A 66,413-nucleotide genomic window follows, 5' to 3' on the forward strand; every position below is an offset into this window, starting at 1 on the left:
GCTAGTGATCTCTGCATGGCTACTGCAAAGCCCAAAGCCCTCCATGCGGTCTGCAATAGCTCTCCGTTTTTGTTTGGACTTCAGGCAGAGAAATTCTCCTCTCCCTCCCCTGCCCCTGAAACCCCAATCCTGTCTCTGTGTGTTTGTGATGCCAGCTGATTACCCCCCAGCCCTCCATGCGATCTGCATTAGAAAGTCACTTGCTACATGTATAAAATCATAATGATGACAACTGAAACATATGTCTCTTCTTACTCTTCAATACACAAACTAAAGGCAACATTGTATCACACTATCATTGCTAAAATTGATCAGTAGATACATTCCTCCTTTAAAAACTGTGTCTACATTGTATCCAAGCATCATTAGTTCAAAGTCGTACATATGTACATTGTGCTTCACTAATTTGGCTGTGACTATCTTGTTACTTTCTTTTTTTCATTCTGTAGACACCTCTCCAGTGGTCCGACCATTAGTCAGTGCTACGCACAAAATGTCAGATCAGGAAAAGGAAGAAACTAAACACCCTACCCTACCCCTGGAGAGAGTGAAGGAGCCCTTCCCGCCACCCCTTCACCCAAGACATGACTGTTCAAAAATAATTTTTTGCATTTTTTCAAAACGTTTCTTTATTAAAGAAAATCTTGTTCATGAGGGATTTGCAGGGCAGAGATCTGGAAGGGCAGTGGGGGGAGTGGGTATCATCAAAGGAAAACATACAGGAACCGATAGCAGGCTCTCATCAAAGGCAAACAGCAAAAAGGGGGTGGGTGCTGGGTGCATGAAAAAAGGCAAGCAACTTACAGTGGGGGAACATGAGAAAAAGCATGCAACATACAGGGACAGAAATCACTAATGCATCACTCATTCATTGCCTGCAGCAATGGGGAATTGTTCTGCTGGATGTCTTGAAGCAGGGCAGCCGTGGCTGCTTCACCTTCTTGCTCTTTTTCTCAAGTACCCCATGATAAGCCGTGAAAAGCAATGGCGAAATCAGGGAGCAAAAAAAAAAAAAAAAAAAAAAAAAGGCTCAAAAATCCTTTTCCTGTCTGTTTGAGAGGGCGAAAGGGTGCGAGAAGCAGCGATGCATCCTGGGATGATGCCACAGACTCCGTCGGTAGTTGCACTGTGGGATAGCTACCCAGATTGCACTGCTTTCTAATTTGAATTAACGCTGGACTGTGTCAATGCAAGAGACCAGCTCAAATAGCATAGTGAGAACAGTCTGCTGCTATTTCTTTAAATCGGTTACTGAAAGTCAATTTAAGCTGATTCGAATTAGCGCTGCAGTGTAAACACAGCCTATGTGCTTAGCCTGGTTGGGGCTGATGGTTTGATTGCTTTCTCTTTTTCTTTTCACCTTATCTTGGACTGGAAGCTGGAGGAGAACAGCAGAGGGTAGGAAGTGATGCAGGGAGGGCGACTCAGAGGACCACTTTGGGGACCAGACATTGTGGACCCTCCTCTTGGGTGAGAGCCAAGTGGAGTGGATGGGGCTGGGCTCCCCTACCACTGCCTGACTCCCTGCTCCTCCGATTGAAAGGAGACCTGGACAGCAACACCTGCCCACTGGGAAGGGGCACTAAGTGTACTAACCACTTGGTCACCTAACAAAGCGACAACTCAAATTACACTCCCACGTGAGGATATAATTTGGTACAAAAATTTCTTATCAGAGGAAGGACAATGACACACTTACCAATTTCTAGATCTCGTTTCCCTAGAGAATAAACAGAAATACATATCAGAGTTTATGAGTTTTCCTTCCCTTCTGTGTTGTTTCTCTTTATCATCAATACAAATGTTAAGGCAGGGTGATTATTTCTATTCAACTTCTTTTCTATTGCTTCTTCACACACCCCAAATAACATTGTGGTGTGAAGTTTATCTAATTTAGACTTACTCCAAATTTTATAAAACTGGACTCTGTCAAGGGCCACACCCCATCACAGACAGGAAAAGACGAAAACTCCTCTGGGCTCAAGTGGTATTAACCAGGCGTTGCTGCAGGGCCTGCTCCACTTGGAGGACATGATCTTGAAAGGGAGAGTTTGTCACAGGAAGGGGGTGGCAGCCAGGAAGAAGGCTGCTGGAACTCAGCGGTAGGTGATTCTTGCAACAGAACCACTGGTAGGAAGACAACTTGTGAACATTTCCTACTCAAAAGGGCCCTTCAGACCAGGTCCAAGCTGACTGCAGCAGGGAGTGGGTGAAGATAAACCCTGTCCTGGGGTCCAGCTGTCCAGACTCCCTCAGCACACTCTTCAGGGATAAACACACCTCACCGAGCATTCACAGTGATACTCAAAGAGCGCTGTCAGAACAGTCGGGTGTATTAGTTACCTGGACACAGCTACCTAGGAAGCCCTCACATTGTCACCGAGAATGGAAGGTTACAGCACAGACTGTTCCGTTCTGGTCAGCCCAGAGCCCAGCCAAGCTGCAGTGAACCCCACTGTCCTAGCTCTGTCTGTCTCTATGTCTGTCTGACCCCCTTGGTCAGACCCCAGGTGAGAGCCCCGCCTCCTTCCAGAAGCCACCACCTAACCCGCACCTCACACCTCTCCAGTCCTTTGCTCTTGAGCTGGGGGATGTTGCTCAGCTTCCCTGCTCAGGTGTGGGGAAATCCATCTGCCTCTGGGTCATTGGTTGCTAGGTGCCAATGTCCAGGTGACTGGATTTGCCATGGTCTTCTCAAATGCTCCATTGATATAGGGACTAAGGCCCAGACAGCCAGGCAGCACCTGTACTTATGTCTTCTAGCCTGCTCTGAGAGCAAACAGTCCTTTCCCCCCATTGGGTAACAATGCCGCATATAGGGGAAACTGAGGCACACGTATGCTTGATAAACATATTACAGAGAATTCCCACTTCAGCACACCTTCATTAACAAGCCAGACCGCTATAGATTCTTGTGAAAAATTCTGAGATTGAGGTCTTGTCTGCACTGAAAACATGGCATAGCCACTTCTCTCAGGTACCTGAAAAATCCACAACCCTGAGACACGTGCCTATGCTGAGCTCATTTCTTGATTAGAAAGGTTTAGGGCAAAGGGTCTCTGGAAACACAAAACAGACCCTAAAAGGTTCAGCCGCTCACACACACACACACGCACACCAACCTCTTCCCTTCACCCACCCCGACACACACACAAAAAGAAAAATAACCCAAAGAAACAACCAAGCCTATATACAAATGTGTAACTATCATCAAAATTTGCATTTGTGGAAAATTGAAACTTACCAACTTCTTCAGTGAGTTTCCCTTAAAAAATAAAGAAATAAACAAATTATTCTCAACTCGTGCTTCATGAGAGCTAGAATACTACATGCTATAGTAACAAAATTAATTGGGAGCATAGAGGGACATGTCCCATTTATTTGGAAATTGGGCAGATATTCTTTATGGATTAAGTGAACAGAGGCATGGACAGGGATGTCTGAGTTACGTAAAAGTTGATATGATTTCCCCCCCCCCCCCGTCCCGACTTAAGAACAAATGTGTTAATTTACTGATTTACCACAGGGCGTTTCTATAGGGCCCATCACTGTAATGTCAAGGTGCAATATACTTCATTAGCAAAAACTAGATTTGAAGTACACATATGGGAGCCGAGGCTTTGCAGAACCTTGTCTCAAGCGGGACCAGAGACAGACAGCTGTAACTCCCTGAGAACTGGGAAAGAGGGGGAGATGGAGGACAGAGCAGAACACAGCTGTGTCTGCTATGATCTGATTGTCTGTTTCACTTTCTATTCTCTCCCCCACCCACCTCTGCCACCACCCTCTATTAATAAATACAAATATATTCTTCTTCTTCAGTTAGGACAAGATCAGCAGGTCACACGTTCATTTCATGTTCAATTCCTAAATTGCCCTTACTCATTTATTAGAATAAAATCTTTATGTTCAGTGCATTTCTCACCTTGATAGTTACCTTTCGTTTTAAAGAGAGAAACAGTGAGGCCAATGGAACCAAACAAAACCATCAGGATCAAACTCAGAGCCACCACGCAGGGATTCACCCTCGGGAAAAAGGGATCTGAAAAACAAACACCCAGGACTTTCCTTAGTTTGGAAGCGGTGACTAAAAGCAGATGTTTTTATTTCATACAAATACATAGTGCCCAGCAGGATTTGTGCGAGACAAGAGTGAAAGAATGGCCATGTGTGTACTACACAAACGACCAGAAACTGATCTTAAATATGGCTCCAACCAACACTGCTTTAACACTGATTTATCCTTGAAAAAACAGGCCTGGTTTGATTCATATCTATTCAGACAGCCATAAACTTCAGGGCCAAATTATCTGCTCATAAAATCCCATTGAATTCAACAGAGTTACACAAGCAATAAATTGTCCCTTAGTGTTCAGCAACATTTAGAAATTGTCAGATTAATTAGAATATTTCTGAAAAATCTGCTATTACCCTCCAAATTTTTGAGAAATCACAATCCCTAAAGATATTTGTGCAGCTAACTAATTTTCGTTTGCTGGTCTTGTATTCACAGTGATTCAGTGACAGACTCATAGACTTTAAGGTCAGAAGCCACATTTAAATAAATCATTAATATGAATTTAACGTTGCAGGAACATCTTGTGTCAGTGGATTGAGTGAAAGGTTCTTCTAAAAATAGTGGAAGTTGTGTGTGTGCGCACGCGCACGTGCACTAGAATATCAGGAAAGTCAGGCTTAATATTAAATTTACATGAAATCTAAAACATTCATAGTCTTAATACTCCCAATTAAGGGAATCAGGCTGCCTAAACTGTGACCCCATAAAGACACGAGCCTCCCATCTTCTTTTTTTGTATGTGGATTATGAAATACCCAGCACAGATGTTTCAGTTCTTTTCTTACTATGTCATGTCTTATTTCTAGCGGTGGTGAGTTCAGGGTGGGATTTGAATGGTAACTGACCTGCTATATAAACTGCCGATTCCTTTCCTTGATTGAGAACGGTGTTTCTGATGCAACAGGACAAGTTTTGGTTTGACTGTTCTTTTATAACGATAGCAGTTTCTGTGTCAAACAGGTTGTTATCCCCTCGGGATTTTGTTTCAGAGAGTGATGGTAAATGTCGCCCATTGAGCCCTTCCCACAGCACCTCAGGCTCTGGGTACCAACCAGCTGATCGACAAACCATCCGGATCCCTCCAGCCTGGTGACCCTCAACAGAGATGAGAGGAGCAGAGCCTAGAGCTAAGGGGGAAATACATAAAGGTGCTAATTCCATGAATTAATTTATAAGGCATAAGGGAGGAGGGACAGTTTTTGAATCCCTTCCTCACACTAGAAAGCACTAATTCATGTGGGTAGCCAGTTGAAGATTAAATGGATACTGGAATCTCTGAAATCCCAATGCTCATGGACACTCAAAAAAAGTGAACAAATATTTAAAATAGTTTCACTGAGTTAGTGGGAAATATTGTCCTCTCAACGCAGGAGTAATTGAGTGCTGAGCAACTTTGGGGAAAGTCGTCATCATATTTTCCCTAGTATGAAAGTGGCTGTTTGCTGAAATTTAGACACACTGTATTATTGTGAATATATCACAAGCAGGGAGTCACAGTTGTTGTAATAGGAAAGAATAAAGCCTATAGACGACGCAAAGATAAAATTGTCACAAACCACTGACCTGCTACCCGCAGTTCCAATACGGTTTCTTCATACAAAGTGTCATCTTGAACAAAGCAGAGGTATTGTCCTTCATCTGAGTGTCTGATATTGAGAATCCTCAAGGAAACGTTTCCATCTGAGAGTCCAACTTTCAAAAGCTCTGTCCTTCCCCGATACTCTGGCATCTGCCCTTCATACAGATCCTTCCCATCATGATACAGGTGCACAAAGAATAAATACTCAGACCGGAACCATCTCACCTCCATGTTTGCAGCGCTCATCCTGGGGGACAGGTGACAGGGTAACACAGTGTCCTGACCCAGGGTGGCAATGACAGGGTCACGGGATCCAATCACTGTGAACTTTGCTGGAAAAAAGCACCAGGACAAAAACAACAAACATGTCTCAGAGGAAGGTGGGAATTGGATAGAAAGGAAACATCCAACAGGTTCCATTCCCAAAAAGTTCAGCCAGAGGCAGACACCGGCATGGAAAATTTCAGCCTGAATGTTTCAGGGAGAGCAGTGTTCATGTGCAGTGGGAGTGGGGCTGTGTTATAAGAACACTCAGCCGCAGTGCATGGCCCAGACACACAGCACTGAGAGGGGGCGTGGAGCTGATAACAGACAAGCCTGGTGCATGGCAGAGGCACAGAGCACCAGAGAGAGTGGGGAGCTGAGAATAGGGCAGTTCAGTGCATGGCACAGGCATGTGGTGCTGACACGGGGTGGGAAGCTGAAGAGGGGTGCATTCAGTTCATGGCACAGTCACACATCAGAGAAACTGAGGCAGAGAACTGGGAATGAACGTGCTCGGTGTGTGGTTGAGACAAGTTTCCTATTCAACAGCCTGTTTTCCTAAGTGCTCTCAAATTGACATGCTTACTGCCATTGCCATGACATTCGCTGGGCCTCACCGGGGCTGGTGGGGGCCTTATCTGGTGTTCTTTCACCAAGGTGCTCCTGAGACAGAGCCCTATTGCTACAGCCAATTGTTGGACTAACATTGTTAAATGCTTCATATGATGAAGAGACCAAATAACTGAACTTAACCAAATGTGTTGCCTAAAGAGAAAGGAGTTCACTACGAAAAGGAGGCACACATATCCTCTCTCCTGGAAGCACACACTCAAAAACACACTCCCAAAACCACTTATATTTATATCCTGGCAGTTTACAAGTGAAAAAGCACTTCATACATCACCTACGATCCAACCCACCAGTTCCTCAACATGTTCTATAACTTCCTTATCTCTATCTGGACACTACATACAAACCAGGTGGGTAGAGGTACATCCCAAGCAGTGCTAGGACACACCATTCATGTGTCTTGGCTTTGATAGGCTTCCTTTTTTCTTTTCTGAACGCTAACTTCAGCTTTGCAATGTTTTGTGGGATATTTGATATTGGTCAAGAGAATTGTGGGTAGAGCATAATACATTCAGTTAATTTAACTTTCCCACACTGTACAGATTATATTATATATATATATAAGGCATACTATTGGACTATTGTGCACATACTACCTAATAATGTGGTGTACACTATACCTAACCTACATGTATTAGGTAACAGGCCCAATAAAAAAAAGTCACATGACATCAATATATTCTGGTTCTTAGATTTTTGGGAACATGTGAGTCTCAAACTATGGCTCTGTTCTTTTTTACATCTGAACCCCACTAACTTAATTTATTGATTTTTTAAATTATTAATTATTATTATTATTAAACTCTTCAATAAATGTTCATCCAGTGATTTGGGCATCCTTGACAATCTTTCAAAAATATTTGTGTAAAGAAACAGCCCTGTACACTGTCCCAGGAGGAAATAAAATAACCCAGGAGCAACACAATCAGAGCACAAATTAAATAATGAAGGTATTAATCTTGCTGTGTGGTTAAGTTTACACACTGTGAGTAGGTCTATTGACTTTGAGTTAAGCATGTTGTTAAGACACTTCATGGACCTAAATAAATCCTCTAAGGCAGTAAAAACAAGGAGAAGAGTCCTGTAGCACTTTAAAGACTAACTAATTTCTGCAGGCATAAGCTTTTGTGGGCTGCAACCCACTTCGTCAGATGTAAGACAGTGTTTCTCAACCTTTTTGATACCAGGGACTGGCTTGCAGTCGTCCTAAACTGTGTGGAGGAGATCTCAGGGACCAGTCTGGTCCATGGATTAGTCAGTGAGAAACAATGCTCTTAGATTATTCCCCTCTATTCGGCATTGGTGAGGCCGCATTTAGAATATTGTGTCCAGTTTTGGGCCCCCCACTACAAAAAGGATGTGGACAAGTTGGAGAGAGTGCAGCGGAGGGCAACAAAAATTATTAGGGGGCTGGAGCACAGGACTTATGAGGAGAGGCTGAGGGAACTGGGCTTGTTTAGTCTGCAAAAGAGAAGAGTGAGGGGGATTTGATAGCGGCCTTTAACTACCTGAAAGGGGGTTCCAGGGAGGATGGGGCTAGGCTGTTCTCGGTGGTGGCAGATGACAGAACAAGGAGCAACAGTCTCAAGTTGAAGGGCGGGAGGTCTAGGTTGGACATTAGGAAAAAGTTTTTCACTAGGAGGGTGGTGAAGCACTGGAATAGGTTACCTAGAGAGGTGGTGGAATCTCCATCCTTAGAGGTTTTTAAGCTGAGGCTTGACAAAGCCCTGGTTGGGATGATATAGCTGAGGTTAGTCCTGCTTTGAGCAGGGGTTGGACTAGATGACCTCCTGAGGTCCCTTCCAACTCTAATATTCTATGATTCTATGAAACAGCAGACACAGTGCAGATTCCTACCTGATTCCATGTAGTGAACGTAAAAAGTAAGGAAGAAAATAATAAAATCAGGGAGAGGGAAGTTAGCTCTGAAGCTCTGGCAGAAGGAGAGAACCTTCATCATGACTGCAACTTGATCTAGACAACAGGAAGAAGGAGGAAAAAACCTTATCATAGTGAGCATAAGACTGATTAACATTAAAACATTAAAGTCAAACGTTAAAGAGGACACATTAAATAAAAAAGGAGTAAATATATTGTTAAGTGAACTCTTTCATATTATGAAGTTAGAACAGCCATTCAATTAAAGTTGAAAATGTATTTCCTTTATGAGTCTGATTTTGTCCCATCCCTACAAAATCCACATTAAAAAAAAAAAAAAAAAAAAAAAAAAAAAAAAAGTCAAATCAGTGTAAGAGTTGGTAATAACTCTATCAATGGAGAAAAAATGCTAAGGAATGAGAAAGAGAGAGAGAGAGAGAGTGAAAGAGAGAGATTCTTGTTGGGTTTTTTATTCATTTCTTTTCTTTCAATATATCACAGGCAAAATGATTCAGACCCATAACAAGAGCTATTAAATAACAGGGGCAACAGAATAAGACAGTCCCCCATAAAGCTGGATTTACATGAGTCTGTAACTTACTTTACAAAACAGCAACATAGGGTGAATTCATTCATCTCAAATCTCCCTTTGAATGCACTGAGGGCAGGATCAGGTCCAGTTTTCTTCAATAAAATATAAGAGGAAAGAAATAAATTGTTAAATCCACTAACCAAAACAGGCTGGTGTTAAATTACAATGAAAGAAGAACCGAAAACAGAGCATGTAGCGTTGTGCACAGAGAGCTCAAAAGCAAAGTTTGTGCTCAGAGTCAGACACTTTCATCCTGGGATTATGGGATCGTTTTGCCGCACTGCAGCAGCAGGGGCAGTGCCCCACGGAGGGAAGGGGGTCTGCGGGCTTGTTTCCCGCTCTCCCCCCCTCACTGTGGTGCAGCTGGGAGCAAGATGCCCAGTGGCGGTGGGTGGGTGACAGGTTCTGCCCCGAGCCCTGCCGCTGGGGTGGCTTTCCGGCCCTTGTACACTGCGGTCCCCGCGGCTCCCTGGAATCCTTAGCAGTGTCACACTAAGCCCCGCCCTGCGGCTGAGCGCGGCGCTGCCGCCGACTCAGGGTTTGCGTCCAGCACAAGCCTTTCACATCGCGCGGCAGGCTGCCGGCCCTGCGATTGGCTCAGCCACACGCTGCCTTCCTATTGGCTGGGAACGGACCAGACGGGGGGCGAGCAACGTCATTGCTCCGAGTCCTGCGGGGCGGGGGGAGAGGCGGTGACTCAGCAGCGAGGTCGCTCCCAGCTGTTTAACAGCGCGGGGGGGAGGGTCTTTATCCTTTGTCGGGCACTGTTACAAACGGGTGTGAGCTCCGGCAGATTGGGTGATTCAGGCTGGACTGAGCGTGCGCAGTAACGTTTGCTGCAGCCGCTCTCCGCCCCCCCAGCCAGACTCCGCTGCCCGCTCTGTAGAGGGGCTGCAAAGGGGACGAATGGGAGGCGGGGATGGGCAGGATCTGATCCGGGGACAGAATGTGACTGGCCTGGGGGTGAAGCCGATGGAGGTGGGGGCTGGGGGGGACAGGAGCCGGGGTTGGCCCAGGGCTGAGGCGCTGCCAGCCGGTGGCAGAGGCAAAACCCCAGCCCAGGGAGGGGCCGAGGGGGGAGCAGTGACCGGCTGGGATGAGCCCCTGTGACCTGCCCTGTTTGCATAAATAGGGTGGGGGGGGGGCTGAGGGGCTCGTTTTGTTTCTGCTCTCACACGTGTCTCTGTCTCAGGGAGACTCAGCTCCGGCTTCCAGGGCTGGGTTCTTAAAGGCTCAGGCATCCCAATGCCTGAAAACAGCAGCTCCTGCTCTAACATGCTGGGGTGCTACAGGGGAACTGAGTCCATGAAACACTGCCACACATCTGAAGTGTGCTCCTTTTAGGATGTTATTTTTATTAGTCTTAATACTCTTACCACGTCATCATTTCCCTTTATCATCATCGTGTGGATGCAGGTCACTGTGCTATAGATTAGTTATTTTAATTGCAAATACTTACCCTACGTATTTATCCGTAAAGAAGTGGTATTATTGTTAGGAAGGATATCTGTCTTTCTAATATTGTTCTTGCTATGATTCTTACTGTGATTTTTTTCATTCGACCTTTCTCAACTTACTTTTGTAGCGCAAGATTCTTCTGTTGGATCATGTTCCAGGATGACTGACTTCCAGTCCTGCTGTCAAAACTTCTTTTGCCATTATTCCAGCAATGGGGATTGCCTTTTGCAGCTGTTTATTTTGCCTCTCACTCCAGCCCTTAGTGCTTTTTCACATATTATTGATTGTCTGCAGAACTTAATTCTGAAATATTCCAGAAGAGAAGTATACTATTGACACCATGTGGAATATCAATGACCATTTGCAATCTTACTGAACCAATATTCTTGACTTACAATAAATGTCATATGAAATCTGACATGCAAGGTATCCCTTGTACAGTCATGGTTTGCTAAGATAGAGAATCATGTTTATATGTATGTGTCAGCTTTCTATTATGACTTATAAATATGTATGAGTAACCCCCAAGGAATTACCTACGTTCCTGGGGCTCTGTGTGATGCTACCTCAGGGAGAGGGGAGTCAAGGCAGAGGCAGAGTATGCCCAGCAAGCAATAGGGATATAGATGCCCCTCCCAGGGAGCCCAGGAGAGGGGAGACACTATTTTTGGGAGTAGTCTGGAGTCAGGAGGTAAAAGGGGCTGGATTGTCTGTGTGGGGAGCTGGTGAGCCCAGGTCTGCCTGTAGGGTTCCCCCTGAGAACTGGCCTCTGGGGACTGGAAAACAAGATCCGTCAGCCCTTCCTGCGCCAAGGTATCTTCCTGTTTGTAGCCGACTGTTGGGAAAAATTCCCCCAGCCGGCTGAGTTACCTTCCTAGCTGAGATAGTCACCACATGGCAAGCTCTGCTCTGGCTGGCTGCTAGCCTCTATGTCTGTGGCCTGCTGTGAGTCATCTTGGCCGCTGGGGTGGGAGAGTAAAGTCTGGATTTTTGTTGTCCTTTGCTAATGTGCACCTTGAGCACTGCGCCCATTGGTTTTGTTGTGAAATCCTGAGACTACGAGCCACCCAACACCTGCATGAAGAGGATCCGTGCCAGCACACACCAGCCCCTCTGCAGTGACATAAGTAATGAAGGTTCAGAAATTTAAAAAGGCCAGTCTGCTGACCAAATACGTTTATCGTTAATGCATGTTAAGTTGTAAGACTTCTCGTGTTTGGATGTCACACCTTCGTGTGAACTTTTCACTAACTTCTCTATGAAGGCAGCTGTCAATGCACAATAGGGTGCTAACAGACTATTTGCCTGAAAGGGAGTGGTAACAGTGCTATTAGAATCTGCAGTTCTATGACACTTGTGCAAGCACTATACAGTGTGCATACTACACAGCCTTCTGAGTGAGCCCCAGCCCACCTCAACATGCCTATTTGCCACACGATCACGAGATAAAAAATAATGGACAGAGACTAGTTCCCTGTCTGAACTCTTTCTCCTCCCACTACCTCTGAGGAAAGGTATGTAGATGCTGGAAAACAGAGACTGCAACAAGAAAGCGGAGCCAAGGTTCGGTAACCACTTGGCCACAGAGAACTATAACATATACTGTGTGGAGAAAACTGCTTTATGTTGATGTTTCCTTCAGTTACTGAGCATTCTCCAGATAGGTGAGTATCCTGCCATGGCTAGTTATCATCAGCACTGTGCCCCCTCCATTCCTCGACCTCCACGGAAACTGTGTGGTTCCTTTATGCTTCCAAAACGTATCCCAGGCCTCTGATCATTCGGATGCTGACCTTTGTATGTTATACTGGGCTTCTTTTTTTTACAGATTCTTTATAATTAAAGGCAATTGTTATCTTCAAAACAGCTGTCCAAGGCATACAAAATTACCTGTGATCAACATCAGTGTGGCAGGTGAGAAGAGGGTTTACTGTAGGGATGTGACAGGATAAATGTGGTGCTGGTGAGCTGCACTGTCCCCATTTTACAACGTAATCAAATGTTTAGATGAGGGGTAGGGGACGACATGCTCATACCTAAGACCAGGAGCCGCCCGGCTGAGGGGGCTATACAGCGCAGGGGTGTGTGTGGGAGGAGGCTGGCTTCTGTCATTACCTGACTTGTTCATTACGGGAGTGACCCACTCATTAACTCTTTCTTTCCCACAGTCACTAACTCTTTCTCTCCCCCGGTCATCAACACATCAACTCACAGCTTCAATGTGGTGTTTGCCATTCTTAACCATTTTCTTTAAGCTTTTAAATAATACAGACTATTTATCAAGTTGGAATGCAATGTGTGTCATAAGTTAAGCATACAAACATAACAGGTCATTGCAGTACATCAGCAAGTACCTCACAGGCTGACCTGCACACGTTGTGATCTCACCACCAACACCAAACACACTAGATTCTGCTCAGCTTCCTTTTTCCCAAAATGAAAGTCACAGTGGACGGCAATCACAACATTGAACTGGTCAAACATTTCATAATGACAAACCATAGACTCAGACTGTACGATCAGAAGGCACCAATATGATCATCTAGTCTGACCTCTTGCACAATGCAGGCCACAGAACCTCACCCACCCACTGTCATAAACCTCTAACCTGTGAATGTGCTAATAAACTCCTCAAATCATGGTTTAAAGACTTTAAGGTACAGAGAATCCCACAGCCAGTGATCCGTGTCTATGCTACAGAGGAAGGCTAAAAACACGCACAGTGTTTGTCAATGTGCCATTGGGGAAATTTTCCTCCCAATCCCAAATAGGGTGATTGGTTAAGCACTGAGCATGTGGGCAACACTTAACAGTCGGACACCCAAGAGAGAATTCTTGGTAATACCTCAGAACTCACCCCATCTGACGTTCCTTCCTAGCCCATTGGCATAGCTATCACCCATTGGCATAGCTATCACCAGTACTCAAAGATCAGTCAATTTCCAAAGTACACTGTCCCACCATACCATCCCCTCCATAAATTCTTCACACTCCGTTTTGAATGCAGCTCAATTTCTTGCCCCTCCCTTGCTCCCTTTGGAAGGCTATTCTACAACTTCAGTCCTCTGCCGGTTAGAAGCCTGTGTCTAATTTAAAGTCTACAGTTTCTGATGGCCACTTTACACAGATCGCACAGTAAACAAATTTTAACATCCCTACTTTTCAGTTATTTCTCTTTCTTGGTTTAGTACATTATATGTTATTTTTGAACACAGTTGCTTTAATGTTTTCTTAAATAAACATGCCTTGGCTGTTATATTTCATGTCCTGATAATAGTGTGACGGTACGTGCTGAGCATCTTACAGCTCAGCTAAACATTGTGAATGAAATATCATCTGCACTGATCTAATACAGCCATATTTGGTATGACACAAAAACTTTCAGTTTATGAAAATTATTCCCTTATGTATCTGTTATAATTGTCCAACCATTGTACATGTTGCCTTACCTTGATTATATTTCTGTAATTTACATGTCATTCATAATACCAGAAGTATGATGATTATATGGAGAGATAAAACATGTTCAAAATTATGCACTTCACATTCTGAAACTTTTTATTTGATGAACACTCAGGAAAATCATTTGAGGAAAAAATTGCTAAGGTTTTGGAATATAAGATCACTAACAGATACTCGGAAGGAATGAATAAAGGACGCCAATTTTCTCTGCGTCGATTTGCTGCAAACTTTTCTTTGGAACGCAAGTAATATTTTGTCACGTGTACTACACATACCTCTGACAATCAAATCACTGTTTAACCTAGACTTGATGTACATGTAATTGACTACCTATGTAGGTGATGCTAAAAAAAATCTGTGAACTACATCATATTTTCTCCATCAGTGGTATGCGTACCCACGAGAAACAGGCAGGGGGTACCTGGGGAAAAACAGAGTGAAGGGGAGGCGGAGGGCAGCCACCGACTTATGGTAAAGCTGTGTGGCAGCAGCCCACTTCCCACCCGGGCCCAGCTCCCAGCTGGGTGGCGTGTGTCAGCACCCAGCTTCTGTGGAAGGCATGCGCCACTACTTCCCGCACAGTTACAGCTCACGAGTGGGAGGCATCGACTTCTGTGGGAGCTGAGCAGCATCCACCTGCTTCCCGCAGTGTCCCAGTGACCAGTTAGCCCACTGTCAGCCTCTTGCGTTTTGAAAATAAGTTGGATACATTTCGATGCTACATTTAATGCAGTAATAACGGGTCTATGTTTTGCGATTAACAGGGGGAACACTTTTTCATTCTTCAAAAGGAAGAAAGGTTGTAGTTGTGCACACCAGGAAAGAAGCGCTTAATCTTTTTCAACAGTATCATAGCAGTGCACACGGTGGACATCAAGGAGTTCACAAAACTAGACTTGCTATGATCTCCAGCTACTATTGGCCAGGGATGACAAATGACATCACAGATTGGGTGTGTTCAATAATATAACAAAATTCTGAAGTATGTAATTTGAAATTGCAATGAAAACTGTCACTGTATATTGGAAAGAAGGTTCATGTCATCATATTCTTCGATCCAACCTAGGTTGCACAGTGTCCAGATTGCCAGAAAGTGGCAGGAACTGACTGTGTTGGCCAATCCTGTTTTCATGAAATACATGAAAGAACAGAACCACAAACACCCCCCCTCGTCCTACCAAAAGGCACTTCAGCCTGACACATTGTAACTTTAATCAAAAGTTAAAACCTCAACTGACTCTTATTGTTCTACCCTTTGAAATGTTCACTTTAGCCTTTCCATTTACTGCATAATAATTTGTCTGTCTGTACTTTTTATAATTTTAAGATCATTTGTAAAACCACTCCACTGACCATTTTATCTGTTAATTTTACCTACTTTCAATATATTTGTAAAAACACTATTTTAAGTATAAAAAGCCACACTGTAAAATATAATATACCTATCTAATTGTAAAAGACTCTGGCAAAAATGAAATAAGGTTTGCTTTAAAATAATATGTGAATTCTTCAGTTAGGAGTTGGTACTGAGTGATTAAAGTGTGAATGGCTGAGCAATTGAGGTGGGTGTAGACAGGGAGAGTGATTGAACAATTGGTCTGAGTAAGGGATATCAAAACAAACATGAAGAAAGGAGCGAAGATAATAACTTTTACCATTCAAATGGCCGAACAGAAATCCACACCCTGATGACTTTGGAGCCAGCACATTTCAAAGGACAAAATCTGATCAGGCTTGCAAGAATGTGGGTGAATAAGAATCACACCAAAAATGCAGTTGCAGCATGACCGTGCAAAACCCATAGACTGACATGGGGTCTTTTCCCTATAAAATGGGACAAGAAGATGAAGGTTGGAGATTCGGGTTTATATCACCACACCAGCCAGGAGAACCGATGCACATCGGCAGAACCTTGCTCCTCACCCTCGTGCTACTGTCACCTGGCCAATGACTATCATGGGCACCAAGAGGCTGGTAACTATAACATCTAGGAGATCCCATGTATGTTTGTCTGTCTCTGTCTGTGTATGCCTGTCAGTGTGTGTGAGTGTGAATGAAAGTATCATTTGAAACATGTCTCTCTGTAATTGTAGTATTGATATAATGTTAATACTGTTTTCCTAGTGTTTCCATTATTATTGATACTATTTCACTAACGTAAAGAACAATATTGATGTTGTTACAGTGTTGATACTTTTCATTTTATTGATACTATTTACCAAATTTCTGTATTCACAATAAATTTGGCTTGTTGCCTTATCCCCTGAAAAGATCCTGTGACATTTGTTATTTGGGTAACAACTGTGGATACCACCCTGAAAAGCATAAAGGTCAATGTTTCAGAGTAGTACCTTTCTTCATAAAAATTATCAGGCCTTTCATTGTCATTCAGTAACGAATATTCTTTCTGACAACAGGCTGTGTGTGAGATCCATTCCTGTGCATGTCCTTTAATAAGCTGTAACACATCTTTTAAAAACAGTGTCCTACATAACTCAGTGTCATGATTCATGTTCAATATTTCAGGTCTAAGAGGCCTTGTTTTTGATGCAACATGTGCTATGCATATAGGTGGCATAGTTAAATATCACAGTATTCTTTGTTTTATTTATGAACTGTCATGGGATCTTTGTGAAGATGATTGTTGTATCTTTCTTCTTCTCCCATTCATGCATTCCTTTCTGGTTTTCAACTTTTCATATGTTTCTTCCCTGGTTTGTCTTCATTTTATCACAATGGTAGAGAACATTCAGATTGAGTGGCTGTTTGAACCACATCATTGTATTGCAGGGGCTTAGTGAAGATGGGCTTCTTCAACACGATCTTTAACAGAAATGCTAAGTATGACTAAAACCTGTACCTCTGCACATAGGTTACTCGTCCCTGGGAATTGCTTGGAATGGATTTAATAGGGCCATTGTGTAAGACAAAGAGAGGATGCCAATATATAATGACAGTGACAGATTATTTTACAAGATGGGTGGAAGCATTTCTATTTCGAGATAAGTTAGCATATGCGGTGGCAAGGAAGATATACAAAATGATCCTTCGATTTGGATGTCCCCATCGGATTCTGTCAGATCGCGGATCAGAATTTAATAATACAGTATAGACATCTTTCTGCAGTTCTTCTGATTGTTTATTCAAACATGCTTTCATGTCTCAGATACTTGATGATCTAGTGTGACAGAAACACAGACAGGACAAGAACTGTGGCAGTACTGCTGGGGAGGGGGGGGGGAAGGGGAGGGTCACAGGTTTCATCATCTGGCATCTTAAATGCCAGAAATAGAGACTGGTCACAAACTGCCGGACAGAGTTTTTGGCACTGCATCGTCCTGTGGCAGAGGCAAAACCCCAGCCCAGGGAGGGGCAGAGGGGGCAGCAGTGACCTGCTGGGAGGGGCTGCCTGCCCAGCATTCACAAATAGTGGGGGGGAGGGGCTGAGGGGCTCGTTTGTTCCCCTCTCACATGAGTCTGTGTCTCAGGGAGACTCTCAGCTCCGGCTGCCCAGGGCTGGGTCCTTAAAGGCTGCAGGGGCATCGCACTGCCTAAACCACCAGCTCCTCCCTGTCTGACATAACCTGCTACAGGGGACTTGAGTCCCTGAAAGATTTTACATCCCCCCCTCAGAAACTGTCACACCTTTGGGGGATTTAAAAGAATCCCTTATCAGTTTATGTGTCTGCATATAGGTCTCAGACATCAAGAATGGTAACATTCAAAAACCAATGGGAGAGCGCTTCAGTCTCCCACGACACTCGGTACCAGATTTGAAAGTTGCCATACTTCAACAAATCAACTTCAAAAACAGACTCCAGGCAGCGCGAAACTGCAGAGCTGAAACTCATACGCAAACTTGACACCATCAGACTCGGTCTGAATAGGGAGTGGGAGGGGCTAGCCCTCTACAAAAAACAATGTTCCCTCTTTTGGCGTTCACACCTTCCTGTCAACTGTTGTGAATGGGCCTCATCCACCCTCATTGAATTAACCTGGTGAACACTGGCCCCCCTCCCTGTGATGTAACTCACCCACCCCTGCAGGTGTAGATACACCTACCACACTGACCTTTCCACTTCATGCATCTGACGAAGTGGGTTTCCGGACTTTCTGCCCACAAAAGCTTATGCTCAAATAAATTTGTTAGTCTTTAAGGTGCCACAGGACTCTTGTTGCTATGTCTACATAAAGTCTCATGACAGCTCACAAATTTGTCTTACCTGCTGTGATTCCCTGAATCGCTCTCCTTCCTTCTAATCCATTCAAAGTAGTTTTACTTCTTTTAGGATGTTATTTCTATTCCTCTGACCGCTTCCTCATTTACCGTTGTTGTTATTGTGTGGATGCAGGTCATTGTGTTATATATTAGTTATTTTAATAGCAAATACTCACCCTAAATATTTATAAGTATATAGGTAGTATTATTTTTAGCAAGGATATCTGTTTCTAATGTTGTACTTCCTATGGTTCTTACTGTGACTTTTTTAAATTCTACCTTTTCCAACTTACTTTTAAAGTGCAAGTTTCTTCTGTTGGATCATGTTCCAGTCTGACTGATTTCCTGTCCTGGTGTCAAACCTTCTTTTGGCATTGTTCCACCACAGGGGGATTGCCTTTTGCAACTGTTATTGTGCTTCTCACTCCATCCCTTAATGCTTTTTCACATATTGTTGCTTGTGTGGAGAACTTGATTCTCGAATATTCCAGAAAGGAAGTGTAGTATTATGACGCTGTGTGGAATATGAGTGACCATTTCTAATATTACTGATCCCAATCTTCCTGAATTGCAATAAATAGCGTATAAAATATGCCATGCAAGGTATCTGTGGTAAAGTCATGATTTGCTAAGATAGATAAGCACATTTCGATGTATGTAACAGCTTTGTATTATGAGTTGTAAATATGCATGGAATGCTTCTATTTCAAACATGTGCTGTGTTTGTGGGTGACATCCCTGATAGGGCTCGCCTCACATCAAGAGAGTGGAGATGCCTCTCCTCATTGGAGGGACAATGGAGGAAGCTGTGAGGCCGACTTACAGCCAAGAGCCGCTGCAGGAGCCTGTTAGAGTCACTAGATACCTGCAGACTGGAGGGGAGCCAGGTAATGGGGCGTTGCTGGCTTGGAACAGGCTGGAGAGAGACACTGACACTGTCCCCGATGGGGCCATGCTCTCAGTGGCAGCAGCAAGTGCCCGACCCCTGTCTGTGAGCAGCAGGGACTGGATCACTGCCAGGGGCTCTCAGGGGCACGATCCCTGGCTCACAGCTGCTGTCTGGTGCACACAGCTGTGAAAAAAAGACACACCCCTGAGCGATATACGTTTGTGCCAACATATACACTTGTGTGGACAGTGCTATGTCCGACATAGCCACTGCCGTTTTATTTGGGCAAACAAGGGGGTAGAGACTTGCAGAGCTGGGGCGCGCAGGCAGAGCTGTGGGGACAGGCAGGGATGAGGAAGGTGCCTATGGGGTTGGGGAGATGAATGCACAGAGCAGGGGCCTGCGGGGCTGGGGGGTGAATGGGCAGGGCAGGGCTGGGGAAGGGGCCGGTGAATTTTCTTCAGTTGCCTGCCAAGTTTAATTATCAACCCAGCCAGCGAAGAGCGCAGGGAAGGGGATCTGAGTCACATGCCCATCCTGTAATTCAGGGATCAGCTCTGCCATGGGCCTGTGCCTGCTGACTCTGGGGTGCTTTCCCTGCCCCTCTTCCTGTGCTATTGCACACCCACTGCTGGATCCATTCTTCTGCCCTGCCCCACAACCACTGTCTGTGTACACCCTTGGCATTGACTGTCTGGAGGAGCAGGAATTATTCCCATCTGCTGCTGCAGGGTGTCTATCACCCCCTGACATCAGGTGATGTCTCTGTTTTCCCCCTCCCCATCTGCATTGATTGCGGAGGGAGGAGGGAATGGGGAACAGTGTCTGCAGGGTGAAGTTCTTCAATCACTGTGTTGTCTATGCAGATCTCATCTCCCCCATGTCCTGGGTGGTGGATTCCCCGGCCCCCCATAAGAGAGAGATGAGGGGAGGGGGGCTAGGGTGAGTGTCAGTCAAGGTGGAGTTTGATCACTCTCTCTGGCTGGAGCTTTAGAACAGGAGAAGCAAAGGGGAATTACAGAGAGCACAGAGCAGAGTCACTGTGCAACTGTCTTCGGTCACTTTTAACTTCCCAGTCACAAAAGGTTGAGACTTAGTTTCCTGCTAGTTGGCTGGCATCCCAAAATGCCTCGGAACAGGGCGCCTCTGTCTCCTCCTTCAGCGGACACAGACAGCGTGTGTTTAAGGACATTCAGGGACTTGTGTTAGCAGCAGGTCTCAGTGTGCAGCTGTGCCTCTCTCTGCTGGGCCGGTTCCACTGAAGGCACTCTGCTGCCAGTCCCCCCAGGCCCTTCCCACACATCACCGGAAAGGACAGAGGAGTTCTCCTGCAACAGGAAGGAATGTGAACACTCTGCTTGGAAGCTGCCAAGAATAAAGGGTAGGTCTCCCTATGTGCATTGTGTATGTGGGCGAGGACCAGCCAAAGTGGCTCCCTGAGTCCCACAATGCAGCCTTTTCAACTCTCCCAGATTCCACCTCTTCTAAGAGCCTTGTTAGGGACTGGGTGATACCAACCCAGAGGGCATTGCAGCGGAAAGGGGTTAAGACAACGAACCCTAACCCTCAGCATTCTTGTTTCTTAGCACAGCTACTGGGCTTGGCCATAGAGCTTAGGTCCTTTTATGCCCTGCACATACATTCCTCACTCGCAGACACAAAGAGAATTCATCAGGATATTTTTAGGTTCCATAGTACAAGTTTCAGGAACCAGTTCACTTCAAGAAAGTAACAAGATAGAGTCTGCTTATGCCACACTAAACAGCACTACACCATTAACATAACGGTAAAGGAAAAATCTCTCTCTACCTCTATCTGACTTACACAATAAAACAAGGAGTCTACAGCTGATTTGTTTGCACAGCTGCTGGGGATGGCTCACACCTAGAACATGACAAGAACACTGAGATCCACAAAGCCTGACTTAGGTGCCTATGGACGGATACAGACAGATGCTTTAAAATGCAATTCACAAGGGCCAGGTGGGGAGCCAGCTAAACTAGTCACTGCAGATCATAACAAGGTGTGTCCTAAGCCCCACTCCTCTCTGAAAGATAAGCGCCTAAAATTATGTCTACACTGCAGCTTGTTTTGGCATAATTTAAGTCGCTCAGGTCACAGTGTGAATAAACCACTCCGCTGAGTGACATAAGTTAAACTGACATAAGCACCATTGTGTACAGAGCTATGTCAGTGGGAAAGCTGCTCCCGCTAATAGATTATCTGCCGCTCACGGAGGTAGTTTTATTATTCTGATGGCAGAGCTCTCTCCCTGCATTGGTGCAGGAACACTGCTGGAGACGTTTCTTGTAGGAATGAGTTAGGCACCTGCTGCACTGCACACAGTATGTGGGTGGGGGTTGTTTTGGTGCTGCTAGCTACTTTATAACTTTTACCCCAGTGGTAGCCCACTTGCCTGGGATGTGGGGGATCCAGGTTCAATGTCCCCCTCTTGGCCAGAAAGGGAGAAAGGATTTGAACAGGGGTTACTTGTTTTCTATGTGGGTGCGCCAACCACAGAGCTATGGTTTAGTCAAATGGGGGGATTCTTCAGTCTCTCCTGCCCTCACTCACCCTGAACACAAGATCCAGACCAGCTCACAGCCACCCAGAAACATCTTCCTTACTCTGGCTGGGGGAGGGGAGTTTTTGTTCATACATATGAAATTGGCAGCAGTGTCTGCATGACTTCCTCAGCAGAACTTCACAAGTGCTGAGACTCTGACCATTTTCTTGAATGATTGTGGTGGAAGGATCCTAAATTTAAAGTCCTCCCTTCTACCTTTTATTTATTTATTGCTGGTAAATCAGTTCTGGGCAGATTCTCAGCTGGCGTAAAGTTTCATAGTTCTACAGTACTGCTGAGATCTGCCCCAGCAAGTTTACAGTGCATTGAATGTCACCTCTTCGCCAACACAGCTACATACACTAAGTCAAGCACAAGGGCTAGAAATGCATAACTTCAGAGGAAGGATTGTCTGGTAGTCATGGCGTGAACCTGAGACTGGTGACCCAGCTTATAGTCTCTGTTTTGTGAGACTTTCTGTGTGGCCTCAGGCAAGTCACTTCATTTTTCTGGGCCTCAACCCCCATCTGTGGAAAGGGGTGAGAATGTTTCCCTATTTCACATGGCTGGTGTGAGGCTAAATACACTGAAGATTTGTGTATCACTCAGCTCTTATGATCCTGGAGGCCATAAAAGAACCTTAGATTCCTAGAGGGGAAACGCATACCCACAGCTACCTCCCCTGCTGCACTCAGTTTGGGTCCAATCAGTTGCTCAAGTTACCCATCAGCAGCACCTCTCAAGCCCAGTATGTCACAAAGGGCAGTGCCCAAGAGAAGGGAAACCAGAACCCTTCCCCCACCCCAACACAACACAACACAACAGTCGAGGGAAATGGACAAAACAAAAGAAGGACAAATATTTTTCCTTAGGTTAAAAAATACCAAGTGGAAAAATTCATTACAAACAGAAACCATCCCTGTTTAATTGGCGTCCTTCAGTTTCTACAGTGAAAGTCTCCCTCAGTGACATGGAGGGGAGAGGAGGACAAGAACAAAATCTCTGTGTGTGTCCAGGGGGTCAGGAGTTGATGGTGAAAGGTGGGAAGTTGATACAGAAACAAATTTCCCCCCATTTTTTTTCTCAAGTTAGTTCAAAATATCTCGGACTGTGATGCTGGTCACACCCCCAGTGCCACTGAGCTGGGTGCCCAGGTCCATCCCTGGCACGGGCTGGCGGCAGTGCTGGGGGCAGGGAATAGGAACCACAGGACGCCGCTGTGGGACCAGGCTGACATGGGCGGGTCTCAGTTGTTCATTGAAAATGCCCCCAGCCAGGCTAGTGCCAGAGTCCCAGCTGGGCTGGTCAGTTCTCTGTGGGACCCGGCTGGCTGGACTCCTGCCCAGAGGCACCAGGCTGGCTGGCTCAGCTCAGCGTTGGTATGGGAGAGGCTAGGGACATGTCACGGACATACAGAGCTCAGACTGACGTGGTGCTGAGGGGCAGATGTGGAGGCTGAGCAGGGGGCAGAATTAACAGCTGGGCTGGACACAGGCAGATGTGGGGTGGCTGGGACACAGAATTAGTTAAATATGGTTTGGGGCTGTGGGGAGAAGCTGGAAACTCTGCCCCAGCAGGAAACGTTTTGTAAATCGAGCCTGCCAGATGCTAATAATCAAGGACTGAACTGGATTTATGGCTCATTACAACCAGCTGTAACCCGCTAACCCTCTTCTTGTCCTATGGCTGCTGTGGTGTTAACGGCCCCTCTACTGTGAGTGGTCCTGTCGAAGAGCTCTGTGTGGCTAGAAAGTTTGTCTCTCCCCAACAGAAACTGGTCCAATGAAAGAGATGAGCTGCCCCATCTTGGCTGTCTGTTAACTGTATTCCTGCAGTCAGGGCTTCCTGCTCTTTCAAGTCTTGTTCAGGTGATGGCAGATGTTACATGGACCTCTGAAACCATGGCACTGGGATTGTCTTGGTCTGACCGCATCAATGCACTGCCCACTTGTAAAGGAGCAGCAAGAACCTGGAGGGTTTGATTCAGGGATTCAGGAACCTGCGGTGATGACTCGGCCCAGGAGAGCAATGTGTCCGCACTGACCATCCGAACTGGTACTCAGCTAACGCTGCCTGATCCGGGTTAGACTCTGCTCTGAGAGCAGAGATGGGCTGGGCTTGCACCTTCAGACCTGGCAGCGATACAGACACAGGCATCACCGCACCCCCCGCTCAGCAGCACAACGGGGGTTTGTTACTTAGTGATGAAAAAGGGAAGTTTCCATTCGGGGCTGAGATGAAAATGTACCGAACATTGTGACAGTGTTTAGCAGTTCTCGCCCCAGACAGATCGGGCCGTGGAAAGCGGAACCTGCTGCCCTCAAACACGCGGGGTGGGGAGTCTTGGAGAGAGGATCCTTCCCCCGAAAGTGTAATGAGGATGTGACGGGCACTGACAGCCCCGCCTCTGTCCCGTTACTTTGCTACTTTTGCTACTTTCGCTTCCTTGCTCGGTGCAGGGGTCGAGGCGGATCCGTTTCCAGCAGCGCCCGGCGCAGGACACAGACCAGAATTAATCCTGCAGCTCCAGAGTGGACCCGCTCCCGGCCGGTGTAAACTCGCTGCCGGGCTGGGTGCGGAGTGCAGCAAACCCGAGATCTCGGCGCCGCTCGAGGCCGGTCCCAGGCGCAGGCAGGTGAGCCGCTGTCAGTCGGTGCATCCGCCGCTGCCCCACGCTGCTGTTGGCAGCCGCATTGATCGCTCCGGTGAAGTAGTAACTGCGGAGCAGCGGCGTGGTAAGGGAGGGGCCGGCCACGCCCCGGGGGAGCTGCCCCTCCCCCCACAGTTGCAGGCAGCCAGGGGCTGGGCTTCCACATTCCCGCCTGGGTGACGAGGCTCCAGCTGTGGGGAGGGGGGGAGGGGAACACATTTCTGCAGGTATAAAGTGTAGGAAAGTCGGTTCAGTTAGGGTAGCTGAGGCCTATTCACAACCATTGATTAGAAGGTGAGAATGCGTGAACAGTGACAATTACTTCTTGTAATGAGAGAACCATGCCAAGTCCCTGTTCACACCCAGTCTGATTGTGTCAAGTTTGCAGATCAGTTCCAGCTCTGCAGTTTCTCGCTGAAGTCTGTTTTTGAAGGGTTTTTTTGTAGAAGTATGGCAACTTTCAAGTCAGCTACAGAGTGTCCTGGGAGACTGAAGTGCTCTCCGACTGGTCTATGGGTGTTTCCATTTTTTATGTCTGATTTGTGTCCATTTATCCTTGTGCGCAGTGACAGTCCGGTTTGGCCAATGTACATGGCAGAGGGGCATTGCTGGCACATGATGGCATATATCACATTAGTAGAAGTGCAGGTGAATGAGCTCCTGATGGTGTGAGTGATGTGGTTAGGACCTGTGATGGGGTCACTAGAGTCAATGTGTAGGCAGAGCTAGCAACGGGGTTTGTTGCAGGGATAGGTTCCTGGGTTAGTGTTCTTGTTGTATGGTGTACAGTTGCTGGTGAGTATTTGCTTCAGGTTGGGGGGCCTGTCTGTAAGCAAGGATAAGCCTGCCTCCCATGGCTTGAGGAAGTGAGGGATCATCTGCTAAGACAAGTTGGAGAGATTTTAGCTGGGGGCTGTACGTGATGGCCAGTGGTGTTCTGTTGTTTTCTTTGTTGGGTCTGTCCTGTAGTAGGTACCTAGAGGCCCATGAAAGCTGATGCCTGCAGAAATTTGTTAGTCTTTAAGGTGCTACAAGACTCTCGTTGTTTTTACTTTTTAAAATGTTCACTCTTGAAGCAATCACTGATTCTGCTAGAGGGCAGCTCTCAGCCGCAGGCTCTGGCTTAGTCTGAAGCTGCTGCAGATTTCACCGTGATCTGCCCCCACACTTCACATGCTGACATGTTGGAAAGGCTGGAGCAAGCGCCTTGTGACACCAGTAGAGACAAGGCTGCTCAGGCAGGGGCAGGAGCTGCTGCCCCAGGGGATGAAGATCCGCGCACACAGCCTCGCTTTGGAAGTTTAAGGACACCAGGGAGCCGCGGGGACCCCAGTGCACAGGAGCTGGGCAGCCAACCCAACGGCAGGGCTCCAGGGCAGGACCTGTCACACACACACACACACTCCCGCCACTGGGCAGCCCAGGGTTATCTGCCCCTGTCCCGCTCCCAACTGCACCACAGTGAGGGGAGAGTGGGGGAGAGTGGGAAACAAGACCGCAGACCCCCTTCCCTCCGTGGGGCACTGCCGCTGCCACCAATGTGGGAGGGGGAGGCGCAAATGCAATCATTGGCCTGACCCACAGTGCACCAGTGCTGCAAAATGATCCTGTAATCCCAGGATAAATGGGTCTTACTCTGAGTACAAACTTTGCTTTTGAATCTATATTCAAAATGCTACATGCTCTATTTTCAACTTTCATTGTAATTTAACATCAACCTCTTTTAGTTATTGGATTTAACAATCTATTTCTTTCCTCTTATATTTTATTGAAGAAAACTGGACCTGATCCTGCTCTCAATGCATTCAAAGGGAGATTTGATATGAATGAATTCACTGTATGTTTCTGTTTTCTAAAGTAAGTTACAAATTCATACAAATCCAACTTTATGGGGGAGAGTCTTACTCTGTTGTCCCTGCTATTTCATAGGTCTGGTTATGGGACGGAATCTTTTTGCCTGTGATATGTTGAAAGAAAAAAATGGGTAAAAAACCCCAACAAGAATCTCTCATTCACACTCACACTCTTTCTCATTCCTTAATATTTTTCTCCATTGATGGAATTATTACTGACTCTGATTTAACGTTTTTTTTAATGTAGATTTTGTAAGGCTGGGACAAAATCAAACTCATAAAGGAAATACATTTTCAAATTTAATAGAATGGCTGTTCTAACTACATAATATGAAAAGAGTTCACAACAATATATTTACTCCTTTTTTATTTAATGTCTCCTCTTTAATGTTTGACTAATGATTCAATGTGAAACAATCTTATGCTCACTATGAGAAGTCTTTTTTCTCCTTCTTCCTGTTGTCTAGATCAAGTTGCAGTGAAGATGAAGGTTCTCTCATTCAGCCGCAGCTTCAGAGCCAGCTTCCCTCTCCCTGGTTTTATTATTTTCTTCCTTACTTTTTACGTTCACAAGATGGAATCAGGTAGGAATCCGCAATGTACCCTGGAAGATAGGAATAGGATACAGAGTGACCTAAACAAACTGGAGGATTGGGCCAAAAGAAATCTAATGAGGTTCAACAAAGAAAAGTGCAGAGTCCTCCACTTAGGAAGGAAGAATCCCATGCACAGCTACAGACTGGGGACCGACGAGCTAGGCAGCAGCTCTACAGAAAAGGACCTGGGAGTAACAGTGGATAAGAAGCTGGATATGAGTCAGCAGTGTGCCCTGGTTGTCAAGAAGGCTAATAGCATATTGGGCTGCATTAGGAGGGGCATTGCCAGCAGGACGCGAGAAGTGATTATTCCCCTCTATTCGGCATTGGTGAGGCCGCATTTAGAATATTGTGTCCAGTTTTGGGCCCCCCACTACAAAAAGGATGTGGACAAGTTGGAGAGAGTCCAGCGGGGGGCAACAAAAATGATTAGGGGATGGAGCACAGGACTTATGAGGAGAGGCTGAGGGAACTGGGCTTGTTTAGTCTGCAAAAGAGAAGAGTGAGGGGGGATTTGATAGCGGCCTTTAACTACCTGAAAGGGAGTTCCAGGGAGGATGGGGCTAGGCTGTTCTCGGTGGTGGCAGATGACAGAACAAGGAGCAACGGTCTCAAGTTGCAGTGGTGGAGGTCTAGGTTGGACATTAGGAAAACGTTTTTCACTAGGAGGATGGTGAAGCACTGGAATGGGTTACCTTGGGAGGTGGTGGAATCTCCATCTTTAGAGGTTTTTAAGCTGAGGCTTGACAAAGCCCTGGCTGGGATGATATAGCTGAAGCTAGTCCTGCTTTGAGCAGGGGGTTGGACTAGATGACCTCCTGAGGTCCCTTCCAACTCTAATATTCCATGATTCTATGATTCTAATGTGTCTGCTGTTTCCAAGAGCATTGTTTCTCAGTGACCGGTCTGTGGATCAGACTGATCCCTGAGATCTCCCTGACACAGTTTAGGAAGGCTCCAAGCCGGATCTTGATATCAAAAAGGTTAAGAAACACTGTCTTAGAGGATTTATTTAGGTCCATGAAGTGTCTTAAAAACATGCTTAACTCCAAGTCAATGTGTAAACTTAACCACATAGCAAGATCAACACCTTCATTATTAATTTTTGCTCTGACTGTGTTGCTCCTGGGTTATTTTATTTCTTCCTGGGACAGTGTACACAAGTTTCTTCACACAAGTATTTTTAAAAGATAGTGAAGGATGCCCAAATCATTGGATGAACATTTATTGAAGAGTTTTTAATAATAATAATTACCAATAAAAAAATCAATAAATTAACTTATTGGGTTTCAGATGTAAAAAAGAACAGAGCCCTGTTTGAGACTTACATGTTCTCAAAAATCTAAGAACCAGAATATATTGATGTCATGTGACTTTTTATTGGGCCTATTACCCTAATACATGTAGGTTAGGTGTAGTATACACCACATTATTAGGTATTATGTGCACAATAGAACAATAGTATGCCTTATATAGATATATCTGTAAAGTGTGGGAAAGTTAAATTAACGGAATGTATTATGCTCTTCCCACAATTCTGTTGACCAATATCAAGTATCCCACAAAACGTTGTGAAGCTGAACTTAGCGTTCACAAAAGAAAAAAGGAAGCCTATCAAAGCTAAGACACATGAATGGTGTGTCCTAGCACTGCTTGGAATGTACCGCTACCCACCTTGTTTGTATGTAGTGTCCACACAGAGATAAGGAAGTTATTGAATACATTGAGGAACTGGTGGGTTGGATCGTAGGTGATGTATGAAGTGCTTTTTCACTTGTAAACTGCCAGAATATAAATATAAGTGGGTTTGGGCGTGTTTTTTTGAAGCGCACCTTCTGTGTAAAGTGAGCACACTGCCAGATGAGGATAGCTTCCAGGAGAGAGGATATGTGTGCCTCCTTTTCATAGTGAACTCTTTTCTCTTTAGGCAACACATTTGGTTAAATTCAGTTATTTGGTCTCTTGATCATATGAAGTATTGAACCATAATAGACCAGCCATTGGCCGTAGCAATAGGGCTCTGTCTCAGGAGCACCTTGGTGAAAGAACACCAGATAAGGCCCTCCAGCCCCGGTGAGGCCCAGTGAATGTCATGGCAATGTCAGGAAGAATGTCAATTTGAGAGCACTTAGGAAAACAGGCTGTTGAATAGGAAGCTTATCTCAACTACACACCGAGCCCGTCCACTCCCAGTTCTCTGCCTCAGTTTCTCTGATGTGTGACTATGCCATGGACTGAACGCACCCCTCTTCAGCTTCCCACCCCGTGTCAGCACTGGGTGCCTGTGCCATGCACTGAACTGACCTATTCTCAGTTCCCCACTCTCTCCAGTGCTCTGTGCCTCTGCCATGCATCAAGCTGGTCTGTTATCAGCTCCACACCCCCTCTCAGTGCTGTGTGTCTGGGCCATGCACTGCGGCTGAGTGTTCTTATAACAGCCCCACTGCACATGAGCACTGCTCTCCCTGAAAGATTCAGGCTGAAATTTTCCATGCCGGTGTCTGCCTCTGGCTGAACTTTTTGGAAAGTTTGTATCAAATGGAACCTGTTGGATGTGTCCTTCCTATCCAATTCCCACCTTCCTCTAAGCCATGTTTGTTGTTTTTGTCACGGTTCATTTTCCAGCAAAGTTCACAGTGATTGGATCCCGTGACCCTGTCATTGCCACCCTGGGTCAGGACACTGTGTTGCCCTGTCACCTGTCCCCCAGGATGAGCGCTGCAAACATGGAGGTGAGATGGTTCCGGTCTGAGTTTTTCTCCTTTGTGCACCTGTATCGTGATGGGAAGGATCAGGATGAAGGGCAGATGCCAGAGTATCAAGGAAGAACACAGCTTTCAAAAGCTGGACTCACAGATGGAAATGTTCCCTTGAAGATTCTCAATATCACACGTTCTGATGAAGGACAATACCTCTGTTTTGTTCAAGATGACACTTTGTATGAAGAAACCGTATTGGAACTGCGAGTAGCAGGTCAGTGGTTTGTGACAGTTTTATCTTTGCATGGCCTGCAGGATTTATTCTTTCCTATTACAACAACTGTGACTCCCTGCTTGTGAAATATTTCACAATAACACAGTGTGTCTAAATTTGAGGAAACAGCCACTTTCATATTCGGGAAAATATGCTGACATCTTTACCGACATGTTATTAAAAACATTTTCAGGGTGGCCAAGGCACTTCCTTGCCATATCTTGATTCAGTCCTAATGGGGTCTTAGTTAAGGGGGAAAGGAATTGTGGACAAATGTAGCCTTCCATTTGCTCTGCAGTCATTTCTAGGATGTGTAGCTAAGGTGGTATTGCCAGACTTTTATGGCCTTCTGATTGGTTCACTACCGGTTGTTACTTAGGGGTGTAGTTAAAATCATATGCAGCCTTCTTATTTGCTGAGACTATATAATGATGATGGGGGTGGTGGGGAGTTATGTATTTATCACTCTTAGACAAGACGGATCTTTCTCACATGCTGCTTTGACACTGTAACCATGAAACCAATTGGATTTTTTTTTTAAATAAATACATCTATCCAATGCACTTACTGTCAGATTTTCAAAAAGTTCCTATCCCATTCGGGTATCTAAATGAAGGGGTCATATCTCCAAAGGTGCTGAGCACTCAGTTGCTTCTGTGTTGAGAGGACAATATTTCTTACTGATTTGGTGCTATTATTTTAAATATTTCTTCACATTTTTGTGTGTCCATGAGCACTGGGATTTCAGAGATTCCAGTATCCATTTATCCCTTCATCTGGCTACCCACATGAATTAGTGCTTTCTAGTGTGAGGAAGGGATCCACAAACTGTCCCTAATTCCATATGCCTTATAAAATAATTCATGGAATTAACACCTTTATGTATTCCCCCTTAGGACTAGGCTCTGCTCCTCTCATCTCTGTGGAGGGTCACCAGGATGGAGGGATTCGGGTGGTTTGTCGATCAGCTGGGTGGTACCCAGAGCCTGAGGTACTGTGGGAAGATCTCAATGGGCGACATTTACCATCACTCTCTGAAACAAAATCCCGAGGGGATAACAACCTGTTTGACACAGAAACTGCTATCGTTGTAAAAGAACAGTCAAACCAAAACTTGTCCTGCTGCATCAGAAACACCGTTCTCAATCAAGACAAGGAATCGGCAGTTTATATAGCAGGTCAGTTACCATTCAAATCCCACCCTGAACTCATCATCGCTAGAAATAAAACATGACATAGGGAGAAAAGAACTGAAACATCTGTTCTGGGTATTTCATAATCCGCATACAAAGAAAGAAGATGGGAGGCTGGTATCTTTACAGGATCAAAGTTTAGGTAGCCTCATTCCCTTAATTGGGAGTATTAAGACTATGAAAGTTTTAGATTTCATGTAAATTTAATATTAAGCCTGACTTTCCTGATATTCTAGTGCACGTGCACGCGCACACACACACGCACACACACGCGTGCACACACACACACACACACACTTTCCACCATTTTTAGATGAAACTTTCACTCAAGTCACTGACACAAGATGTTCCTGCAACCTTAAATTCATATTAATGATTTATTTAAATGTGGTAAATTTTGTGCTGTGGCTTGTTTGTGATCTTGTCGCTGCACCAATTAATTCCTGATTACTCGTGTGAAATGTCACCTAAATCATATGATGATGATGATGTTTCTACCGACTTTCAATGGGACTTGTGCTCCTTATGTCACTTTGGTCCAGATCCACAAAGGGACTCGATTTACCCTGGTCTACACACAAAAGTTGCACTTATGAACTATTAAGTTAATCAATGGTACTTCCTTCGGTGAGTGCTCATACAAATTTCAGCGTGCCCTGTATAGATTTATCTTCAGTCAATTCCTTACCGACTTCAGCGAAATGGAGGCAGGGCACTATTAAGCTGATGTATTATTTAAGGTTTTGTGCAGTAATTTATATAAATTGGTGGAACCCACAGAAGTTGTCAACTCTTGAACCAAATTAAAAATGACTCCATAAGAGGATGGCCTCAGTTTCACTAAATAGCAGCAGACACCATGTGCAGAGAAGGTCTCAGGCACATTTGAAAAGTCCATCCTGGTCATATCCATCATGGAGTCTTTAAACCATGATCCGAGGACTTCAGTAAGTCAGTCATAGGTTAGGGGTCTATTACAGGAGTGGGAGGGTGAGGTTCTGTGGCCTGCGTTGTGCAGGCGTCAGAGTAGATGAACATATTGGTCCCTTGTGACCTTAAAGTCTATGAGACTGTGACTGAATCACTGTGAACACAAGATGAGCAAATGAAAATTAGTTAGTTTGCTGCTCAAATATCTTTAGGAATTGTGATTGTGATTTCTCCAAATATTTGAAGGTAATAGGGGATTTTTCAAAAATATTCTAATTAATCTGACAATTTCTGAATGTTGCTGAACACTAAGGGACAAATTATTTGCTGGTGTAACTCTATTGAAGTTAATGGGGTTTTATGAGCAGATAATTTGGCCCTGAAGTCTACAGTCCTCTGAATAGCAATGAATCAAACCAGTCCTGTTTTTCAATCAGTGATAAATCAGTGTTAAAGCTGTGTTGGTTGGAGCCATTTTTAAGATCAGTTTCTGGTCGTTTGTGTAGTACACACATGGCCATTCTTTCACTCTTGTCTCACACAAATCCTGCTGGGCACTATCTATGTATTTCTATCAAATAAAAACATTTGCCTTTAATCACCTCTTCCAAACTAAGGAAAGTCCTGGGCATTTTGTTTTTCAGATACCTTTTTCCCGAGGGTGAATCCCTGGTTGGTGGCTCTGAGTGTGATCCTGATGGTTTTGTTTGTTTGTTTGATTGGCCTCATTATTTATCACTTTAAAACGAAAGGTAACTATCAGAGGGAGAAATACACAGGACATAAAGGTTATATTCTAATAAATGAATAAGATAAATTTAGGAACTGAACATGAAATGAATGTGTGACCTGCTGATCTGATCCTAATAAAGAAGAAGAATATATGTGCATTTATTGATAGAGGGTGGGGGCAGAAGTGTGCGGGCAGAGGGAATAGAAACTGAACCAGACAATCAGATCATAGCAGACACAGCTGTATTCTCCTCATTCCTCCATCTCCCCCTCTTTCCCAGTTCTCAGCGTGTTACAGCTGTCTGTCATTGGTTCCACCTGAGACAAGGTTCTGCAAAGCCTAGGCTCCTATATGCGTACTTCAAATCTATTTTTTGCTAATGAAGTGCAGTGCACCTTGACATTACAGTGATGTAATAGAAACACCTTGTGATAAATCAGTAAATGACACATTTGTTCTTCAGTCACGGGGGGAAAAAAAGTCGTATCAACTTTTACATAACTCAGACATCCCTGTCCATGCCTCTGTTCACTTAATCCATAAAGAATATCTGCCCAATTTCCAAATAAATGGGACATGTCCCTCTATGCTCCTAATAAATTTTGTTACTAGAGCATGTCGTGTTCTAACTCTCATAAAGCAAGAGATTAGAATAATTTGTTTATTTCTGTATTTTTTAAGGGAAACTCACTGAAGAAGTTGGTAAGTTTCAATTTTCCGTTTTCCACAAATGCAATTTTTGACAATAGTTACACATTTGTATATAGCCTTGGTTGTTTCTTTGATTTATTTTTATTTTTCTGTGTGTGTCCAGGTGGGTGGGGGGAAGAAGTTGATATGTGTGTGATCGGCTGAATCTTTTAGGGTCTGTTTGGGTGTTTCCAGAGACCCTTTCCCCTAAAATCCTTCTAATTAGGGAATGAGCTCAGCAGAGGCACGTGTCTCAGGGGTGTGGATTTTTCACACACCTGAGAGAAGTGGCTATGCCAAGTTTTCAGTGCAGACGAGACCTCAATCTCAGAATTTTTCACAAGAATCTATAGCGGTCTGGCTTGTTAATGAAGGTGTGCTGAAGTGGGAATTTTCTGTAATATGTTTATCAAGCATATGTGTGCCTCAGTTTCCCCTATATGCAGCATTGTTACCCAGTAGGGGGGAAAGGACTGTTTGCTCTCAGAGCAGGCTAGGAGACATAAGTGCAGGTGCTGCCTGGCTGTCTGGGCCTTAGTCCCTATATCGATAGAGCATCTGAGAAGACCATGGCAAATCCAGTCACATGAACATTGGCATCTAGCAACCAATGACCCAGAGGCAGATGGATTTCCCCACACCTGAGCCGGGAAGCTGAGCAACATCGCCCAGCTGAAGCAGCAAAGGACTGGAGAGGTGTGAGGTGGGGGATAGATGGTGGCTGCTGGAAGGAGTCAGGGCTCTTACCTGGGGTCTGACTAAGGGGTCAGACAGACATAGAGACAGACAGAGCAAGAACAGTGAGGATCACCACAGCTTGGCTGGGCTCTGCGCTGACCAGAACTGTCTGTGCTTTAACCTTCCATTCTCGATGACAATGTGAGGACTTCCTAGGCAGCTGTGTCTAGGTAACTAATACACCCGACTGTTCTGACAGCGCGCTTTGAGTGTCACTGCGAACGCTTAGTGAGGTGTGTTTATCTCTGAAGAGTGTCTCTACGGAGTCTGACAGACTGTAGGGTCTAGAGGCTGTTGCAAAGCTGGGGGTGTAGCACTATCAAGTGAATCCATGACAGATTTTTAAGAACAGCTAAACCCCAGGATAGGGTTTGTCTTCAACCACTCCCTGCTGCAGTCAGCTTGGACCTGGTTGGACGGGCCTTTTTGAGTAACACACGTTCACAAGTTGTCTTCCTACCAGCGGCTCTGTTGCAAGAATCGCCTACCTCTGAGTTCCAGCAGCCTTCCTCCTGCCTGCCACCCCCTTCCTGTGACAAACTCTCCCTTTCAAGACCATTTCCTCCAAATGGAGTAGGCCCTGGAGCAACGCCTGGTTAATACCTCTTGAGCCCAGAGGTGTTTTCGTCTTTTCCTGTCTGTGATGGTGTGTGGCCCCTTGACAGAGTCCAATTTTATAAAATTTGGAGTAAGTCTAAATTAGATAAACTTCACATCACAATGTTAATTGGGGTGTGGGAAGAAGCAATAGAAAAGAAGTTGAATAGAAATAATCATCCTGCCTTAACATTTGTATTGATTATAAAGAGAAACAACACATAAAGGAAGGAAAACTCACACATAAACGAAGGAAAACTCATAAAGTTTGTGTCCCCTTCATCCTGTGATAAGAAGTCGGCATATTTGTTTTCTGTGCCTGAATGATGTACTAGCTGAAAGCTACATGGCTGCATTAAGAGATACTACTGCATATTACCTGGGTTATGCTGTATAATTGAGTTCAGCCAGTGGAGTGGGGCATGGTCAGTTACTAGGTGGAAGGGCTGTCCCCACACATAATTGCTTAAGGCATCAATGGCTCATTTCACTTCCAGGGCCTCCTTCCCATTGATCAATTAGGCTACCTTCTGTGGGAACAACTTCCTGCTGAAATAGAGAACAGGGTGATCTCCTCCTCCAGATTTTGAGTCTGACATAAGACACATCTCTTTGGAGAATAAAGGACTTTTAGAAGTCTGATTGGAATTCTCCTGGCTGCTGAGTCAATGGGTCTTTTAGTGCCCTAAATGCCTTGTCACGGCTTTTAGTCCAATGGACCTTTTTGGGTGCAGTGTCTTTAACCAGCCTGTCAAAGGGGCAGCCACGGTAGTGAAGTTTGCGATGAATGGTGGATAGTACACTGCTAATCCCATAAAACCACCGGACTTGCTTCTTTGTGGAAGGGACAGGGCAGCTCACTAGGGATTGGAGTTCTTTCAACAAAGATTGTAGCTGCGTTGTCTGCCCTTCCCCTCCACGGCATACCCTAGGTAAGTGACTTCTTGGTTGGCCAGGCAACATGGCTTGGCCACCTAACCTGCCTCTTTGAGAGCTCGTCATACCGCAGCAACATGCTTCATATGCTTCACCCAGCTCTCACTGTAGATGATATTGTCAATGTAGGTGGCTGCGTAGGATGTATGTGGCCACTCCGTCCATCAGTGGCTGGAAAGTGGCAGCGGCCCTGTGAAGTCCAAAGGGCTTGGATTTAAACGGATATACTCCATCACAGGGAGTTTGTTCAGTTGTTGTGGAGATATTTGCTTTTATATTTAATTTTTTTTTTTTTTTTGCATTATTAAACCTGTTTTTGTTTTTTTGCCTATTTGTTTTTTATTATTATAATTCTTTCTTTGTGGGGCATGTTTTTTTAATGTAACTATATAAAATGTGGGGAAACACTAAACTGGATGAATTTCACACCAAAAGCTAATTTGAAAAATTAATATGAATTAGAGTCGTTGAGTCACAGAGTTTAAGACCACACAGGATGACCGTATCCTCTAGACTGACCTTCTTAAAAGGAGATTGAATAGAAATAATCTCTCAATCTTTACTGTTTTATTGATGATAAAGAGAAATAAAACATTTACCAACACTTACCAAAAATATGTATTTATTTCTCTTTAAATTTTAGACAAACGAGATCAAGAAATAAGTAAGTGTCTTTATCCTTCCTCTGACAAGATACTTTTTGTACCAATTTGGATCCTCATGTGGGAGTTTGTTTAATTGTCTGGAGGTATTTGTTTTAAAATTGAACTTTTAAAATATTCGCAATATGAAACCTTTTGTTTGTTTTCTTTGCTTGCTTTTTTATTATTATTATCATTCTTTTAGCAGAATGTGGGGTATGTTTTCAAATGTAACTTTATAAAATGTGGGGAAAAACTCAACTGGATGAATTTCAGTTCACACCAAAAGCTAATCTGAAAAATTGATAAGCAGTAGATTTGTAGAGTCACAGAGTTTAAGAGCAGAACAGATGACCAGATCCTCTAGTTTGACCTTCTTAAAAGGAAATTGAATAGAAGTAATTTCTCAGCCTTTACTGTCATACTGATGACAAAAAGAAATAAAATATAAGAAAAGGGAAATACCTGGTGACCCATCTGTGCCTAGGGTAGGCCACCTGTAAATTCCAAGGTCAGGGCAGGCTGCAAAAGGAGAGCAGATTCTCCCAGACTGGTGGGTGACACTGCAGTTAGATTCCCCAACCAGTTATTAACAGTGCTTCTTATCCCCCACACTGATTATCATGAAGCTACAACAGGAAACACAAAGCCCCCTTTATTGCATTTCAGTCTCTGGCCCCCAATTAGCAACTAGGTCTAGTAAAGAGAGAAGTGATTCAAACTCTATTCCCTTTACCAAAAATGTTCTCCTGATCCCGAATGGGTCAGCACATTACCAAATCAATATGTTTGGATCTTACCCGAAATACCACGCTGCCACCAATCCTTCAGGAACTAAAACTAAAGGTTTATTTAAAAAGATGGCCAAATGGCCAAAGCAATCAGATAGATAAAAATGACTTAAAAGTCCATAGATATTAGATTCTGAATAGAACTGTGGAATTGCAGGCTCGTACAGTCCCTCTGTTATACCTCCAGTACCTGGAGGGGTCTCAGTCCTTTGTTTCACAGCTTCAGTTGTAGATGAGTTGATCCAGAGGTGGGAAGCAGGAATGAAGACAAGATGGGGATGGTGCAGCTGCCTTTTATGTCCCTTTGCCATGCGGCTTGTCCCAAACACAGCCACACAGCACATGGCATGGAAAAGATTCAGATTCCCCTGTCCATAGGCACGTTCTTACATGTCCTGGTGACTCATAAGTTGTAGCCCCTGGGTTCTTTCACTGGGCTCATTGTACCTCTGAGTTCCCTGCATGGGCCATTAAACAGGCTTAGTGCTGCTGCCATCATGTCTGGGGTGTCACCCAGAAACCCAGCACAAGTTTGAAATACAAATATACCAGACATCTTTAGACTCATAATACAAGACTGAGACATACATAGAAACGTGCTTCTCAATCTCAGCGAATCATGCCTTTTCCATTGGTACGTGACATGGCATATCTTGTACGAATGATTGTCATTTAGCAATATTGATATCAATAATATTATAAATGGTCACTCCTAATCTAGACATCATCACACCTAACAAGCAATACATGTATTTCTGTTTATTCTCTAGGGAAACGAGATCTAGAAATTGGTAAGTGTCATTGTCCTTCCTCTGACAAGAATTTCTTTTGTACCAAATTGGATCCTCATGTGGGAGTTTGTTTAATTGGTGTGAAATTGTTTGCTTTTAAATTCCACTTTTAAAATGTTGTTGCAATATTTAACCTGTTTTTGTTTGTTTGTGTGCTTGCTTTTCGTTATTATTGTTTCTTTGGTTGGGGGGTTAATGTCACTTGAAAAAATGTGGGGAGACTCAAAACTGGATACATTTCACACCAAAATCGAATTTGAAAAACTGATAGAGTCACAGAGTGTAAAACCAGAAGGGATCATTGGATCCTCTATCGTCTGATGTCCTGAAGAAGAGGTTGATTTCTCTCAGCCTTAACTATCATATTAATGATAAAGGGAAATAAAACATAAGAGAAAGCAAACGCCTAGCAAACAATGTGTGTTTCTGTTTAATTTTTAGGCAAAGATGTAGAAATTGATAAGTGTCATTAACCTTCCTCTGGCAAGAAATTTTCATACGAAATCCTCATGTGGGAACTTGTTTAATTATTGTAGAGTTGTTTGCTTTTAATTTTAACTTTTAGAATTTTGTTGCAATATTAAAACTCTTTTTATTGTTTGCTTGCTTTTAATTATTCTTTTTTTAGGGGAGTATTATTGTAACTTTATAAAAAGTGGGGAAAGACTAAACTGGATAAATTTCCCCCCAAAAGCTAATTTGAGCAATTGAAAAGCAATAGTGGTATAGAGTCACTGAGTTTAAGAGCAGAAGGAACCACTGGATCCTCTAATCTGGCATTTTGAGGACAAGTTTGATATCCCTCAGCTTTCACTGTCGTACTGATGATACAGAGAAATAAATAATAAAAAAGGGAAACAGCTATCAAAGATATAATAATTTTTATGCAAAGAAGAAATAGATATTGTTGTGTTATTATCCTTCCTCTAACAAGAAATACTTTGTGCAAAATTGGATCCTGATGAGGGAATTTGCTTCATTGTTGTGGAGTTGTTTGCTTTTAAATTTTCCTTCTTTTTTCTTTTCTTTTTTTTTTGAGCAGTGGGGGTTGTTTGTTTTATGTAATTTTATAAAATTTGGGAAAAGAACAAACTGGATGAATCTGACACCAAAAGGTAATTTGAAAAATTGATGATTTTGATTCACAGAGTTTAATAGCTGAAGGGAACACTGGATTCTCTAATCTGACCTCCTGAAGAGGAGGTTTAATAAAAATAATCTTTCAGCCTTAATGTCATACTGAAGATAAAATGAAATAAAGGGAAACTTCTAACAAACATTTTTTTTTCTTTCTTTCTTTCTTTAATGGGAAACACAATGCAGAAAATGGTAAGCCTGTTTCTCTGCCCTCTGGTGAGAAAAGTTTTATATAATGTTGTGATACCTCATATGGGTGATTTGTTTCTTTAATTTCTGAAGTTGTTTCATTTTTAGAGTAACTTTTTAAAAGAAATTAGGGAAGGACAAACCTGAGGATTTACAAACCAAAATGTAATCTGAAGTGTTTTAATGAACAAAAAATGAGTTGTAAGCTCGCATCTTTACCTTAATACTGACAACTTAGTACAAAAGAACTTTAGCTTGTAAAAGAAGAAAGTTATACCTGAGGTTTGACAGTATGTGGATAAGCCCTATCAAAAGTGCCACTGCGGTAACACAGTTAATAAATGCTTTGTTTTTGCACAGACAGGAAAGAAATTCAGAGTTATTTTCCAGCTTTAAAACTAAGCTTATTCTGAGTCATGAGAGCAAAAAATTATTGGTTGTCAAATATTTCTGCCTGACTTCCATATAACTCAGACACAGCCCTCCACACCCCCGTGAATTTCAACCCTTTACTGTATATTAATGCAGAAGGAAGTTCTCAATAATCATTAATATTTCTTTCCATATTTTTAAAGGGAAACTTATGGCAGCATTTGGTAAGTCTCCTTTCCTCTCTCTCCACAACTATAACGTTCTACATAACTGTATCTTGATCAGCTGGGGGTTTTGGTTTGTTTGTGCGTGCACACGTCTTGATTTATTCCTTTAATGTGAGGTAAGGTTAAAACTGATAATTTTCACACCAAAAGATAATTTGGAAAATGCAATAAACAATTAAAAGAAAGAGGTTTAAATCGAAATGAGCTCTCAGTCTTAACTTTAATACTGACAGTACTGAGAAATGAGATAGAAGAGATAAATGTCATATAAATAAAATAGGGATTTGAATAGAAATAATCACTCATTCCTTACCTTAATAATAAAAACCTAATGTAATGTCGTGGAAAAGAATCACACAGTTACATTTTAGAGTTGGATAGGGTGCAGCTTTAATTGTGACACAGACACAATCAAATAACCATAGCTATGGGGAATACTATAGCCATAGGGAAAACCCAGGTGGTTATAGGGAAGTCAAGCAGCATGTCTGGATGCTGGGCAAATGTACTTAGAATCACAGAATCATAGAATATTAGTGTTGGAAGGGACCTCAGGAGGTCATCTAGTCCAACCCCCTGCTCAAAGCAGGACTAACCTCACCTATATCATCCCAACCAGGGCTTTGTCAAGCCTCAGCTTAAAAACGTCTAAAGATGGAGATTCCACCACCTCCCTAGGTAACCCATTCCAGTGCTTCACCACCCTCCTAGTGAAAAACTTTTTCCTAATGTCCAACCTAGACCTCCCGCCCTGCAACTTGAGACCATTGCTCCTTGTTCTGTCATCTGCCACTGCCGAGAACAGCCTAGTCCCATCCTCCCTGGAACCCCCTTTCAGGTAGTTTAAGGCCGCTATCAAATCCCCCGTCACTCTTCTCTTTTGCAGACTAAACAAGCCCAGTTCCCTTAGCCTCTCCTCATAAGTCCTGTGCTCCAGCCCCCTAATCATTTTGGTTGCCCTCCGCTGCACTCTCTCCAACTTGTCCACATCCTTTTTGTAGTGGGGGGCCCAAAACTGGACACAATATTCTAAATGCGGCCTCACCAATGCCGAATAAAGGTGAATAATCACTTCCCGCAACCTGCTGGCATTGCCCCTCCTAATGCAGCCCAATATGCTATTAGCCTTCTTGACAACCAGGGCACACTGCTGACTCATATCCAGCTTTTTATCCACCGTTACCCCCAGGTCCTTTTCTGTAGAGCTGCTGCCCAGCTCGTCAGTCCCCAGTCTATAGCTGTGCATGGGATTCTTCCTTCCTAAGTGGAGGACTCTGCACTTTTCTTTGTTGAACCTCATTAGATTTCTTTTGGCCCACTCCTCCAGTTTGTTTAGGTCACTCTGTATCCTATTCCTACCTTCCAAGGTATCTACCACTCCCCCCAGCTTAGTGTCATCCGCAAACTTGCTGAGGGTGCAATCTACCCCATCCTCCAGATCATTAATAAAGATGTTGAACAAAACCGGCCCCAGGACCGAACCCTGGGGAACTCCGCTTGTGACCGGTTGCCAGCTAGACATGGAGCCATTGATCACTACTCGTTGAGTCCTATGCTCTAGCCAGTTCTCTATACATTTTATGGTCCATTCATCCAATCCATACTTCTTTAACTTGCTGATAAGAATACTGTGAGAAACCGTATCAAAAGCTTTGCTAAAGTCAAGGTATATCACATCCACCGCCTTCCCTACATCCACAGAGCCAGTCACCTCATCATAGAAAGCAATCAGGTTGGTCAGGCATGACTTTCCCTTGGTGAATCCGTGTTGACTGTTCCTGATCACCTTCCTCTCTTCCAAGTGCCTTAAAATGGATTTCTTAAGGACCTGCTTCATGGTTTTTCCAGGGATTGAGGTGAGGCTGACCGGTCTGTAGTTCCCTGGATCCTCTTTCCTCCCTTTTTTGAAGATGGGCACTATATTTGCTTTTTTCCAGTCCTCAGGGACCTCCCCGTTGCCACGAGCTTTCAAAAATAATAGCCAATGGCTCTGAAATCACCTCAGCCAACTCCCTCAGCACCCTTGGGTGCATTGCATCCAGCCCCATGGACTTGTGAATGTCCAATCCTTCTAAATAGTCTTGAATCCATTCCTTCAGCACTGCGGGATGTACGCCTCCTTCCCATTCTGTGCCACCCAGTACAGCAGTCTGGGAGCTGATCTTGTCTGTGAAGACAGAGGCATAAAAGGCATTGAGTACCTCAGCTTTCTCCACATCCTCCGTCACTAGGTCGCCTCCCTCATTCTCTAAGGGGCCCACACTTTCCCTAATCTTCCTCTTGTTGGCAACATGCCTGTAGAAACCCTTCTTGTTCCCCTTCACGTCCCTTGCTAGCTGCAACTCTAATTGTGCTTTGGCCTTCCTGATTTCATTCCTGCACGTTCGAGCAGTGTTTATATAATCCTCCCTAGTCATCTGACCAAGCTTCCACTTCTTGTAAGCTTCTTTTTTGCGTTTAAGTTAGCCAAGGACATCTTTGTTAAGCCAAGCTGGACGCCTACCATATTTGCTATTCTTTCTGCACATCGGGATGGTTTGCTCTTGTGCCCTCAATAGGGTCTCTTTAAAATACAGCCAGCTCTCTTGGGTTCCTTTCCCCCTCATATTAGTCTTCCAGGGAATCCTGCCCATCAGTTCCCTGAGGGAGTCAAAGTCCGCTTTTCTGAAGTCCATGGTCCGTATCCTGCTGTTCTCCTTTCTTCCTTTCGTCAGGATCCTGAACTCAACCATCTCATGGTCACTGCTGCCTAGGTTGCCACCCACTTCTACTTCCCCTACCAAATCTTCCCTGTTTGTGAGCAGTAGATGAAGAGAAGCACGGCCCCTAGTTGGTTGCTCCAGCACTTGCACCAGGAAATTGTCTGCGACACTCTCCAAAAACTTCCTGGATTGTTTGTGCTCTGCTGTATTGCTCTTCCAGCAGATGTCAGGGTGATTGAAGTCTCTCATGAGAATCAGGCCCTGTGAACTGGAAACTTTCCCTAGTTGAGTAAAGAAAGCCTCATCTACCTCATCCTCCTGATCTGGTGGTCTGTAACAGACACCCACCATGACATCACCCTTATTGTTCTTGCTTCTGAGCTTAACCCAGAGACACTCAACTGACTTATCTCCAGTTTCATACTGGAGCTCAGAGCAGTCATAGTGCTTTCTTACATACAGTGCAACTCCTCCCCCTTTCGCCCCTGCCTGTCCTTCCTGAACAGTTTATACCCATCCATGACAGCGCTCCAATCGTGAGAGTTATTCCACCAAGTCTCAGTTATTCCAATCATGTCGTAGTTTCTTGACTGTGCCAGGACTTCCAGTTCCTCTTGCTTGTTTCCCAGGCTTCTTGCATTTGTGTACAGGCACTTGAGATAAGTAGCCAACTGGCCAACTTTCACAGTCTGAATCGGGAGGCCTCCCCTGCTGCCCCCTCCTCCTTCTCATAGAATCATAGAATCATAGAATATTAGAGTTGGAAGGGACCTCAGGAGGTCATCTAGTCCAACCCCCTGCTCAAAGCAGGACTAACCTCTGCTATATCATCCCAACCAGGGCTTTGTCAAGCCGCAGCTTAAAAACCTCTAAGGATGGAGATTCCACCACCTCCCTAGGTAACCCATTCCAGTGCTTCACCACCCTCCTAGTAAAAAACTTTTTCCTAATGTCCAACCTAGACCTCCCTCCCTGCAACTTGAGACCGTTGCTCCTTGTTCTGTCATCTGCCACCACCGAGAACAGCCTAGCCCCATCCTCCCTAGAACCCCCTTTCAGGTAGTTAAAGGCCGCTATCAAATCCCCCTCATTCTTCTCTTTTGCAGACTAAACAAGCCCAGTTCCCTCAGCCTCTCCTCATAAGTCCTGTGCTCCAGCCCCCTAATCATTTTTGTTGCCCTCCGCTGGACTCTCTCCAACTTGTCCACATCCTTTTTGTATTGGGGGGCCCAAAACTGGACACAATATTCTAGATGCGGCCTCACCAATGCCGAATAGAGGGGAATAATCACTTCCCGTGACCTGCTGGCAATGCCCCTCCTAATGCAGCCCAATATGCCATCGGCCTTCTTGACAACCAGGGCACACTGCTGACTCATATCCAGCTTTTTATCCACCGTTACCCCCAGGTCCTTTTCTGCAGAGCTGCTGCCCAGCTCGTCGGTCCCCAGTCTATAGCTGTGCATGGGATTCTTCCTTCCTAAGTGGAGGACTCTGCACTTTTCTTTGTTGAACCTCATTAGATTTCTTTTGGCCCAATCCTCCAGTTTGTTTAGGTCACTCTGTATCCTATCCCTACCTTGCAGGGTATCTACCACTCCCCCCAGCTTAGTGTCGTCCGCAAACTTGCTGAGGGTGCAATCTACCCCATCCTCCAGATCATTAATAAAGATGTTGAACAAAACCGGCCCCAGGACCGACCCCTGGGGAACTCCGCTTGTGACCGGTTGCCAGCTAGACATGGAGCCATTGATCACTACTCGTTGAGCCCTATGCTCTAGCCAGTTCTCTATCCATTTTATAGCTCTTTCATCCAACCCAGACTTCTTTAACTTGCTGATAAGAATACTGTGAGAAACCGTATCAAAAGCTTTGCTAAAGTCAAGGTATATCACATCCACCGCCTTCCCTACATCCACAGAGCCAGTCACCTCATCATAGAAAGCAATCAGGTTGGTCAGGCATGACTTTCCCTTGGTGAATCCGTGTTGACTGTTCCTGATCACCTTCCTCTCTTCCAAGTGCCTTAAAATGGATTCCTTAAGGACCTGCTCCATGATCTTTCCAGGGATTGAGGTGAGGCTGACCGGTCTGTAGTTCCCCGGATCCTCTTTCCTCCCTTTTTTGAAGATGGGCACTATATTTGCTTTTTTCCAGTCCTCAGGGACCTCCCCCTGTTGCCACGAGCTTTCAAAGATAATAGCCAATGGCTCTGAAATCACCTCAGCCAACTCCCTCAGCACCCTTGGGTGCATTGCATCTGGCCCCATGGACTTGTGAATGTCCAATCCTTCTAAATAGTCTTGAACCCGTTCCTTCAGCACTGCGGGATGTACGCCTCCTTCCCATTCTGTGCCACCCAGTACAGCAGTCTGGGAGCTGATCTTGTCTGTGAAGACAGAGGCAAAAAAGGCATTGAGTACCTCAGCTTTCTCCACATCCCCCGTCACTAGGTCGCCTCCCTCATTCTTTAAGGGGCCTACACTTTCCCGAATCTTCCTCTTGTTGGCAACATGCCTGTAGAAACCCTTCTTGTTCCCCTTCACGTCCCTTGCTAGCTGCAACTCCAATTGTGCTTTGGCCTTCCTGATTTCATTCCTGCACGTTCGAGCAGCGTTTTTATAATCCTCCCTAGTCATCTGACCAAGCTTCCACTTCTTGTAAGCTTCTTTTTTGCGTTTAAGTTCGCCAAAGACTTCTTTGTTAAGCCAAGCTGGACGCCTACCATATTTGCTATTCTTTCTGCACATCGGGATGGTTTGCTCTTGTGCCCTCAATAAGGTCTCCTTAAAATACAGCCAGCTCTCTTGGGTTCCTTTCCCCCTCATATTAGCCTCCCAGGGAATCCTGCCCATCAGTTCCCTGAGGGAATCAAAGTCCGCTTTTCTGAAGTCCATGGTCCGTATCCTGCTGTTCCCCTTTCTTCCTTTCATCAGGATCCTGAACTCGACCATCTCATGGTCACTGCTGCCTAGGTTGCCACCCACTTCTACTTCCCCTACCAAATCTTCCCTGTTTGTGAGCAGCAGGTCAAGAGAAGCACGGCCCCTAGTTGGTTGCTCCAGCACTTGCACCAGGAAATTGTCAGCGACACTCTCCAAAAACTTCATGGATTGTTTGTGCTCTGCTGTATTGCTCTTCCAGCAGATATCAGGGTGATTGAAGTCTCCCATGAGAATCAGGCCCTGTGAACTGGAAACTTTCCCCAGTTGAGTAAAGAAAGCCTCATCTACCTCATCCTCCTGGTCTGGTGGTCTGTAACAGACACCCACCACGACATCACGCTTATTGTTCTTGCTTCTAAGCTTAACCCAGAGACACTCAACTGACTTATCTCCAGTTTCATACTGGAGCTCAGAGCAGTCATAGTGCTCTCTTACATACAGTGCAACTCCTCCACCCTTTCGCCCCTGCCTGTCCTTCCTGAACAGTTTATACCCATCCATGACAGCGCTCCAATCGTGAGAGTTATTCCACCAAGTCTCAGTTATTCCAATCATGTCGTAGTTTCTTGACTGTGCCAGGACTTCCAGTTCCTCTTGCTTGTTTCCCAGGCTTCTTGCATTTGTGTACAGGCACTTGAGATAAGTAGCCGACTGGCCTACTTTCACAGTATGAATCGGGAGGCCTCCCCTGCTGCCCCCTCCTCCTTCTGCTTCCTTGCGGTGTCCCTCTTCCCCACTAACCTTCGGGCTTAGGTCCCCGTCCCCCGTCGAAACTAGTTTAAAGCCCTCCTCACTAGGTTAGCCAGCCTGTCTGCGAAGATACTCTTCCCTGTCTTCGTTAGATGAATCCCGTCTCTTCCTAGTAGTCCTTCTTCCTGGAACAGCATTCCATGATCGAAGAATCCAAAGCCCTCTCTTCGACACCACCTGCGTAACCACGCATCTACTTCCACAATGCGACGGTCCCTACCTGGGCCTTTTCCCTGAACAGAAAGGATGGATGAGAACACCACTTGCGCTTCAAACTCCTTTACCTCTTTTCCCAGAGCCACATAGTCCTCAGTGATCTGCTCAAGATCATTCTTGGCAGTGTCATTGGTGCCCACGTGGAGAAGCAGGAAGGGGTAGCGGTCTGAGGACTTGATAAGTTTTGGCAGTCTCTCCGTCACATCCGTAATCCTAGCTCCAGGCAAGCAGCACACTTCTCTAGTTTCCCAGTCTGGACGGCAGATGGATGACTCCGTCCCCCTTAGGAGGGAGTCCCCGACCACCATCACCCTTCTCTTCCCCTTTGGAATGGTGGTCGTGGAACCCCCATCCCTAGGAGAATGCATCCCTTGCCTTCTGATCAAACAGGTCTCCTTCTGATCCATTCCCTCTGAAGGGTCCTCCAAATCATTCTCCGCCGTAGTACTTGTGCAGAGAGGATGAAAACGATTCCTTACTTCTATCTGCATGGTGGGCACATGGGCTCTCTTTCTTCGGGAGGTCACATGCTGTCAATTTTCTTCCCCGTTCTTCAGTTTTCCCTGCCCGGCCTTCTCTGAATCTTCCTTACACTGTGCCTGTGCCTGATGGTGAAAGACATCGTTTTCTGTAATGCAACGCAGAGTTGACATTTGGGTCTCTAGTCCTTTAACCTTCTCTTCCAATAAGGAAACCAGCCTGCACTTGGTACAGATGAAGTCATCTCTATCCTGTGGAAGGAAGACAAACATAGCACATCCAGTGCAGGTGACAATAGTGGATTGCTCCCTCTCCATATCTCTGCTCTGAGAGCCTCCTCAGATGCTCAATTTCCTGCTCAGTAACGTCTGAAAGGCAAAAACCTGCAGTGCCCTCTCTCCGCAGGCGAACTCCCCCCTCTAGCACAGCACACCCAACACAGCTCCCCTCACTTAGCACTCACCTGGGCACCTCCCGGACAGATCCCAGGCAAACTCCCTCCTTCTCCTTCTGTTAGCCGCCCCTCTGTTCGCCGCTGGCTACCAGTTACAAAAGACTTATATAGGGGTTGCTTAGGTTCATTTACATGTTGATTGCATAGTGGAATTTGATTAACCGTTTATACTTAACAGGAAAGACAATTATATGTACAATGGGGTATGCCAGATGTTTTCACAGGAAAGACCAAAGAGTCACTTGATTATACAATGTGGTTATCAGGTACCTGGCTATCACCCGGAGATGGGTGGCTACACAATACATGTTAAAATGCTAATTTGTATGGAGTAAGTTCCTATGGGGCCGGGTAGACAGGGGGGCATGTACCGATACTTATCAGAACAGGAGATGTCTGTTCACAGACTTCAAAAGGGCTAGAGTTCACAAAAGGAGTTTGCATTTAAATTGTGGTCCTGAGACATCCTGTGGGATTTTAGCATCTTTATCTCAGTCTTAGTTTGGGGCATCCTGTCAATAATTTAACCTGAGGGCTTCCATCACAGTTCAGGCTACCCACTTTCAGGCCAGGCCTTCTATGACCAGTTTCAGGCCAGGCAGTCTATAATCAATTCTATGATTAATTCTTTGATTCCACAGTAATGAAAACATGTAATATATAAAAGAAGGGGGAAATGAACCTTTTCACCTTTGTGGTAAGACATGAGTCTCTCTCAATAGATTTGTTTCTACTAACCAGAGAAAGAGCAAATACCCAAATTATTTTATCTAAGTATACATATTTTTAATTTAACTTTTCTTCATAATTGTAAATCTTTTCAAATAATTATTATGTCTCTGACCCTGTAAAGATTCATGAACTTAAAGTAACATAGAAAACTAGCTTTGCAAAATATTTTAAAAATTCACAAAAGTTTTCAACTGCTTGAAAAGGACCTATTTGTCTGGTTGGGAGTATTTTGATTTTTTTTAAAATTCTGATCAACACTGTGTTTATTAAAATAAAAACTTTATAAATTAATAAAAAGATATTTCACAGAATGTATCTGATTAAAAAAAGCCCCTCATAAAATATTTCAAAAAATCAAAAATGTTCATAATATACTGACAATCTTTTGACAACAAACAAACAAAAAATCCACAAACCATATTTTTCTGAAAAAGCCCATTTTTTCAAACAAAAATTATTATTTATTATTATTTTTCTAGATTTCATGTGTTATTTTATGTATCTGAGTAGAACCCTTTGAATTCAATGGAACTACTCCGATACATGGAAGCATACAAATAGAGGGTTAGAAGGAACTTTAAGAAGTCATCGACTCCAGCCCCCTGCACTGAGGCAGGACCAAGTAAACTTAGACCATCCCTGACAGCTGTTTGTCCAACGTGTTCTTAAAGACCTCCAGTGCCAGGGATTCCACAACCTTCCTTGGAAGCCTGTTCCATGGCTTAATTACCCTTATAGTAAGAAAGATTTTCCTAAAATCTAACCTAAATCACAGGAAACTGTGATCATAAGTGTTAATAGTTACAGAGGTAATGGGACTTCTTATAATAGAAAAGTCTTTTAAATGTGTAGTCACTAGAGGAATGTCTTCACTGCGGAGTTAGTCCTGGTAATTTGCACCCGGGTCTAAGCAACTGGGTTAGTGTTGCCCAGATATGACTGTCCCCACTGCAAAGCCCTACCCAAGTCATGCCCGTGTTGCTTTGTCCAACTGTGTGAGGGGCTAGGACTTCTAGGGGGATGTCCTATGGTACTTAGCACCACTCTGCGTTATGAATTCTTTCTCAGTGTATTGTGAGAGAACTTGTCTGTCCTTCCTGGGCTCTTGTGCAGAAGTGATCTTAGCCAATCAACTCAGAATAGTAACCACTTCTGGCCTGGCAAACACCACACATCTGCCTGCAGCCCTGTTCCAGCCAGTGGCAAGGTATGGAACCAACTTGGAATGAGGAATTGCTCCAGCTGTTGGTGTTAATGCAACTCTCATTTCACAACCAGAAGGCAGATGTAGGGCATGAGACAAGGTGCAGGACATTTCAGAAGCAGCTTGTCACTCTGGGAAGGCGGTGGCATGACTTGCTGAGGAGATCATGCAGACATGAAGCTGTGAAGATAGCTAATGTGGGTTTTAATAGCTGTGGATTCCTCCTTTGCTGACCGGTAGATCTAGAGCAGGAGAACAGGAACAGAACAATGGGAGCTACATTATCAAGCAGATCTGAGATGACCAGCAGTGGGTCCAGAACTTCTGCATGAAGAAGGCTGCATTTCTGGTGCTGTGTGAAGAGCTTGTCCCGACCTTCAGCTCCAGGACCTTTTATTAGTGATGGTCTTAACATTATTTCAGGCTGTGCTAACACTAGATGTTCTCCACTTGCTGGAAATTCTGGAATGGAAGAGAGAGGACTTGTTCCAAGCTTCTGGCAGAAAAGCATCCATCTATGCCATGGAGGTCTTTCACCACCTGGTGACTGATGGGCAGATTAATCACTGTAGAGGACCAGTGAGCCACAAGAATTGGGGGGAGTGTAGGAAGTTTGCTCTGCCTAGAAAACTGACCGTTTGATGCAAACATAAACAGGCTGCTGAACTAAGATGCAGCAGTCTAGAACCACCACAGATGGGCTCTGCAGCCCCATCCACCTTACACCTGTGGCAGCTGGACACAAGATCTGGAATAGTGAGAAACATTGAAGGTGCGTTGCACTTTATACTGCCAAGGGCATTCCATGGGGCTTAATATCTAAGCTGCCTCCAGAAATGTTGTAATGCTAGTGTCAGTGTGAAATCATAGAATGTGTGGCTGGAAGGAACGTCAAGAGAGCATCTAGTTCAGCTCCTTGATCTGAGGCAGGATTAAATGCACTGTCATATACGCACATATGCTTCTGCTGCCCATTTCTCTACATTTCCAAGCACTGCTTGTACTGCTTTGCATGCCTGTAGCAGAGTGTACCAGAACACAGCACTGGTTTCGTGTTTATTTCCCCTGCCTGCATACACACTTGGAATCCATGTGACCAGGGAGGGGCGGGCAAGAAAGGAGGAAGAGGGAAAATGGAGGTTTTTTCTGACCTTACTTGAAACTTTATCAAAGTTGACCACCCCCACCCCCAGCATCCCTATGTCAGTAATGAGATTGGTTATAAACATTTTTAATATTTACCATAACAATACCAAATCTGGCAGCTTGCATCTTACCCAGCTACAGCAATGCTGGCCCCTCTTCTGCATCCTTCCTGTCCATTCTCCCATCTGCTCCCCGAAGAGGTCCTGGGACTCAGGCTTCAGGTCATTCTGGCTATGCTACAAAGCATGGAGCATTTGCTCTTGCTCCTCTGGTCCCGCTTTGCCTGATCCACCACCAGCACCATCCGTAGTCCAAAGCTCTTCCAGAGGGAAAGGGGGCTCTCTGCTTGGGGCAGTGCCAGGCACCTGGTCCAGCTCCTTGTAGAAAGGGCACATTCCCAGTGAGTTGTCAGACTGGGGGGATGTGATCCTTGCTTTTATGTAGTGTTGAGGGATTTGATTTTCTCCCCACACTGTGATTCCCTCTGAGAAATTCCCTTCTCTGCCAGCTTCTACGAGATATCCTTCTGCAACAACTGTTTTTGACTCCATCCCTCTGCAAATCATGGATATTACTGACCTTACACCAGAAGTCCACCGGATCTTCATATTAGTACCTGACCAGCTGGCAGCATGCTGGGAGGATGCTCTCCCAGATGGCATCTCTGTAGCAGCACTCTGGAAGTGCAGTAGAATTGTAGCAGACCAGACGTAATGGTCCAATGTATAGACCATCAGGGTCTATACATTGGAAGGTGGCTTCTGGTACAGAAGACAGGCGTAGGTAGTGACCAAGAAAATATGGCCCCGGAAGAACCGTGGGAAAGGACTGGAGGACTATCGGCATCTGAGATGACTAGCCTCCAGCCACACCACAAAGTACCCAGGTAACCAACCTTAATTAAAGTGGAATCTGGACTATAGCCTATACCCAAAGTCTTGCCAGCTAGCCTGAGTTTAACGGACCAGCAAACTTGAGTCAGAGTTTTTGTGTTTGAGCAATAAACAGCTTAGGGGAAGCAGCCAAGTAAGATCCTGGGCTAACTCTGCAGTGAAGATACACCCTGGGAGAGAGAGACTCATGCAGTTCAGTGGAGGTTCTGATGATTTATATCACAGGATACTTCTGGAAAACTTATAACTTTATTTTTCCCTCACTGTAATAGTTTGTACAATATTGAATCATGAAATACTTGTTGAGATCAGCTCTCATCTTGAATTATGTGCTTGGTTTTAGGGTGGAGAAGACACATGGCACCTATAGAAGAAGGTAATTAATGATAGTATTTTATCAATGTCTATATATCAGTTCCCATGAGATAATGTTCCTCTTTTTCCTTGAATGTGGAAGTGGCCTTGTTAGTTCATTCCCCAGCATCCTGCATTTCACAGCACATCATGAGGTGAGGCAGGGCTGTGATTGTGTCCTAGCACACCACAATGATCTGTAGCATATTGCAGCTACTCTTCCTGCCTCTCCACTGCCTACATGGGCTCTGCACCCGACAGAGATTTGCGAGAGCAGCTTCCACTCATTGTACAGAGCCAGTGGGAAATGCAGCTCCACAACCACTAGCTCAGGGGGAGTTTGTTTTCTCTCCAGGTTCTGATGGCCTGTCTCCAATGCCGCTCTGTTTCTTCTTTCATCTTCTCTATGGAGGAAGCCAGTAGCTCTGCAGTGACCTCATGTTGACTTGGTGAGCAGGGAGTGTGTCTGTGGGTGATCCTTACTCCAATCCCAAGCAGAGGGATCGAGCCTTGATCACAGACAAAGGCTCTCCTGGCTCCAATACACAGATCCAGGGAGCTCCTGTGATCAGGCTGCTAAACTAGGATGCAGCAGAATAAAACCAGCACAGACGGGCTCTGCAACCTGGGATCTTGTCTCTTTTCTCTTCTCTCCAACTACCATGATACCAGAATTCTCCTGTCCCTGCTAAACAGGACATCACTTTAGTCTCCCATCACTAGCGTGGCCCTCTCTTTCTTTCCACCAGCCACCTACTCCACAGCTCCCCCCACACATCGCTTCTTCCTCATTTAACTAGGAGCCCTTCCCCTGTGTTAATCCCTCCTTCATGCTCATGTACTTTTGTGTTGCAACTGCTGCTGAGCAGTGCAATTCTGGGCATGTTCAATCCTGCTCCTGTTTGGCCCGTTGCTGTCCAAGGACTGACATTTCAGAGCAGGCAGGAAACCAGCGGGAGGGAGGCCCCAAACCAAAGTCCAGCTCAGGGGCTGCAGGGACACAGTGAGATTCAATCTGGTGAGGGAGAGGGGAGCTCTGTCAATGTTCACTGAGTTGTACAATCTGCCAGGGCCCTCAGAGTCTCCAGGCCCCTCCGTGGAGAGAGATCGGGGCAGGGGGGGAAGATTCCAAGACCCAGGCTGTGCCCAGCTGATTCTTTCACTCTGTGACTCACTCGTCTCTGCCAGGCAGTGACTCTCCCCAGCACTTTGCTGAGATCTGAGCTGACAGGTAAATCCTGGAGGAAGGAGATTTCCTGATTCATGCTCCAGGCGGGGCAGATTCTGTCACTGACACCATCAAACCCTCCCCCAGGGCTGAGCTCTGCCCCTAACGCTCTGATTCTCTCTCCCCAGTGAATGTGACTCTGGATCCAGACACGGCTCATCCCGAACTCGTCCTGTCTGTGGATGGGAAAAGTGTGAGATGGGCAGGCACACGGCAGGATCTGCCCGACAACCCTGAGAGATTTGACACTGTGTGTTGTGTGCTGGGATGTGAGGGATTCACCTCGGGGAGACATTGCTGGGAGGTGGAGGTGGGGGATGGGAGATACTGGGATGTGGGGGTGGCCAGAGAGTCTGTGAGAAGGAAGGGATGGATCAGACTTAGCCCTGAGGGGGGATCTGGGCTCTCACCTCCCCAGTGACCCCCCTGCCCCTGCGCCGGGTCCCCAGCAAGATCCGGGTGTGTCTGGACTGTGACCGGGGGCAGGTGACATTTTTCGATGCTGGTGACCAGGCCCCGATCTTCACTTTCCCGCCGGCCTCTGTCCCTGGGGGGAGAATCCGCCCCTGGTTCCGGGTGTGGCCAGGATCCCAGCTCAGGCTGTGTCCCTGAGACACTGGGGACCCTCCCTAGACCCACACACCCTAGTCTCTATGACCCTGGAGGACTCCCATCTACCCAGTCCCAGGCCCTTCATCTCTATGATCCCTGGAAGCTCCTTCCCCCTCCGTGCAGCACCAGGTATAGGAGGGGGAGGAGGGTGAAGAACCCCTGGAGCTGCAGGGGGAGCTGAGGGGCCCTGAGGGGCAGATGTGGGGCTGGGCAGGGGCAGAATTAACACCCGGGCTGGGGACAGGCAGACATGGGGGTGGTCGGACCCAGCATTAATTAATGAGGGTTTGGGGGGTTGGGAGAAGCTGGAAGCTCCGCAGCGGCAGGGAGGGTTTGTACAATCTGTGGGGTTAGATCTCACTGGGGCTCCCAGCCAGAGCTCCTGCCGCAGGCCACAGTCACCTTCCTCTGTCGCTGCAGGGCTGGCACCACAGGAATTGTCACACACACGCAGGGGATGGGCAGGGAGAGTTCAAAAATCATGACTTTTGATTCATGATTTTTAACTGCTGGGGGAAGGTTTGAACCAGAGCGAACAGAGGAAACAAGAGGAAAAGATAAAGTAAAACAAAACTGCCAGAGAATCCTCGAGAAAGGATGCAAAATAGCTATGAAAATAATGAGAGGAAAACATTCTGAAGAGGGGAACCAGCCAGAGGCAGCGAGAGGGGAAGGGATAAACCCAGGGATTGAATGGAGAACATGAGGGGCAATGATCTGTGACAGGGACCGAAGGAGAGTTGAAGAGAAACAGAGAAATCAACAGGATGGGAAATGAGGGCTAGAAAAATGGTGAGTAAAAAGGAACAGTATGAAAGCAAAGGGAGAAGAAAAGGGACAGAGAGATTTATAAAACATCCTGAAGATGAGACTGTCACTCATAAATTGCCCTTGACTTTGCTGCCATTTTAGTGTCATTAAAAAAATGTTCCCAAAATCTGCTGGTCTCTTTTCATTATTGTGGTTAGTGAAGCTGCTTCTCAGCTCCTTTTCATCATGCTGGGTATTTGTGTATTTAGGGTAAATAAAGCATCAAAGACAATTCTGGTTTGTTCTTTTTTAATTTTCCAGCTGCAATTGTGGGGAGGCAGAGCTGTGGGATTTGCTTCTCTTCCTGGTTATGTCACCCCAGCACCAGCAGCACTATACCTGCATGTGCCTATGATGAGAGCTCCGGTTTTACTGGGATATGTTGCTATCCAGCTTGTGCTCTGTCTCTTGTGCTGTCTATTATCATGTAAATCAGGAATTCCTCAGCTGTGCTCTGTGGAGAAGTGGCTGAATATGTGGTGCTGATTCTCCTCTTTGTTCCCACAGGCACTGAATTTATTCAAAGGTGGCAAAAGTGATATGAAATATGTTGTTCACATTTCTTCTGCCCATCAGGAATTGCCATGGGTTCCAGGGAGGTGTTCATGGGGTGGGACTGGCTCCCAGAGACAGTATCTGGGGGTTTGTCTACACTGGGATGCAGGTGTCTCTCTGCCATTGTACAATCTGTGTGTAGACCAGGCAAGTGAGGGTGTGGGGAGAGGTTAGGGGTCACTACAGTGAGGTGAAAGCATTACTTGCCTCATCTCCAGTAGGACAGTGTAATGAGATCATGACCTCAGGTTTGTGTTTGCACTAAGAAAACATAAATGTTGTGGTGGAAGGATCCTAAATTTAAAGTCCCCTGGTCTAACCTTTTATTTATTTATCGCTGAGAAAACAGTTCTGGGCAGATCCTCAGCTGATGTAAAGTTTCATTGCTGCACAGCACTGCTGAGATCTCCCCCAGCAAGTTTACAGTGCATTGAACAGCGCCTCTTCCGCAACACAACTACAACGGCTAGAACTGCATAAAGAGGAGCTGTAACTTCAGAAGTTGTTCAGTGGTCACGGGGTGAACCCGAGACTGGTGATCCAGATTATATTGTCTGTTTTTCAAGACTCTCTCTGTGTGGCCTCAGGCAAATCACTTCTATCTTCGAGTGATTGCTCATATGCTTTCCAATATAGGTGTGTGCGCGCCCCGTGCACAGATTCCTGGAACGTTTTTTCCCTAGCAAGCCCTGCAGGGCCAGCTCAGGTGCCCCCTGGAGTGCCGAGCTCATGTCGTGGTATAAAGGGCGCTGCTGGCCCCGCGGGTCCCCAGTTCCTTCTTTCCGCCTGTGACGGTTGCTGGAACTATTGCCTCTTGCTGTCTGCAAGTAGCACTCGTACCCTAGCTTGTTATTGACTCTTCTTTAGAGTTTAGTGTTAAGTAGTTGTTGATAGTGTTAATAGTTAAGTGTTAGAGATAAGTACCCCTGACGGGGTTCCTTTTCTTGGAGCCATGCCGGGCTCTTCAGGCTTTAAGAACTGCGACCTCTGTGCTAAAGCCTTCCTGGTCAGTGACCCACACGACCGTTGCCTCCGGTGCCTCGGGGAGCAACATAGACGAGACAAGTGCCGGATCTGTAAGTCCCTCAAGCCTCGGACTCAAAAAGAAAGAGACGCGAGGCTGAAGGCGATTTTGATGGAGTCAGCGCTCTGACCAGCGTCCAAGCCATCTCGATCACTGTCGGCACCGAGTGTATCGTCGGTGCGGAGCGCCCCTCCACCGGCACCGTCCTCAGCACCGACACAGGCACCGAAGGTGCCAAAGAAGACAGCACGGTCCCTGACCGCACCTAAGGACTCCTCCCTGCTACCGCAGCAAGAAGCGAGTAAGGAGACACCCCAGCCACGGGCCGTGGAGATTTCTCCGGCCCCAGTGTCTCCATGCGGGTTGCCTCCCCCAACTCCTGTGGGTGGGGTAGTGCACCTGCAAGGGCCGTCGACGCCGGAGGCGTTTACTGCGGCACGAGCCCTCATGGCCATGCCTACGCCTCCGTCCCCTCCTCGGCCGAGGGGCAAGGGACCTGCGTCTCGGGGCAAACCCGCGCTGGGTGGTCCCGGTGGGTGGAGACGTTCACAATCTAAGTCTCCATCCAGACGGTCACGGAGGGTGGAGAGCGTCGGCTTCCCTCCGAGCTCCGACTCTAGGTCGTCGAGCAACTCGGCATCGCAGCACCATGGGCAGTCCCGAGTACATCGCTGGAGTCGCCCTCGGTCCAGCTCCGACCCCGGCAAGGGCCGCAGTTCGGGCTCGCAAACTCCGGTGCGGAGCCCGTCCCGGCACCAGTCCCGGTCCCGGTCTCTGTCCAGGATATCAGGGGACAGCAGCCCACGACCAGCGGCACCAAAAATCAGGGAGCCTCCTTCCATGCCGACCCCGGTCGTTATGTCGACGCCGATGGGCCCAGCACCTATGGGCCCGGCGCCGATGGCTTGGAGGACAGAGTCTCCTCAGCATCACCACCGCCGGCACCGCTCCTGCTCTAGAGGGGGTAAGCAGCACCGCAAGTCATCTCGATGTAGGGGCAGGTCCTCTACGTCGTCGTCTTCCCCGGTCTCGTCCTCCCGCCGGCACCGCAGACGTCGGCACCGGTCGACATCGTCATCGTCCAGCCGCTCTCCACGTCGGAGTGGCAAGCGACGCATGGGAGGTTCTGGAGGCAAGCGGGCTACGGGACAGCAGCCACTTCCCTTGCAGGCACCGGGTTGGAGCCAAGGGCCATGGCAGTGGCCATACTGAGGACCGTGGAATGCTCCTATGGCCCAAGGGTCAGTGTCCCTACAATCTGCGGTGGCCCCTCCGGTACCCCCACTCCCTAAAACACAGGTCTCAGAGGAGGATTCTGAGCCAGGGGAGGGACCCTCCACTGGACCCATACCTCCATCCTCCTCCTCATCCCCGGATGATGCGGCGGCCAGGGATCACAGGGCTCCCCTGTTTGATTTCCACGCCCATCAGGACCTCCTGAAAAGGGCAGCTGAGAACTTGGGCATGGAGTTTAAGCTCATGTCGGAGGAGGAGGACCCTCTCTTTGGGCCCTCAAGCTCTGTGGGGCCATCAAGGGCAAGCCTGCCAGTCCATGACAGGGTCATGAAGATCGCCAGGAACCTCTGGCAGACTCCTTCCTCCCTACCTTCCACTTCCAAGGGGGTAGAGAGAAAATACTATGTCCCCAAGGAACCTTTTGGGTTTTTATACAACCACCCTGCGCCAGGCTCTTTGGTGGTCGATGCAGCCAATCAAAGAGACCGCCAGGGGAACCAGGGGAATACTCCCAAAGACAAGGAGGGCCAGAAGCTGGACTTATTTGGGAGAAAAAAATCTACTCTACTGCAGCCTTGCAGTTTAGAGTAGCGAACCACCAGGCCCTGTTGGGCAAATATAACCTAAACCTCTGGGCCTCGATGCAAAGATTTGCAGCCACGTTACCGCCTGACCAAGCGGCGGATTTTGCCACGGTGTTGCAGGAGGGGGAGGCGGTGGCAACCGCGGCCCTGCAGTCTGCCAACGACGCGGCGGACACTGCTAGGAGGGCGATGGCCTCCGCTGTCGTCATGTGCCGCTGTTCTTGGCTTCAGGCGTCCGGCCTGTCCCAGGAGGTTCAACAGGCCATACAAGACCTGCCCTTCGACGGCTCAGGGCTCGTTTCAGAAAAGACAAATGAAAAGCTGCATGCCCTTAAGGACTCTCGGGCTACTCTGAAGTCCCTCGGGCTGTATACCCCCCAGGCCTCAAGACGGCAGTCCCAGCCTCAAGTCCAGAGGCAGCCGCCACCCCCACCTAGGCAGGCTCCCTGACCCGCCCAGCAGAGGAGAGGTCCCGAGCGCTATCGTGGGCCCAACAGAGGAGGCCAGCAAGGGTCCTCTGCTGGGGGCCAGCAAGGGCCTTCTAAAGAGGGTAATGTTAATAAACGTTTTTGACCCTGTGCAGGAGGGTAGTACTCTTCCTTCTCCCCGGGATCTTAACCGACCGTTTGCAGATAGGCTCTGTCCCTTCTTTACGGAATGGGAAGCCATTACTACGGACCGGTGGGTCCTAGAGGTGATCGCCAAGGGTTATACCCTCCAATTCATGGCTTTCCCCCCCCGACTCTCCCCCTAGGATCTCCCCCATCGGGGACCCTGCCCACGTTCAACTCCTGGTGCGGGAGATTGAGTCACTCCTGGAGCTGGGGGCAGTAGAGGAAGTCCCGGTGACCGAAGAGGGTCGGGGATTTTATTCTAGATATTTTTTGATCCCCAAGGTGAAAGGGGGCCTTAGACCCATCCTGGACCTACATCGTCTGAATAAGTATATCAGACGCATTAAATTCCGCATGGTTTCCCTGGCCACGATCATTCCGGTCCTAGACCCTGGGGACTGGTACGCTGCCCTGGATTTGAAGGACGCGTACTTCCACATCTCTATATTACCTGCCCACAGGAGGTTCTTACGGTTCATGGTAGCCGGGCGACACTACCAGTTTCGGTCCCTACCCTTCGGGCTCTCCTCAGCACCCAGAGTCTTTACTAAATGCATGGCAGTGGTGGTGGCCCACCTGCGTCGCAGTGGGGTACAGATCTTCCCCTACCTAGATGATTGGTTGATCCGGGGGAAGTCAAGGACCCACGTGAGAAATAGTCTACACCTCACCTGCGAGATATGCACCAGACTTGGGTTGCTTATTAATGAACAGAAATCCACACTCACTCCAGTACAATGTATAGATTTTATTGGGGCTACATTGGATGCTGTACAGGTCAGAGCCTTCCTCCCGCAGACTCAATTCAAGGCGATGGCGGCCATTATCTCCGATCTCCACAGGTCCCCCATGACGACAGCCAGGCATTGTCTGCAGCTGTTGGGACATATGGCAGCCTCCACGTATGTAGTGAGGCTGGCCCGCCTTAGGCTTAGGCCTCTTCAGGCGTGGTTAGCCTCGGTATATGTGCCAAACAGACATTCTCTAACTAGAGTGGTCATGGTTCCCCCACAGGTGCTGTCATCCCTCAACTGGTGGAGGGACCCAAGGGAAGTGATGATGGGAGTCCCGTTCAGAGACTTAGCCCCATCAATGACGCTCATCACAGATGCATCCGATATGGGATGGGGAGCCCACATATGTCGCAACCGGGGCACCCAGGGGCTTTGGTCACCAGAAGAGAGGGCTCTGCACATCAGTGTACGCGAGCTCAGAGCGATCCGGTTGGCCTGCAAGGCCTTCCTTCAGTTCCTGAAGGGCAGGGTGGTCCAGGTCCTCACGGACAATACGGCAGCTGTGTTCTACGTGAACAGACGGGGGGGAGAGGTGGGAACGCTCCTCGGCTCTCTGCCAGGAAGCTATCTGGCTGTGGGATTTCGCAGTGAGGCACGATTTTCACTTATCTGCCTCTCACCTCCCTGGGGTCCGGAATGACGAGGCGGACCGCCTCAGCAGGTCATTCTCACCCCACCACGACTGGTCGTTACACCAGGACATAGTGACTTTAATCTTCCAAAGGTGGGTGTTCCCCATCTAGACCTGTTCGCATCAGCCTGGAACAGGAAATGCCCTAGGTTTTGCTCACTCAGGGGTCGCGAGCCGGGCTCGCTGTCCGATGCATTCCTGATAGACTGGACAGGGGACCTAATGTACGCATTGCCCCCCATTCCGCTCCTGCCCCAAGTCCTTCTCAAGATCAAGAGGGACAGGGCGAACATCATCCTTATCGCCCCGGCGTGGCCGAGACAGCATTGGTACAGCATGCTGCCCAACCTCTCCATCACCAAGCCGATTCCGCTACCCAGACGATGCGACTTGATCTCCCAGGACCAGGGGCACTTGTTGCACCCGGACCTGGACTCCCTCCACCTTACTGCCTGGAGACTCTGTGGCTGACGGAGGGAGAGAGGGCCTGTTCCCTACAAGTCCAGCAGGTTCTCCTGAGTAGCAGGAAACCATTCACGCAAGTTACGTACAGAGCTAAGTGGAGGAGGTTTTCGGGGTGGGCGGAATCGAGAGGTTTACAGCCGAGTTTCTCACCCATACAGGCTATCTTAGAGTACCTGCTGCAGCTTAAGCTGCAGGGCCTGGCCCTGGCCTCCCTCAAGGTACACCTGGCAGCCATTTCGGCTTTCCACCAGCCGATGGATGGGTGGTCCCTATTCTCTCACCCCATGTCAGTTAGGTTCCTTAAGGGGTGGAGAGGACCTTCCCTCAGGTCCGGGACCCGGTGCCACCCTGGGACCTCAACTTGGTCCTTAACATGCTGATGAGACACCCCTTTGAGCCCATGGCCACATGCTCCCTTCTCCTCTTGTCTCGGAAGGTAGCCTTCCTGGTAGCCATTACCTCGGCCAGGAGGGTCTCCGAACTAAGGGCATTGACCTCGGAGCCTCCCTACACGGTTTTTTACAGGGATAAGGTCCAGCTGAGGCCCCACCCGGTATTTATGCCTAAGGTGGTGTCCCAGTTCCACTGTAATCAGGATATTTTCCTTCCTGTGTTCTATCCAAAACCCCACGGTTCGGAGGAGGAAAGGAGAGGACATTCGCTGGATGTCAGGTGAGCCTTGGCCTACTATATTGAGCGGACCAAGCCCTTCCGGAAGTCGACACAGCTGTTCATGGCTGTGGCGGACAGGATGAAAGGCTCACCTGTCTCCACCCAGCGAATCTCCAACTGGATTACTGCCTGCATCAAAACATGTTACGAGCAGGCAGGGGTGCCCCTTCCAGGTGCGGTGAGGGCACACTCAACTAGGGCCCAGGCCTCCTCCGCGGCCTTCCTGGAGCGGGTGCCCCTGCAGGACATCTGCAGAGTAGCGACCTGGTCGTCGGTCCATACGTTCACATCGCACTACGCCATCGTGGAGCAGGCAAGGGAAGATGCGGGGTTCGGCAGAGCCGTGCTGTCAAGAGCAGGTCACCGATAACTCCTACCCACCTCCAAGGTATGGCTAATTAATCACCTATATTGGAATGCATATGAGCAATCACTCGAAGATAGAAAACAAGGTTACTTACCAGTAACTGTTTTTCTTCGAGATGTGTTGCTCATATCCATTCCAAACCCACCCCCGTCCCCACTGTCGGAGTCGGCAGAAAGAAGGGACTGGGGACCCGCGGGACCAGCAGCGCCCTTTATACCGCGACATGAGCGCAGCACTCCAGGGGGCGCCTGAGCTGGCCCTGCGGGGCTTGCTAGGGAAAAAGTTCCGGGAATCTGTGCACGGGGCGCGCACACACCTATATTGGAATGGATATGAGCAACACATCTCGAAGAACAACAGTTACTGGTAAGTAACCTTGTTTTCATTTCTCTGGACCTCAGCCCCCATCTGTGAAAAGGGGTGTGTAGGCTGGTGGCACAGTTCAGCCAATGGCGTCGCGACCCTTCCTCAGGCCCAGGCTCCGAGGAAGGCCACAGCACCTTTTGTCGAGGGGAATTAGCTCTGCGTTTAGGAGTCTGTAGCCCTGGCCCCCAGGTGGGCCGGGCATCCCTGTCTGTCTGTAGCCCCCTGGCCCTCACGTAGGGAAGGGCAGCCTTCCAACAGGTGGGGTGGACCAGTAGTCTATTGCCCCAGACCCTCAGACAGGGTGGGGCAGGCAATGCAGTCTTTAGCCCCCGGCTTGCAAGCGGGGCTGGAAAGTACCAAGGTCCTATGGCCCCCGGCCCTCAAACAGGGAGAGGGGTGGTGAGTAGTCCGGTGCCCCCAGGTGGGGCCGAGCAGACAAGCAGCCTGTTGCCCCCGGTCCTCAAGTAGGTGGAGCCAGTACAGTCTACAGCCCCTGGCCCTCAAGCCAGGCAGGGCTGGCAAAGGAGTCAATAGCCCCCGGCCCTCAAGCGGGTGGGGCACGTAAGCAGATTGCAGCCCATGGCCCTCAAGCAGGCGGGGCAGGCACAGTGGTCTGTAGCCCCCGGCCTTACAGTCAGGTGGGGCTGGCAAATCTCGGGGTCCTCTGGCCAACAGTGTAGAGGACGTCAAGCACTCCCGGGGTGGTTAGGGAAGGGGGAGGGGGACGCAGGCCCACCCAACTCCACTGCATCCCAGCTCAGGGCCCTATCAGTGGCACAGCGTTTTGTCACTGAGTCGGTGAGGATCCAGCCGCAATGCGCTGACTGACTCAGTCACACTCAGCCACTCTCTGGTCGACTGTCCCTGGGCTACTTCCTCCCACCCAATCCCCGGGTACCTGCATCCACGTAGCTCCCTCCAGGTCACTGGGGGAGGCGGCAAGGGGGCATCCTGTGAGTCCCTCACTGTCAACTAGTGGCAGGTCTGGAAACGCCTCTGGGTCATCCATGGCGGGTAGCTCCTCCAGGGCAAGGCCGCAGGGGTTCTTCCGGTCCACAGGGTTCGGTCCACGCCAGTGGGTCCTCCATCAGGCAGCTCCTCCAGGTCAGGGCCAGCCTCACAGGTTTTCTCCCACCCAGCAGGCTCGGGCAGCTGCTCCCAGATCCCAGGGTCCGGCAGCCCTCTCCAGTCACTTGGGCCCAACAATTTAGGGAGGCTTTGGAGGCTCCAGTCAGCAATGCGGTTGACCCAACAGCTGCAGGGCCTGGGTCCGCCTAGACCGCAGCCTCTGGGAAGACATGTCTGCCTCCAGCAGCAGCTTACCCCTGACTGAGCTGCTGGGCCTGCCTTTTATACTTCCCTTCCTGGCCCTGGCTCCGCCCATCTGCTTCCACATGGCTTGGCCTGCAGGGCCTGGTTCTGTCCAGCGGGGGTGTTGAGACTCTTCCTCGGGCCCAGGCTCTGAGGAAGGCTACAGTGCCTTGCTACAGGGTGAGAATGTTTCCCTATTTCACACAGCTGGTGTGAGGATAAATACATTGAAGGTTTGTGTATCACTCAGCTCTTATGATTGTGGAGGCCATAAAAGAACCTAACGTTGCTAGAGGGAAATGCACACACAGAGCTACCTCCCCTGTTGCACTCAGTTTGGGTCCAATCAGTTACTCAAGTTACCCATTAGCAGCAACTCTCAAGTTCCTTTTTCTGCCTTAGCCAAGTATTTTACAGTGGACAGTGCCCCTCAGAAAAGAAACCAGAACCCCAGCCCCCTCCCCACCACAACACAACCATCAAGGCAATTCGACCAAACAGAAGAAGGACAAATATTTTTCCTTAGGTTAAAAATAGTAAGAGGAAAAATTCATTACAAACAGAAAGCATCCCTGCTTAATTGTCATCCTTCAGTTCCTACAGGGAAAGGCTCCCTCGATGACATGGGAGGAAGAGGTGTTGGGGGAGGAGATGGGGGATTGATGGTGAAAGGCGGGAAATTGATACAGAAACAAACTTCCCCCAAATTTCTCAAATTAGTTAAAAGTATCTTGAACTGTCCAAAATTCTGTGATGTTGGTCACACCCCCAGTGCCATCCAGCTGGGTGCCCAAGTCCATCCCTGGCACAGGCTGGGGGCAGTGCTGCGTGGGAGGGAGGAATAGGAAGCACAGGATGATGATGTGGGTGGGACCAGGTTGACAGAGTCCCGGCTGCGCTGGGTCAGTTCTCTGTGGGGCCCGGCTGGCTAGACACCTGCCCAGCAGCACCAGGCAGGCTGGCTCGGCTCAGCGCTGGGATGGGGCATTCTGGGGGCAGGGCACAGACACACAGAGCTCAGGCTGATGTGGTGCTGACAGGCAGATGTGGGAGCTGGGCAAGGGTCTGAATTAGTAGCGGGGCTGGAGATAGAAAGGTGTGCGGGTGCCTGGGACACAGAATTAGTTAAATACTGTTTGGGGCTTCGGGGACAAGCTGGAAACTCTGCCCCGGCAGGAGCATTTTGTAAATCTAATCTGCTAGACATTAGCAATCAATGACAGAACAGACACACGGGATTTATGGCTAATTACAACAAGCTGTAGACAACTAACCCCTCTTTTTGTCCTATGGCTGCAGTGGTGTTAATAGCCCCTCGACTGTGACTGGTCCTGTCGAAGAGCTGTGAAAGCTGGTCTTTCTCCCTAACACAAGTTGGCCCAATAAAAGAGATGACCTCCCCCACCTTGTCTGTCTATTAACTATATTCATGCAGTCAGGGCTTCCCTGCTGTTTCAAGGCTTGTTCATGTGACGGCGGACCATTACATGGACCTCTAAAAACATTAATTTTGCAGCCTCATAACCACGGCCAGATTAACCCATAGGCTAATAAGGGTATAGCCTTAGGCCCTCCTATTTCTAGGTCCTACTTGCGGCCCTCCATTCCGTGCTGCAGTAACAGCTGAGCGACGGCAGCGGGGTCATGGGAAATATATTGCTTTGTACCAATCAATTCAGCAGGATTATGAATTCAATTTATGGTGGTTGTGATTTTGTCTTTATGGGCTAAGAAAATGTTTATGGGCCCAAGCACAATTGAACTTTGTAGACAGTAGGCTGACACTGGACAATAGAAGCCATCTCAAAGAAAGGAGGAGGATAGAAATTGAAGGAGACCAAAGAAAGGCAGCAAAGACAAGGTGTCGTGCTGAAAGGTACTCCTTCTTCCCTAACATTTTTTCCTTCTATTAAGTCTGGTGGGGAGGAAGTCCAGACAAAATCCAGCCCAAATGGACTTGCTGCGTCTGATGAAAAGGGGCAGCCGTCTGTGCCTTCTCTAGCTGCAGTCTCATCCCAGTCTTCTGAAGACTCTCCCAGTGACAGTCATACAAAAATATCCTTCACCACCGGTCCAGGCGAGTGGGACATGACTTCTCAAGCTCTCAGTGTATATTGGACTGAGAAGGGCCCACAGAATTGCCAGAATGTAGAGGCTGACACCAATCAGAATCATTATCTGACCAAATCAACGTTTGAATAGTGAAGCCTAACAACCAGATGTGCCAGCGAGAATGGCTCGTTTATTCGCCTTGTAAGAAAGTGTGCTGTTTTTATTGTCGTCTGTTTTCTGATACCAAAAAGTGGGAATGTTCAGCGAAGGCTTCCATGATTGGAAGAATACTGCATACATTACTGATCGTGCACTGAGTGAGCAGCATACATTGTCAGTTAGCAACTACCCTGCCCAAAGAAAGTTAGTGGCAGAATTGATACCCCACTGGAAAACCAGTGTGTGGAAGCTCCTGCTCATTGGAAGAACATTCTCAGGCGCGTAGCTGGAACCATAATTTTTCTGGCTGAGCCTGGTCTGCTATTCTGTGGCTCAGATACGACTGTTGGAGCGAAACACGATGACAATTACCTTGGCAGACTAGAGCTAGATCGTGGGGTGTTGTCTGGGCAGCCACCACTGTTCTACCCCAGCCAACGGGAGCCCAGGCGCCCAGCCCCTGTGAGCAGCAGACTCCTTTGATGTCCTGTCTTGTTGGGGTGTTAGGGGCCTCACTGGCCAAGTAACTCAAACCTGCTGCAATCCTCCAGCAGGACCCGAGCTCCAGTTCAGGGCCTCCGAGGGCACCTCTGACTATGGCTGGCCCAGCATCAGGCCAGCACCGCGCTGTGGGGAGGAGCTGAGAGTTCTGGGGACACATCACTTCCCTCTGTCTGTAATGCACACAGCAAGCAACCGGAGCAGGGCCGTGTCTGTCTCTCACTCACACTGAATGGTGGAGCTACCTCAGCTCACACACCACAATCCCCTAACCCAGGGCATTAACACAGAGGGCGAGAGACTCACTGGCTGTCGAATGCGGCGCCGTTGATGCATTTCCAAGGCTGGCCCTGCCCCCTGTGGAGGCCGATCCAGTGGTCAAGGACACTTATAGCACAGCAGGACAGTCTTAAAGAAAGCAGAGGGACGGCCTGGATCAGCCCCAGCTGTGGTGCTCCCCCCGCCCCTCAGGGCCCTGTGCGGCAGAGAATCCCAGTCGCACCTTGACGGGTGCTCAGTTTATTTACAGGAGGGGCGGGGATTTCCCCTCCCTCTTGCAAAGCACAAGGTCATCCAGACAGTAAGTATTAACCCTCCCACTCCACACAGCCCCGCCAACGTGCTCCCAGTCGCCTGCACCCCAAGTTCACCTGGGCTGGGGATGGCTGCTGGGTCTAAGCTCTTTGCACAGACGTCTCCTCTCACAGAGCAGCCGCTGCTCCCACAGCGAGGTACCAGGAGGGAGAGAGTCAATCTGAACCGGGAGGGGTCCATGCCAAAAGGCCCCAAACCCCCATCCTCAGGCCAGGGGCAGTGCTAGAGGAAACTCCTCATCCTCAGCTGGCTGCTCCTTTCCCACCCCTGAAACAGGAGCGCTGGCCGTGCTCTCAGTAACACTCCACAG

At 47.1% G+C, this 66,413-nt stretch overlaps 1 pseudogene; it reads left to right on the plus strand.

Moving 5' to 3' along the window:
• The first annotated feature begins 18,956 nt into the window (after positions 1-18,956).
• Positions 18,957-53,396, plus strand: LOC137142862 (butyrophilin subfamily 1 member A1-like; annotated as a pseudogene).
• The last annotated feature ends 13,017 nt before the right edge of the window (positions 53,397-66,413 follow it).

This window comes from Emydura macquarii, unplaced genomic scaffold, assembly GCF_026122565.2.
Source record: "Emydura macquarii macquarii isolate MOO-44397 ecotype Brisbane River unplaced genomic scaffold, CSIRO-AGI_Emac_v2 contig_3265, whole genome shotgun sequence".
Classification (NCBI taxonomy): domain Eukaryota; kingdom Metazoa; phylum Chordata; order Testudines; family Chelidae; genus Emydura; species Emydura macquarii.